We start from the raw sequence: 68537 nt of genomic DNA, 5'->3' as shown, positions 1-68537 counted from the left end.
TGCTGTTCTCTGATAGTCTTGTCTTGGACCTTCACTATATATTTATATTTAATGAAGTCCATATCAAATTCTTTTTTAATATTTAAGTAGAGTATATAAGCTGAAGCACGAGTGAATATGAAGCCGGAACTGTAGACATGTGCGACTTAATGATTTCCTATTGAACCAACTTTATTCTTTTTTTTTTCCGACTTTGAGTGTACCAAAATTTGTTTCAGGGATGCATCCGCGTGTTCTGGTTGATGGTTTTGATATTGCGAAGAGAGCAACTCTTCAATTTCTTGAAAAATTTAAGACTCCTGTGGTGATGGGTGATGAGCCAGATAAAGAAATTCTGAAAATGGTTGCAAGAACAACCGTAAGGACCAAGGTAATGTAGTATGACTTTAATGACTGGTTTCTCTTAGTTTTTAAATAAATTTTGTAGTTGTATACTGGTGCTTTCTCGCAATATCTTATAACTTGTTTTTCTTGTGTAGTTGCATGAGTCATTGGCTGATCAATTGACTGAGATCGTTGTCAACTCGGTTAGTAGCTTTACTATTTTAATTTTGTTTTATTTCTTGACACTGCTTAATATTGTGAACAACTCATAGTCTTTATGAAAGAATAGCGACCTCGTGTGGCATGTCATGTAATTGTGAAGAAATATCTGTTCCGATAATGCAATAATAAGGGCATGAAATGTTGTTTCCTGTTTTTCCCGCGTCTACTGATAGCTAGTTCGCTATGTGCTTATTGTAGTATCAAATTCCGCTATTATGAATATCTCACTTGAGGTGGAAGAAACAACGTTAACAGATACTCTCTTCCCACTAGCGTATTGGTACTGGATTCACCGTACCCTTTTTGGGTGGGTTCGCGATCCAGTACTACAAAATCAGCGTACCGGTTTTTAGTCTAAATGAACCCAAAGTCTGTAAAAAATCATAATTTCTACTGGTTCAATAGTTAACTACAAGAATTTGATGAATTGACCAGTTAGATTTTAAATTTTATGGAGATAAAATATTTGAAATAGGTGTATCTCTTACAAATGCATCATAAAGAGTACATATTGTCTAGGAAAATAGTAAAAAACATATTGGAACAGAAATAGCGAACCGAAGAAGTATACCCCTAGCGTACCCGATACTCACATGGTAGCGTACTGCGTACCGGTACCCGTACCACGTACCACATACCACGTACCACATACCACGTACCACGTACCACATACCACGTACCGGTACACGTACCACGTACCGGTACCCGTACCACGTACGGGAGAGATCCGCGTACCAGGTAACCTTGGGAAGAAAGCAATGTAACCGTTGTAACTGAACCGAGTGACAAGCTGTTGTCCTCCAAAAGATATTTACAAGCTCTTACTACTTTCTGCTCTATTAGATGCATATGTATCTGTTTTTCTAAACTGTCCGCTTGATATGTTAGTATCGTAAATATACAGGTGCTCTGCATTCGCAAACCTGAGGAAGCCATTGATCTTTTCATGGTGGAGATTATGCACATGCGCCATAAGTTCGACGTGGACACACGTTTGGTATGTTTGAAACTTTCAACGTTTGATATATAGAACACTTCATTGGGACATTTTATAATTTTATGAACTCAATTTTATCTCCGTGAAGTTCACATTCTACATGTTCTTCGTAGAGGCTGGTACATATAGATTGGCTAATTCTGCAATAACTTCTCACCTGCTGTCTAGTAATTTTACTAGTAATTCATAGCTATTTCGTCCCCATTTAAGACTGCCGCCGAAGTCGAAATACATGTTCAAAACGTCCACTATAGTGCTCTCCCAAAGTCCCAATACCACTGCTGTATCTTGATTTGGATTTGTATGATACTGGCCATCCGTTAGATGAACATAATTAGTTTACAAGGGTGTATCTGAGGACTGAGATATCTCTCTCTTCCAAGTTATGCTTGTGCATGTTTGAAGTCCATGATCAATTCTTTGTGAAATGTAAGTAAATTCTTGTTATTATTCAATTTTGAAACCTTAATCCTAACTGTTTCTGTAGGTTGAAGGTCTTGTCCTTGATCACGGGTCTAGGCATCCAGATATGAAGCGTCGGGTAGAAAATTGTTACATATTGACGTGTAATGTGTCTTTGGAGTATGAGAAAAGGTATCTGTGTTCTATAAATGAATGACAATAACTTCTTGTAATGAAGTTACTATTATTGTTCTTGTTAATAACTTAATATTACTATTAGTAATGTAATTTATCTTGTGTCATTTATTAATTGTTAACCATAGATGGTAGTTACTGTGAGTGAAGATTATACCATTGGACCTTTTGTTACCTACAGTAAGTCTTTTATGTTGATATATTTTCTACAAGACAAGCCTTTCCCCGAATAGTACCTTAAAGTCTTAAAGGTCTTTATGTTGATATATTTTCTACAAGTCGGTCTAAATCCTGATGCAACTCAATGTTTTCCGTTGTAGTGAGGTAAATGCAGGATTTTTCTACTCAAATGCAGAGCAGAGAGAGGCCATGGTTGCTGCTGAAAGGCGTCAAGTTGACGAAAGAGTGAAGAAGATCATTGAACTCAAGAATAAGGTAGAAAACAAGCCTTTCCCCGAATAGTACCTTAAAGTCTTAAAGATCTGCTAAGAAACTATGCTGACCATCTAACTAGAGAAAGCTCTCACAATCATTTTTAAACTTTTTCTGAAAGATAGCTGATGCTTTATCTATCTTCACCTAAATGAGGATGTCAATGTGTGCAGCTTTGCTCGGGAACTGAGAACAACTTTGTTGTCATCAATCACAAGGGAATTGATCCACCATCACTGGACCTTCTTGCGAGAGCAGGGGTAAGTTACTTGTTTTGCTCGCTTGGAAATCGTTTGCTTTTTCATTCTATTACGAAGTTAAGGTGCTTGCGACTCTTTAAAAGTCTTTCTTTCATGTTACTTATACTTAAGTTGGTTGTCAATCCTAAGCCACAATTCCAGTTATTAGGGATCTCAAAAGTTGCAATTTTATTTTCTGGTATTGTGATGATGTTGTCTATCATTTTTATAGTTATTTTTGTCATTCTTCCTATCTTTAGCTATGTTACAAATCTAATTCCATACTGCAGATAGTGGCTCTTCGAAGAGCGAAAAGAAGAAATATGGAGCGATTGGTTTTGGCTTGTGGAGGGGAGGCTGTCAATTCTGTTGATGATTTGACTGCTGATTGTCTTGGTTGGGCCGGACTAGTATATGAGCACACTCTGGGAGAGGAGAAATACACGTTTGTGGAAAATGTGAAAAATCCTCACTCATGTACAATCTTAATCAAAGGTACATGTACTTTTGATATCACCTCTACATTACTTGAATCATTGAATGATTATTTGTTTTTCTTTTAATTTGGTACGCAAGTATTGGGACCCTATACTAGGTAGATAATACTAGCCTACTAGAGATACTCGTATGGTAGTCTTTGCAATGTTTTAAAATTTGTAGATGCGTACGCCATGGGCGGAGGCAGTATGTTTCCTCCTCGAGGCGTATGCATCTACAGAAAAAACAAAAATTACAAGCATCGTTTAAGTTTAAAGCAACATGTGAAGTGAAAACATTTATGTCTTGTTTGTTGAACACGTAAGTCTTTATATTATAGCAAAGTGAAAATGGCTAATTATCTTTATCTTTCTAAAGAAATGTAGTATCAATTGTTTTTCTACAAGATTTAGCGTATATCGTTTCCTCAGTGAGGCATACGCCTTGAGGTGGCGCTTCACTTTTTCGGAGCAAATCACCTTGAGGCGGGAAAACATGTTTTTAAACATTCCTTTTGCTTATTTACTGTCTCCATGTTGTCATGGGCTTGTAATTTTTGTTTAAGTGCCAAAATCATAGTTCGCAATGTTGATCTCGTGCTCATAAATATATTTCAGGTCCTAATGACCATACAATTGCTCAAATAAAGGATGCTGTTCGGGATGGTCTAAGAGCAGTAAAAAACACGATTGAGGATGAGGCAGTCGTATTGGTAATCTTTTTACTGAGTCTGTAGGAAGCTTTTGTAACTATAATACTTGAGGGAATTTAAACAAAAAAATTCTTGAGTGGATGGTGACTGGTTTTTGCTTCTAATTTATTTCTTTTAGATGTAGTTCTTCATCTTCTTATCTTGAATTTTAAAGAAGTTAGTAGTAATGTCCAAATAGGTTGTATTTCACGGTCTTATTCCATTAGGGCATAAATCTTTTTTGAACGGTTATTTAGGGCATTAATCATTTAATACTTCCCCAGAATTTCTTGTTCGCAAAGATTTGAAGTCAAATAACATTTATTATCAGCAATTGTACCATAAATCGTCTTTAGAACCTAAGATCAACTACCTATATCAAGTGAGCAAGCAAGAAAATTGCTCTCAGCAATCTGCAGTGAAGGAATTTACAGTAGGATATATAGAATTTAACTATTTATATGTATCTTACACGTTCATGGTCTTATGTTCAACGGTTTAGGGTGCTGGAGCTTTTGAGGTTGCAGCTAGACAATACCTAATTAATGAAGTGAAGAAAACTGTGCAAGGGGTAATAATTTTTTTCTTTGATTGAATTGTGAGTTGTGAAACAGATCTTTATTTCTTCACACCTCATTCGTTTTTGTTTAATTGGAGTAGCGTGCTCAACTCGGAGTCGAGGCTTTTGCTGATGCTCTCCTTGTAGTGCCCAAAACCCTAGCGGAGAACTCTGGACTTGATACTCAGGATGTCATAATTGCTCTAACCGTATGTTGTTTCCTTGCTCTAAAGATACAACTTGCTTACATTGAAGTAGAAAATAGAATTGTTTAACATTTGCTTTTAATCAATTTTTTTTGTTTCTTCTCTTTTAGGGTGAGCATGACAAAGGGAATGTAGTAGGCTTGAACCTGCACACTGGAGAACCAATTGATCCCCAAATGGAGGGTATTTTTGATAATTACTCTGTGAAACGTCAAATCATAAACTCAGGGTATGTCTAATCACTATCTTAATTAATCATCGGATTTCTTAACCAGTATTTCTGCAAGTAGTTATTTATCTAGCAAGAAAGTTTTCTGATTTCTTTTTCCGTGTTTTGCTTGGCAGACCTGTAATTGCTTCCCAGTTGCTGCTAGTGGATGAAGTAATCCGTGCTGGGAGAAATATGAGGAAGCCCACTTAAGCAACCTGCTCCGGATGCAGAGATTATTCCAGGTTCAGGATTTTGTTTTTCAATTCTATGCTTGAGATATATATATGCCGTGGCTTTGGGGTGGAACTTTTTAGGTGTGGGATGGGGCAATTATGGTCCAAGAAGTTTTGACGAGATCAATTTCGAGGTCGTACTTAAACAGGATATGTAAATGACTATTGTCTAGTTGGTTACATTTTCTGTAGAACTGAGTCAAGTCAACCATGGGTGTGTTAACTCTTCACTATTTAGCCTTTTTAGTTTCTAACAAAGAGTGCTGAAAGGGTGGATTTTCATAGCTTTATTTTACCCTAAATTCCAGTAGTTTTGATTAATCCTTGTCAGAGTTCTGTTTCTAGTGAAAATGACTATTGTTTATGGAAGTGGTTTGCTTTGGTTGGTGCCATCTTTTAACTTGAAATACTTTTCTTGTTAGCCGATTGGCTCCTCTCATTATTGTGGAAGGCGCTCACTTGTTTTAGCTTTTTTGAGCCTCGCGAGCTTACTTTTTTTTTCTGAAATTTGGATGAGATACGTAATCTGACAAGAACGCCTGCTTTAACAAGGATTTGAAAAACCGGAAACCCCACGACGCTTGCTTTAACAAGGCTTGGAAGTCCCTTGTGAGCGCCTGACTCTGTTAGAGCCCGTAGACATGCAAAACTAGAAGGCAGAGTCAACCCGAACGACCTGATGGTATAAACGGATCAGGGCCAGGGTTTAGAGGTGCTACCTAACATCTTACCTGAGCCAGACTTGTTAGTGTTTACACGTATAGCTTGCTTAATAATGTCCTTCGTTTGATGATAGTATCTATGTACGTTTGTATGTGTATGTATAATATATATTATACTTATACATATTGTACATTACTACATGTAGGTGTGGCCGTTGTGACGTGGGAAAAAGATATATCTAATAATTGTTATATATTAATACATTCTGATATAAGCGCCTCGATTTTAAGTGTTATCTTCAATCTTTTTCTTTTATAACTATCAATAGGAGTTCTTCCCATATAGTTCCCAACCTGTTTTTAGTCAAAGAAAAAATATCTCATGAGATGCATAAATAATTTTTAGTGCTTGTTCGAAAAATTGAGTATTTACAAATATTTTGAGAAATAACCCAAGTGTTTAAAGCCACTCCCTTATAGCACAAAAGTCAGAGTGTCTTTGGCAACGCCATTTAAATATATGTTGCTGCTTCAGATGTTCTCTGCTTGAATAGCGAAAACTCAAGACACCGTGATCGCTCGATACTCTGTAAATCTGAAAGATTTAATGGGTTGTGACGGATTTTGGATACTAGAATTTTAAAAATAATTTGCGCGAGTCTGCTTGATAATTTTGGTGGTCATAGATTTCAGAGTCGACGGACCCAACCTGATAAGAGAATAAGCTCATAGTCAATTTTAAGTTTATTTGAATAATACATAAAACTGAATTTAAAAGAAGGTTGTACTGTTTTGGAAGTAGCTTGAAATGAATATTGTCATGCCCTTGACAGAGTTAAGTCAGATGATTCCAACAAGAAGTTAGGTGATTCCAACAAGAAGTCTTTGGACAGTTAAATTCAAACAACAAAAAACAATTACAGCCTTGATGGGGCGATCCATATTGCATAGATGGACATGTTATTTTATGTGAGGAGCAGGGCCGGCCCTGACTTTTTTGGAGAATATGTTCTCTTAGTAACCATCTTTGTTTTTTAAGCAACAATTGAGGCTGAAGGTTACAAAGTGGAGTTTTTTTTGTGTAGAAATTGTTAAAAGAATAAAAGTATTGGAAGCAAGAATAATGGAGCTATGAAGTCTAACTTGAAAGCAATAGTGGGGCACCACATTTCTAGTTCATTGTCTACTATTACTCTACTACTATTATTATTATTGTTATTATTATCGAACGAGGAATATTAGGTTATAATTTGAAAATACCAAAGACAAATAAATAAGAGATAAAAAGAAAGCAAAGTGAACCGTCCAAAGTCATTATCTATTTTTTTTTTTTTTTTGATGAAGGAAGTCATTATCTATTCATACATGGGAACTTTTAATAAAGGCAAGAAAAAGGATAGAATGAATCTTGCCAGTATTGATGTTATTAGTAGACAAACAAACATCATGTGTTTATGACCTTGTTTCTTTCCTACACTACCACTCTCATTTATTTCAAGACAAACCCGTGTTTGACTCACCAAGTAGACTTAGAATTGGGTTGGGAGTACTTCATAGGCATCCCACTAAAGAAAGGATAGTTCGTTTTGTGAAATAAAGAAAAATCTCTGGGACATAAAGATTTAGTCAGGATTGAATTGTGGATCGTATTTATATTTTAGCCCAAAAAATAAACTAAGGTGCTGTTTGTTTTTTTCCAATGAATTTGGATAAGAAGAAAATCCATGATTTTAGATGCGCTTTCAGGATCTAAGCTTTGGATCCTTGAGAAGAAGGTGAGGTGAAGGTGAAGATGAAGATTAGGGGGCAAAAGACAACTTATAAAATTTTTAGGCCAAAAACTAAATAGGTCCTCCAAGTTAACGTTGATTGACTAAGTCTTTATGCCCTGGAGATTTTTCTTTATTCCCCAAAGCCGCGGCCTAAAGAAAATCCAACCTTCTTTGTAAACCAATCTAATATCAGCTGGAGTTTTTAGGAGATCCAGTATAGTGATCTTTCGGAAATTAGACATGTTTTCCAAAGTCAGTCAGGTTTTCAAGTGCGAAAGTATACAATAACTTTAGAAAATTGATAGAAGAAATTGCAAAAGTAAACTTATTCTAGAACGAAATGAGAATCCACTATACATCCCCAAATAAAAAAAATCCATCAAAAAAGAAAAAAATTTGACCCGGAAATAAGATTTGTTGATTTCGTGTAGGTCTGAAGTAGACTTTGACTTGTAGCCTCTTTTAACGTTATTGTATTGGTTTAAAAGGCTCTTCTACATGATGTTATAATAAATTATTAGCGCGATAGTCTCTTCTAGGGTGTTGTCTTATGACGGTGTACTAGAAACCGGTCTCATAACAGCATGAGACAAAGAGTGGCGCTCTTTATAAAAAAGTAGAGATCATTTTCCTAGTGACATGTTTAAAACGTGGAAGACCATTGATATTTTATAGCATACATCCTAATCTTCAAATACCACTGTCCATAGATGTGGAACCAGTTATAAGGCTATTTGTTGTTCTAATAGAACAAGAACCAATGAATTCAGATCAAAAGATTCAGGTCACGAGTCATGGATCTTTTTTTTGAAATGTCTACGATAATCATTACATGGCATTGATACATCATCAAGATGTGTCTTCTGAGAATCAAACTTGAGGCCTTCAGAATTAAAATTTTCCTCAACACTATCAACCACTTGGTGAACTAAGTGTTGACGTAAAGAAATGGATCTTGTAAGGCACAAGTAGCAAAGTGGTAATCTGAATGGCAGCAAAAATCCATCGGGGTTTTATACGCGCCGCACATAAGTGTTATTGGTGCCGCTAATCATGCAAAATTGGTGAATCATTAGTATATAGAAAAGGAAGCGCCAATAGTCTCTTTTAGGGTGTTGTCTTATGACGGTGTACTAGAAACCGATCTCGTAACAGCAGGAGACAAAGTGTGGCACTCTTTATAAAATTAGACATCATTTTCTTAGTGACATGTTTAAAACGTGGAAGACTGTTGATATGCTATAGCAGACATTCTAATCTTCAAATACCACTGTCCATAGATGTGGAACCAGTTACAGGGCTATTTGTTGTTCTAATAGAACAAGAACCAATGAAGTCGGATCAAAAGATTCAGGTCACGAGTCATGGATCTTTTTTTTTTAAATGTCTGCGATAGTCATTTCATGGCATTGATACATAATCAAGATGTGTCTTTTGAGAATCAAACTTGAGGCCTTCAGAATTAAAATTTGCCTCAACACTATCAACCACTTGGTGAACTAAGTGTTGACGTAAAGAAATGGATCTTGTAAGGCACAAGTAGCAAAGTGGTAATCTGAATGGCAGCAAAAATCCATCGGGGTTTTATACGCGCCGCACATAAGTGTTATTGGCACCGCTAATCATGCAAAATTGGTGAATCATTAGTATATAGAAAAGGAGGCGCCAATAGTCTCTTCTAGGGTGTTTGTCTTATGACGGTGTACTAGAAACCGATCTCATAACAGCAGGAGACAAAGTGTGGCGCTCTTTATAAAATTAGACGTCATTTTCCTAGTGACATGTTTAAAATGTGGAAGATTGTTGATATGTTATAGCAGACATTTTATTTTTCAAATACCACTGTCCATAGATGTGGAACCAGTTATAAAGCTATTTGTTGTTCTAATAGAACAAGAACCAATGAATTCGGATCAAAAGATTCAGGTCACGAGTCATGGATCTTTTTTTTTTAAAATGTCTACGATAGTCATTACATGGCATTGATACATCATCAAGATGTGCCTTCTGAAAATCAAACTTGAGACCTCCAGAAATTTTAAAATTTGTCTCAACTCTATCAACCACTTGGTCAACCAAGTGTTGACGTAAACAAATAGACTTTGTAAGGCACAAGTAGCAAAGTGGTAATCTGAATGGCAGCAAAAATTCATCGGGGTTTTATACGCGCCGCACACAAGTGTTATTGGCACCGCTAATCATGCAAAATTGGTGAACCATTAGTATATGGAAAAGGAGGCGCCAATAGTCTCTTCTAGGGTGTTTGTCTTATGACAGTGTACTAGAAACCGATCTCATAACAGCAGAAGACAAAGTGTGGCGCTCTTTATAAAATTAGACAACATTTTTCTAGTGACATGTTTAAAACGTGGAAGACCATTGATATGTTATAGTAGACATTCTAATCTTCAAATACCACTGTCCATAGATGTGGAACCAGTTATAAGGCTACTTGTTGTTCTAATAGAACAAGAACCAATGAATTCGGATCAAAAGATTCAGGTCACGAGTCATGGATCTTTTTTTTGGGAAATGCCTATGATAGTCATTACATGGCATCTATACATCATCAAGATGTGTCTTCTAAGAATCAAACTTGAAACCTCCAGAATTTTAAAATGTCTCAACACTATCAACCACTTGGTCAACCAAGTGTTGACGTAAACAAATGGATCTTGTAAGGCACAAGTAGCAAAATGGTCATCTGAATGGCAGCAAAAATCCACCGGGGTTTTATACGCGTCGCACATAAGTGTTGGCGCCGCTAATCATGCAAAATTGGTGAACCATTAGTATATGGAAAAGGAGGCGCCGATAGTAATAAAGAAGGGGCCGATAGTAATAACATGAGGCGCTTATAGAACTGCCCAACCCCCCCCCCCCCCTAGGGGTGGTGATTGGTCCGGACGGGAGGGAAACGGACACTAACTCAACCGGTCCGTGCGAAACAAGCACAAGTCCTAAGTGTCCACTCGGAGATCCAGACAAAACGGACGGACATTTCGGATTTTTCTCTAATAAAGTGCCCGTCTGTGACCGTTTTGATAGTCAGACAAACCGGGTATCGGTCGGTCGAGCATCGGTCACTAATGAACAAATAAATAAATTTTTATTCGAAACTAAAACTGTTTAGTAGCTGAATACAACTTTCTAAACCCCCACTTTACAATTCCAAAAAATAAATGAATTCAAAATTAAAAGATAATCATTGTAATTAATTTCTTATGGATTACGATCGGTTCTATTCTTCTTCTCATAGATTACCAACGATGTTTTGTGGATTCTAGGGTCACTGATGAGATATTGAGATTTTAGAGGAGAGAGATACTAGAGAAGTAGAGAGGCGAAGACAAGATTAAGAAATGTGATTTCTAGGGTTATATATATTTTTACTCTTAAAATCTAACCTAGCTAACCCTACAAATCTAAAGGCTTGAAATCGATCATATAGGCGGTCGAGTATAACAGGCAAGATAAATGGACGGGTATGGATGTGTTCGGTCGGACGAACTATATAAGCGAGCGGACAGGTCTTATCACCGGGTAAAGAACTATGCCCGCATCCATTCGCTTAAGCTCTTTCGGTCGGGCGGGTGCGGACCAATTCGGGCACCAAACGGTCGCGGACCCTTCGGACTCATACGGGTTCGGGTTTCCGGGTCAAAATCCCACCCCTACCCCACCCCGCAAGAGCCCGAAAACCTGAACCCCGAAAAACCAACAGATCGAAAAGCCAAAGGGTATTATTGTGAAAAGAATTAGATAGACGCATTGAAGAGATGTTTGACTGTCTGGTCCAACGTGGCCCTTTTTCGGGTAAAGTCCCACCGAAAAGCCAATCATCTACAGCCCTTGGCGAGCTTTTTAAGGGTTTCCTTGCAGTTTTTCCCTTTCTCTACTTTCTTCCTTCCATTCTTGCTTGCGTTTAGAGAGAGAAAGTTATTTAGAGAGAGAGAGAGAGAGGCGGAATCACGTCGTACAAATTAGTTTGATATTTTGTTGTTGAGGTATTTTTCAACTTCTAATCTTGTTTATTTTTTCATATATTGATCTTATTTTGGTTTCATCTCTATTAGATCTGCAAATTAGTTTGACTTTTTTTTTTGATATTTTCATGACAAATCTAAGTGTTATAAATCGTGAAGAGTGATCTTACTTTTCCGATCTAGTAAACTTGATGTTCAAAATCACACTGGATTTGACCTAATTTGAGTTTTTGCTATTGTTAGAACATTAGGTATTAAGAATGTCTCCTTCGGAATCATCACGAGAGGAAAATGTTTACATGGCCAAATTGGCTGAACAAGCTGAACGATATGAAGAAATGGTTGAGTTCATGGAGAAAGTAGCAAAAACTGTTGATGTTGAGGAACTAACAGTTGAGGAGAGAAATTTACTTTCTGTTGCTTATAAGAATGTGATTGGAGCTAGAAGAGCTTCATGGAGGATTATTTCATCCATAGAACAGAAGGAAGAGAGTCGAGGAAATGAAGATCATGTGTCTATTATTAAGGAATATAGGGCAAAGATTGAAACTGAGCTCAGTAAGATCTGTGATGGAATTCTAGGGCTTCTTGACTCTCACCTTGTCCCTTCGTCAACTGCTGCTGAGTCTAAGGTGTTTTACCTTAAGATGAAGGGTGATTACCATAGGTACCTTGCTGAGTTTAAGAGCGGTGCCGACAGGAAGGAAGCTGCTGAGAGTACTTTGTTGGCTTACAAATCCGCTCAGGTATCTTTTTGAGAAATTATTTATGTTTCTGCAGCTCTGCTATTATTGTTCATTTAGAGAAGTTAAGCATATTATGTAATGTCTCATTTGCATTTTAACATCCTTAAACTTGGAACTAGTGGTGTTTTTCGGGCTGGGTCAAGCCGCCAAGGTCTGCTTCAGGATGCCTTTGTAATGTAGTTTATGAAGTGGTGTCAACTGGACTGGTCGAGATCAGCTGATGTGTGGTGTAGGCTGGCCTATCCCGGGCCAATGTTTTGAAATACATTTTTACGCCTCAAGTCGGTTTGCTCACAAAAGGCGAGGCGTACGCCTTGTTGCGTAAAAGGCGGTTTTCTCTACCAGTTCGCTGTTCGCCTCGAGGTATCAGGTGACCGCCTCGATGCGCGTCTGCATACGTACGCCTTGAAAGTTTCTTAAAACATTGGCGTGGGCCACCTAGATAGCCAGCATGTGCCACCCTCAGCTGGTCCGTTCTACACCACTATTTGGAACTCGGAAGTGTGGAGATGGGGAAAATTTTGAACTAGAATAAAACATTCTGCTACTATCTATGTTAATAATGTTTTCTCACTCGTTTTCTTGTGCAGGATATTGCTTTGGCCGAACTGAGTCCCACTCACCCAATAAGGCTGGGGCTTGCTCTTAACTTTTCGGTCTTCTACTATGAAATCCTGAACTCACCTGACCGCGCTTGCAATCTTGCAAAGCAGGTTAGTTTGTTCGAAAGGAATTATATGAATTTTATTCTGAAGTTATGCTAAATTGCTTGGGTTTGGGTCCTGGAGTTTTTTAATATTCAGTCCCAGGAGTTAGATTCTCATACTTTTATGTGATGGTGCATTTTGTTTTGCCTTCTCTAGGACATCAATAAATGTGCCTCTCTAATTGATTTTGTTTATAGCAGTTACTTCACATAATTATGAGATCATATAGATGGAATCCCTGCTTGTGATTACGTTATTACTTTCTTGCTTCCATATGATGTTTCTAATTCTAGACTTCAGTGTCATACTGTCATGAAACAGATGGTGTACGTTGACTTACAACTTGAATATGATATAGTAGTGTTCATGTAATAAAACTTTGCTAGTGTTCTTGTTTATCATGAAACCATTCGAAATCCAGATAATCCTACAGATTTATATGCAGTTTCAGAGGACTATGGTTGACCTGTACAAGATCTTATAGTCGATCTCTTATGGATGGTACTGGAAACTATACAATACTCATCGTCAGATCAACTATAAAAAATGCGTAGTCTTAGCTAGCCATTAGACTCCCACAACATGCGCACACACAAAAACAGAAACATTACGTCTTACTTCAAGTAGCGAATAATGGAAGATCGCCATTTTTCTCAAGTCTGTTTGCTCCCAATTCCCACTCCCAAACATTATGTTAGTGATTTCTCTAAGTATTCATATCGAAGAAACTTTATTTGATCCTTTTGTAGTTCAGGTTTGATGAAAAAGTGGTATTTGTATTGTATAGGCTTTTGATGAAGCTATTTCTGAATTGGATACTTTGGGCGAGGAATCTTACAAGGATAGCACATTGATTATGCAACTACTGCGCGACAACTTGACTCTGTGGACTTCTGATATTACGGTTTCTCTCTCTCTCTCTCTCTCTCTCTCTCTCTCTCTCTCTCTCTCTCTCTCTCTTCCCCTTGTGTGTGTTTATAAATAAACCTGTCAATACAAGGTTTAATAAGTATGGGATTTATGTTTCAGGAGGATGGCGGTGATGAGATCAAGGAAGCTTCAAAACCTGAATCAGGGGAAGGCCAGTAACTGTGATGAATACGTCTTATGTTGGAGAATTGAATGTTAGTAGTAGAGTAAAGTTAAGTTTTTAACAAAGACCAATTTATTTTAAGTTGTATTTGCTGCTACTCCTATTGGTGTTCTTTAGTTTTTCTTCTTAAGTAAGATTCCTCGTAGTTAGCCATCTGTGTTATGGTAGTGAGAGAATTTCTTCTGTCTGGTTGAAGACAGAAGAAGATTTCAAATCTTCCTACGCATTAAGGGTGTTTGTAATATTTGAACGTGGTTGTTGTTGTTGTCAGTAGTGAACAAATTTGGATTTGGGTTTGAAACGATTGTTTGGATATTTAAGATATCATAGTTTCATTATATGTGTTTATGAGTTGTTTATTACCATGAAAATATGATATGAGATAGATTCCACAGATAAGCTACATTTTCCTCGCAAATAGGGAAAAAGAACTAATTATGTATAATATCAAATTGTCTATAAATGGTAATGAAAGTTAGTTTGAGGAATGAGAATAACAACCGTGCCTGTCTGAATTTAAGATTACCCCTCTAGGGGGATAGCATTCTCCATTGGAATGTTGATTCCTAGTTCATTTCTGCATACCTAACAACATTGTGGAATGCGATTCAATACATGCATAGATTGTTGAGGCGATGTCGTATACCCTCCTGTCCCCACTCTTGAGAATTCTCAAAAGGATGTTATTCGTTATAATAAGTGGCTTTGTTCGAATATGTTGTCCAAGTTTACGATCTTGTCATCTGTCTCAAACACCCTTTAAAAACATTTCAACAAAATGCAGGATGTGAGTATTATCTTTGACGTCTTAGAAAAGTTGTACAATGAGTTCAGTGCTTCTACTAAACAAGAGATCACTAAGAGGCTGATGAACCCTAAGAAGGCCGAGGAAGCACCAGTGGAAGCACATTTTTTTTTTTGGAAATGGAAGCACATTAGCATGTTTTAATAGTTTATAAGATGTTATTCACTTCTTAGATTATTCAAACACTATATGGGGAAAAACTCTTGTAGAGTCGGGGCTTTTTAGACCGGGCAAATGAAGGTTGTGCTGGAGTCTTTCTTTCGTTTATTTCTTCAACTAACTAGGGATTGGGGACTCAAGTTTATGCAAGAGAGAAGATGGGCATGAGAGAAGAGGAGAAGAATTTGAGAGAGAAGAAGAGTCAGAGAGAGAAGATGAACAACAGAAACATGAGAGGGAAGATGGGGTGCCAGAAAAGGAAAAGAAACAAAGGTACCGGCTGATGGCGCTTGGGAGCTGGGTGCTTGGATGGTGTCTCGGACGCTTATAAACTTTTGATGTTTTGGGTCGCCTGTTAAGAGCCCTGCCCGCTAAGAGCACTTCAGCAGGAGCTGATAGCAGCGCCCCACCTAAAAACGTTCGCCAATAATTTAGACAATAAAATAAATTGTGACACGTTCAACCTGTACTAATGGTCTAGCAATCTATTGTTTTTACCACCAACAGAAAAATTGATTTTGGCAGTTCGTACGACGGTTTTAAAAATGTGGTGAGAACCTATGTATGTATCATTGGATGGGATCCAAGCTGTCCCGGGTGATAAACACGTCTTCTTGAAAATCTATACATCCTTTACCAGGACCACGTGTCTCTCGTATAAACTTTTGTTTTATAGAATAACATCGGAAATCATGATAACCATTCAGTTAGAAAGTGATGAATCGGTTTTTTGCCAGTGAATATTTCTTAGCATGATGGTCCAGTCAGAAGCAATATATTTGATAAAGTTGTGATAATACATGATAGTCCAATCGGACGCAACACATTTGATGTTGTATGGTTAGCAAGGCGAATTTGCAAAAAAAAAAAAAAAAGTACTAGTAAGGTGAAGCATCAACATCTTAACATGTAATATCTTTGCCGAATTGCATTAAAGGATAGAAGTTTGATTGTCATTAATTCTCATGTTCATTTTGGCATAATTCAATCCTCAAAATAGGTGCCCTAGTTGTGATGACTACTTTCACCACTAAAATAGCATATTCTCTTACTCCTCTCTCTTGTCTTTCTCTGTGAAAGAGGGAATTAGTTCAATCTTACCACTTAGAATGTTTTTATCTTCATACTGTGTGCATGATTATGACAATTATTCCATGTAACTTGGAGCAGATTAACTTAAACAACTTACCTATTTCAAAAAATTGACAGAAAAACAACTAAAACATTACATTTTAACACAAATAAAAGCGGTAAGCTCCGGTCATTGTGTTGATAAGTCTTGGGCTTCTCTCCTCCAAGGTTTAAGTTAAACTAGTCCGTGCCCGAAGGTTTGTTTTGAGTTCCGGGCGGATCGATCGGAGACCTATATACCCAGGTGTCAACAAATGTTTGGAGTCAACAGAGATTGACCTTAGTCAATCTCCTCCACGGGGGTTACAACAGTTTCTCCGGTGTTTTTACATACCTAAATCATTCCTAAACAACTGGATGCATCTATAAGCACTTTCTTTTTTACTCATGACACACCTCTCTTAGTGCCCACGCGGATTATGACAACCAGAAGACGTTCACGCACTAGGTCTAGTTGGTGTTGGACTTGAACAATATGGACTCATCCAATTCCAAATACTTTCAGACTACCTTGTCTACGAGCCTTGAGTCCGCGATCCATGAAAAGTGGTGAGAGAAGGGCAACCTAAAAACAAAAAGAATGGGTTGTCCACAGGGGGAATCTTAGAGGGTGTTTGATTTTTTTAGCTATTGTAAGTGCTACCACTTACTAAGTGATAATCACTTAGTAAGCGATATCACTTGTAAGTGCTGTGGCGTTTGTTTTCCATCACTTCTAAGTGCTTGATTTTTGTTTTTATATTAATTCTAAATGTCGTAAAAATGAGAAATTGTCTATTTTGACCTTAAAGTATTTACATGTTAGTATTTCATACTAATTCATTGTGCTCGCGAGTTTAGATACAAGAGAATTACGGTTTATGAATACTTTGTGTTGAAAATATTAACCTCAAATAATTAAAAAGTATGAAGGAGAAAGAACTGACGTTGCATCATGAAGTTTGGGTGGTTCCGTGACTAATGAAGGAAGAGATGTGAAAAAAAATTTAAGAGAAAAGCTTAAGTGAGAAGGAAAAGTGTCATCGCTAAAGTCATAAAAAGATTTTTTTTTACTTATCCATTGTTTAAGATTTTCTTTTGGGTTATAATCATATTGGTAATTATTATATTCGGAGAAGGATAAAAATGTCTTTTTTAGCACTTAGAAAGTAAGTGCAAAAAAATAAGCTCCAAGTTGGAACTTACTTTTTTGCACTTATTTTGACCCCGCTTACAAGTGATATTCACTTATTAAGTGAAAAAACAAACGGCCTAAAATTACCGGCCCACACTTATTAAGTTTTCACTTAATAAGTGCAAAAATCAAACACCCTGAGCATAATGTCTTACTTTAATTTATTAGGGTATTACCTAGACCACAAGATCAAACCAAAAAAAAAAAAAAAAACTAATAAATGGAATGTTGCCGTGTGTGGGCGTCAATTGCTAATAAGAGTGAGTGACACACGCCCTTTGTTTGTTCTGTTATTTACAAGAAGAAGAAGAAGAAAAGGTCAAACCTTTAGCTCGTTACAGTAAATCGCCTACTCCCCTCTTCAGTTGTTATTAACAAGAGAGAGAAAGAGTAAGAGAGAGAGAGAGAGTAATACATTCTGGTCGTCTCTTTCTCTCACTCTGCAAATCTAGGGTTTCTCTGATATTCTCTCTGCACCATAACAGCCATGAGTTTATCAGTATTACAGGTATTTATTTACACCTTCAGTCTTGTTTGAGGTTTAATCTCTAAACTACATAAAAAGGGAAGACTTTTTTTTTTAATTGATTCAGTTCTTGTGTGGTTTGTTTGATTAGGGTTTCACTAAATCATTGGCCATGACTGTACTTTCTGAGATCGGTGATAAGACCTTCTTTGCTGCTGCTGTGAGTTTTAATCAATTTTCTCATTTTTATTAATCCTGTTAACAGTTCTAGCTTTTATTTCTTTTTTATTTTGTTCATTGAATTTTGTTCAAACCTTTGACTGGAAGTTGAGTATTCTTCAAAATAGGGAAAAACATGAGACATTAAGCTTGTTGATCTATTATTTATGGTCAGGTTTGTTGATAAAATGAATAGAAATCAGTGAGTGATGAAGGAATACAATTAGTGGTTAAGAGAACTAGCCCTTCGGTTTATTGTCATCGTGTATTCAGAAGATACACGAGAAGAGGCCTGAATTGACTTTAGGATTTACAAAAGAACTAGGTGAATTGGATAATGTGATGTGAATTCATTGGTGGTGGCTTTCAATAAGAACAAGTAATTAAACCCTTATTCTTATTCGGAAAATATCCCATCTTAACAAACATTATCTGCAAAATTTCCGAGGTTTTCCTTGCTCCAGATTCGGACTTTGATAATCGTCGTCATCATAATATGTTGTAAAACCCTCAGAGATAGGATTAACGTAGGATTCCTTACTTGGATAACATCAGAGATAATAATCTATTGTTCGGATCTCAATTTTGATTTTTAGTGTCATTTCTTAATCCGGATTGGATCATTTATAAAACATGACAGAAGTTCAAGCATGAAATTTCTTTAAATATTTGATAACCAAGGCAGTCTATTATTTCTGCGCTTGGATTAGCATGTGTTTAGCGTCTGTATATTATGAGTAATGAAGCTCTAGTTTTTGCCTGACACCTTGTTTATTGTTTTTAAGATATTGGCAATGCGTTATCCGAGAAGGCTTGTCTTAACTGGTTGCTTGGCGGCTTTGATTGTAAGTGATTTCTGTGCACAATATCCCAATTAAGATTTGGTCATAAACGGAGTTAATTTTGTCTTTATATATACATAGAGATGTTTAATCTTATGATTGCATAATTTAGTAATTTACTACTTGGTTGTAGGTCATGACAATTCTCTCTGCCCTCGTCGGTTGGGCTGCCCCAAATCTGGTAAGCATTTTTCTCATGACTCATGAAAGGAACTATTCTTTATAGATGCTTGTCGAATATATGCTTCCACTTGGTGCTCCCCTTTCACTTTCTTTCAATGTGGGTATCATGATCCAGATTTCTCGCACATGGACTCACCACATAACCACAGTTCTATTCTTTGGCTTTGGACTTTGGAGCTTATGGGAGGGATTTACTCAGGGAGGGTATGTTAGCTTCCCACATATGTTCTACATCCAAGTCATTTTTTGGTCACACATTCATTTTTCATTTGGATTACCTGTGATCTTAAGTGCTAGTTCTATTTCACTGAACAGGGAGGAAGATGAGTTTGCAGAAGTTGAAGCAGAATTGGTTGGTATCTTTTACCCTTCGTGTAATCGAAATCACTTTTTCTTTTCTTTTCTTAACTCCATCACTATCGTCTGTGGGATTCTCAGAATGCTGATTTGAAGACTAATACTGGAAAAGTAAAAGCTGGAGTCAAGGTGAGAGACCTTCATTTCAGAATATATTATCTCAATCACCGAGACAGTATACAGCGTAGTACTTGAAAGGTTTTTTTTATGGAAGTATCTCGAATGGATCTAACTATTTTATGCGCCTCCAGGATGATGATTTGAAAAAGCAGAACAGACCATTTCTCACCAACTTCTTTTCTCCTATCCTTCTGAAGGTAGTTCTGCTTACAAAATAAAACTTTTCTGGTGATAGTCTTAAGAATTTCATTTCTTCTTGATTAATACTTTTTATCTTCTCAATTCTTCAGGCATTTTCCATCACCTTTTTCGGAGAGTGGGGTGACAAAAGTCAGGTAAGCCGTAAGCGGCATTAACAGGAATCAGTGTCTGTTCATACTTGCATGTATTGTGGTTCACAAAATCATTATTCTGTATACTTTTGACCTAATTCTATTGCCTTTTCAGCTAGCTACTATTGGATTGGCTGCAGATGAGAATCCTCTAGGTGTAGTTCTTGGAGGAATATTGTAAGTTGTAGTTGTTTCGTTTCTATATTATTTTGAGAATTTACATACCCTAAAGTTTAATTGGTCTTAGGCTCTTTCACAAATTTTGCACACAAAATCTAGAAGCTGCCATAATGCGGAGAAAGAAATTCTCATTGGAACAAAAAAACCGAGCTGGTCTCTTAGTTTGTGGCAGATGTCTAAACTCTAAACAGTTACACATGTGGATACTAGGCCGTTCACTGATATTTGCGTTCCACATAAATGCAATCCTGTCAGTTTAGAAGTTGTATATTGTATTAGTATTATCCTTTCTCTACCAACTAATGGATCGATACCATGATTCCCGTTAGTAACTTTTATCTCTGATGTTTGAAGAACAAGAAAAGTAGTAGGTTAGATCATGGTATAGTTTACGCCTAAACATAATGACTTCTTTCTTTTCTTCACAAATTCTTAATTTGGTTTTCACTTGCTTCATGTAGAGGTCAGGCATTGTGCACCACAGCAGCTGTTCTAGGCGGCAAGAGTTTGGCGTCTCAAATTTCTGAGAAAATGGTAACTAACTTTTCTCTAGTCTGCCCTCACTTATTTCGACTCTTGTATTTTTTTTTTTGAAATCAAAGTTATATTCATATATATCAATGCAGGTTGCACTCTCTGGTGGAATTCTTTTTCTGGTTTTTGGAATGCAATCTTTCTTGTCAACAGTCCAGTCCTAACTTCAGAACTCGTGTTCTAACTGTAAGTACATCTTCTTTTCCATCCTAATTTGATCGGTAAGGTTCGTTGGACCCAGGCAGCCAAGCCTGACTTGTTGCATCGTGGGGAGCTGAGAGCTGACCGTAGGGCTCACTTAACGTGTCTAGGTTTAGCCTGACACAAGTCTCTCCAACTCTGAGCCGACCTTGATCACATACGCACCATAATATTTCACATTTTCGATGCATTTCCTCGTATCGTATTTGTAAATGCAAGTACTTGAGAAAATCATAACTTGAAAATTGTACTCTTCTTGTGCCTTTTTTTTGCAGAAAATTGAAGGCAAGAAAACCCGAGACAATGGTTGTGATCATTGAATATTGTTTACCAGTAACTTTATGAAATTCAAATATTTGAAGATAAATAATTATGTGCTCTTAATTCCACTTATTCTTTGTGTGCTGAGTATCGTCTTCAGCCTATAAAATTGGTAGGATGCTACTTTTTGTCGTTCGGTTTGGCTGTTACTGGTTTCATTATGTTTCTTTGCCCTGAGCTGAAAACTCATCCGGGGGAGAGAGAGGTAGAGGAAAATTTACTTGATCGCCTTTCTAACACAAAAATATACTCAGTTTCACATTTTATAAAACAATCACTATTTCAAATGTGAAAAGAGAGGCTGGTGAAGTTCCTAGTTCTGGTCTATACAAAAAAGGTTACCTGTTATCCTTCGAACAACTTTTGGGTGTTCAAAACTACCGTGTACTTCTTTGACGATAAAAGGGTTTTATACTCACTAAATTCATTTGGGTTTTATACATGAAAAATTCTATCTAAATATATAAATTTTGCGTACTTCTCTGGCTGCTCTTCCTATGGTTTATACTCACTAAATTCCTATGGTTACTCACAAAATTCTTCAAACTACTAAATTTCCTGTACCATGTTCACCTCTAATCCAGCCAAAACAGCCCTTTCGACAAAAAATACATCAACCATTCATGAGTTCAGGATTTAGCTAGAACGGGATCTCATGATTTTGAGGGACTATATATAGTCTTAACTAGGAGCTAGATGTATAGTTGGATTTGAATGGTCGAGTTCTTGATTTTAAACCTAGCTTTGTCCAAAGTGGATTCCTAATGTATTTCAAGTAAGTGGAAAGTCTCATCAAAAAAAAAAAGTAAGTGGAAAGTAGATAATCCACATTGGAAGTAAAGAGACAAATTATTTCCTTACAATAAATTATCCGTGTATAGATATTCAATAAAAAGGAAGGGAAAAACGTTGACCGAAACAAACATCTTTTTTTAATGAAGTATGTTGTTTTGCAACCCTTTCCAAAATTTACAATATAGTCTTTCTTAGAAATAAAATGACCTATTATAAAAAAAAAAAAAACAGAATAACCGTGTCCTTCTTAGGAATAAGATAACCAATTTAAGAGAAAAGTGGGAAAAAAAGTTGCACTGGTTAAAATAAAAAACTGAATTCTCTTTCTCTCTCTCAATTCGTTTAGGCCAAGACTAAGAAAAAAAGACATTGAAATCTCTCTCTCAAGATTAAGAAAAAAAAAGGAGTTCTAGTCGGATTTGGGGAGAGTTCAACTCAAATCCAGAATTACAATTTTTTTTCTCCTTCAATTTGAATTTTAATGTAACATAATATATTGCAACAAAAAAAAGTAACAAAATATAGATCAAAAGATTAATATGTAGTTTAGTCTACTTATTATCCTCGAATGACTAATAGATCACTAAAATCTGAATATATCATCGTATCTGAAATTAAAATTTAGGTTGAACCTGTCAGAAGTCATGGCCTTTTTGTCCATCACCATGAGATCTCTAGTCAGGGCAATGACCTAAGGAATGTCAGAGACAAAATTGCCACGAAATCTAACAATTTCGCTTCCTTTGTATTCACATATTTCTTGGCAACTTTCCGCCTCATTAGCATAATTTTCATTAACCGTGGAAACTAGGCTGAAATCCAATATCCAAGATGTTTCGATCTATTCAATAAAAGTCCAAAGAAAGACAAAGTAATAAATCAAGAATTATGAGAAAAAAAGGACTGAGAGAATTTTATCTTGAAAAATAAATAGGATATAAGTCCAATGTAGAATAATACCCAACAATCTTTTTGTCTATATAAAATTACTAAATGCCCGAGAGCTCCGACAAGGTCCAAAAAGTAACGTAGCAGGCCGTTACTGGTCAGGTTGTATCTTATTCTCGACGCCCGGGCCAATTGGTGCCGGCTACGTCACCTTTCGAGGCCGTGCGCTAATTGTTTGTATTGTCCCTTAAAATGTTGTCCAGCCTATATATCATACATATATGATATATCTTTTTTTCAGATTGTTCATCGTGTGCCTCGAATCCTTAACCTCTAGGTGGAAGATTTTACCTTTTACCACTCCAATCAAGGGTTGGGCTCCCTCAAGGCAAATTGGGAAGGGAGTTTGTGAAGGAAGGGGGCGCTTATAACACTCATGGGAGGCCCCTATAAAACTTCCCTATATGATATATGGATTCCCAACAAGATAAAACTGTATATAACTACTTCTCCACTCTCTTTCCCGCCTCCTCCACTCATTTTCTCTCATCAAAAATGGCTTTCGAAACTCTTTCTCTCTCTTCTTCTTCTTCTTCTTCCCTCTTTCCTTTCTCCACAAAACACACTCTTCCCAATCCCCCACTCATCAAATCCAACTGTTTCTTCTCCAAATCCACTTTCTCTCTCTACATTAACAATCGCATTGATCGCTGGACCAATCCTGATAGGAAGAAGAGATACGTCAATCCTCCCAACATCAATCGCCCTTGGGTTCAATCCGATTCTCCTCCACCCCATGATTCCAAAGGTAAAATACCCTAATTTCTCTATGTTATTGGTTCTGAATTCTTGTGGTGTTTGATCCAAATTGTTCTATCTTTTGGACAGATAGAGTTAAAGTTGTTTCATATAACATATTGGGGGATAGAAATGCTATAAAACATAAAGGATTATACTCAAATGTACCTTCTGATTATATGAATTGGGATTACCGAAAGAAAATTATATGTGAGGAACTTATAGGATTAGACCCTGATATTATCTGTTTACAAGTAAGTAGTTCATCATCTTATTATGATTTTCCGTTCTGTTCTTATCATAATTTGGTACTACGAATTGAGACTTCTTCGAAAATGTTTATCTTAGGAAGTGGATAAGTACTTTGATCTTTCAGTCATTATGGAGAAAGAAGGTTATGTTGGTACTTACAAGGTAAATTCTTCAAAGGTCTTAACTTTATCTATCTCGTACTGCAACGACAGATGGGTTTTGAGTAGAGGGTACTTCGATTTTTCGAGTTAACTGAATCACTTGATGTGTGTTTAGAGACGCACTGGAGAAGCGACAGATGGTTGTGCGATGTTCTGGAAGGCCAATGTGTAAGAAGTTTCTTAGAATATGTGTTGGGTAATCTTGATAACAAGATTCATATTCAAATAGTTCTTTCTTTGTTGACTTAGTTTCCGGAAATTGGAGGGTGAAAGCATTCGATTCAATGAGTTCGGGCTCCGTGATAACGTTGCTCAACTTTCTGTTTTGGAGGTACCAATACGGGCGCTTTTAGTTCAGTCTGTTACTCATTTACATATTTTACTACTTATATGCATATATTTTGTGATTCTTTAAGATCGGTTTGAGCTTGTACTTCACGTACTTCAAGGAATCGACTGCCCTATCTGTTACCAAGTATAAATGTGCAATACTTCATAGAAAAATGTCAGAAAAAATTCATATCTTGAATCAAATAAGTTCTTGGTTTTTAATAGTTAACTCTATAAAATGATAATATAGTATACCAGCATTTCTATGAGTTGCTTACTTGCTTGTGGATAAATCTCTAATTGGCTCCTCCCCGAAAAGATAATCGGTTTCTCACATGATCTAATGCAAATTTTACCATAATGGGGTTAATATTTGGCTCGAAGTATATTGATGCAATTATGGAGTGTTGGTTTGCTTTCAAACTGTTGAAGTTGTGTTATTTGCTTATGCTATCACATTCTCTTTCTTACTTCCTCTGGTCTAGGTAGATGTGCGAAGCGGATTCAAGGCGGATATTGGTTGGAAATATCCACGTTCTTTTCAATCAGAGCCGAGGTGATATAAAGCTTGGTCAAGTAAGTACCTGGCGGCGATATTCCGTCTTTTTTGCATGAAAGGGATGCAAGTAATTGTAACAACTTCATCTGAACCAATCCATAGGAACACAGTGCAGTTTACAAGCATTCTACCTGTATAGACCCCTGGAGTTTAAGCTGAACAAAACTACTGAAAGTATCATCTTCGTTTCTTACAGGAAATTGGGCTGAATAGAAAGAGAAGTCAATATTCTTTTAGGGTTGGGCTCCCTGCGCAAATCTGTGCAACCCTATGGAAGCACTATGCATATCTTACACAATATGTGTGAAAATTACTCAGCGCAAACCTTCCATGAGGATTGAATCTAAAAATAAATTTGTGGATCCTTTTTTACCCAAAAAGTTGGCCTAGGGGTTTTTGACCTATGCCATTTGTTATATAGATTTAGTTTTTGTGCATCATTTGAAATGTTTTAATATCTAAATATGCTACTTTTCAGATTCGTTTGCTCTTGTCGAAAGCCCATGCTCTCTCAGAGAAATGGGGTAATATCCCTATCGTGCTAGCTGGTGATTTCAATAGCACTCCTCAGGTCTAGCACCTTATAATTTTTTTGCGAAGTTCATCTTAGGAATTAAGACAAACTATATGCATTTTAATGGTAAAATGAAATTTATCACTAGTTTTTTTAATATGCTGCAGAGTGCTATTTACAAGTTCTTGTCGTCTTCAGAGGTGATTTTCTTATTTGAGTGTTCTTTTTGTTCACTTATTCTATGACCCAATTGATTCTGCTTGTGTCGTTTATGAGTTTATATGTCAATGGTTCTTCAGCTCAATATCACGTTGTATGATAGAAAAGATTTATCCGGACAAAGGAACTGTCACCCTGCTCAATTTGGTGATACCAAAAGACAAATAGAAAAACCATGTATTTTAACAGACAGGTACATTATTATTGTTGTTTGCTGGAAGTGTATCTGGTTTAACCGAAGAAAGATGTCTGAGGCACCCATAAATGAAAATTAAACAATCCAAAGTAACTTTCTTCTATTTCAGCCTCTTCGAGTATAGTTGGACTGATGAAGAGGTGACAACTGCAACTGGTGATCCGACCCAAACTGTGATTCAGCATCCTTTGAAACTACGTAGCTCTTATGCCACTGTGACGGTAATTTTTATAAGCCATTGCCGAATGATCTTTTAATGCTTCTTTTCGTTTACAATTAACGTCAGGTACCTTTCTTCTTCGTTTTGGCATTCTGTTTTGTCCAGGGATCCAAGATGACAAGGGATTCTTTTGGTGAACCACTTGTTACTTCGTATCACTCCATTTTTCTAGGAACTGTTGATTATCTTTGGTAATATATCATACAGTGGATTTTCTTTCATACGTATAGTACAAGTTTTGAAACGATTGAATTCTAAACTGGTATAATGGTAACCTGATTCAGGTACTCTGATAACCTTCTCCCTACAAGGGTTCTTGATACTCCACCGGTTGAGGTTTTACGGAAGATGGGTGGCTTGCCATACAAGGTACAAATTCTTATTTGAGTGGGTAAAATACTTAGATGTCTTCTGGAAGTTCTATTTCTTCTTTCTTTTTTGCTTTCAGTAAATCAGTAACTAATCTTGAAGCGAGAAACTATTGACTAACTTTATACGTTTCAATCTAGAACTTGGGGAGTGATCATTTGGCCTTGGGTTCTGAGTTCGCCTTCACTCAATGCAACAGAGAAGAGGAATATAGCACGAAAACCACCACAGTAGCCTCAATTGAAGAAGATACTGTCAGAACGGTGTAGCTGAAATTTGGTCTAGGTAAATCAACTGTCCTATCTTTCTGTCGAGATTATTATTATTTATCAATGCTTTAATTGTTTTGTGAGTACAAATATACAACTAAGACTGACAATTATTCAGCATCCCTTCAATTCAAGGACCAAAACAATGTCGAAAAACATCGCTCTTTCAATGCTAACAATACACCATACCCAATCCTAAGCTGCTTGAATGCGGTCGAACCCTTCTGTTTCCCTTTTTTTACATGTTATTCTGGTACATGTCAGCTACGTACTAGAAATCCTACATTATTTAGGCTCGTGCCCAATTTTTTTTACGACTCTCCTATCCTGTGTGTAATAATAGCATTATACATTATATGGCATAAAAATATCAGACTGATGTAAGATAGATGTAATAGGTAAACCACTGCCTCCAAAACTTCTGACAAAACATCAAATTTGAAGTTTATTTATTTTATATTATTGGTAGAAATATAACTATGAACAAATCCTTGAATCAAGAAGGGAAGTCGAAGAACCACTAAAATGTATGGTAAAACAGCCCTGAACAATGTTCACAGAATCTTTCGGGCTCTAAACGTAAAAACCTAATTGCATCAAGGTTGTTTGTGTTTCTCCTTTGCATCCATTAAACTTGGGAAGCTCTAACCTTCCACAGACTGCAGTTCTAATTCCATTTCGTTTCTTGAACAGATATCGACATCACTAAATCGATATGGCAGCATCTACAAGGGAAAATGTAGTTTCACAAAGCTCTGTTCATTTTGACTTTTCCTGCTCCAATTTTGTTCACGAGGTGTTGAAGATTTACGTTTGCACGTGTTACTAGTTATTCTCGGGGCGCTTCTAACTCTTTGCTGTTCTGCGACGAAAGCAGGTGGTCCTTCTCCCAAGGCTGATTTTGGAGTTTCAAGGTCATCCGATTCTACATTTGAGGAAGAAACGGAAAAACATTAGTCAATTTGCTCCCGACTCATAGTTACATTTTTATCGAGAAATTTGTAAATTTACTAAACAATTTGAAATTTCTTCTTATATTGATTATCCAACTGTTAAACCATATAACGTCATCCGTCTAATCATAAGGTGGACTTAAAACAATCCACATTTTATCCTAGCTAACTAGACAATGACTACTTTTAAGTACAGTCACCTTTGAGCTCGAGCCGACATGATTAGAATGACGGTCATGAATGAACTTTCATTTTTTTTGTTGAAGCCAGATTTGTTGAGACACTGTCAATGAAAGTTTTCATCCTGCACATTAAGAGGTTTTCACGTGGTACACTTCGGAATAGATTGCGGTTTTTTCAGAAACAAGAAAAAAGTGATCTCATAAAATCATAAAAGATTGCAAATTTTCTCGTCGAATCAAGAACTCCACTACATGTCCATTATCGACACTTCATTGATTCAAAATAGCAATTGCAAAAGAGAATACTTGCATACACTCTTATGGACAAAATCCACACAGATGAGAATCTTTGAATTAATAAGCCAGGCTCTGATTGGGCAGAACAAAAAATTATTTTGTCTCTTCATAGATAATGGTAGTTCAAATTATGTTTGTGTTACAAAAATGAAGAGTTTGCTATCATATTTACCTCTCGATGGTGACTTGTTTCATGTGAAATGTTGTTGTCATATTTTGAACTTGATTGTACAAGATGGTTTGAAATTTCCCGAGTTGCCTCACATGTTACAACACTTGAAAAGTAACATTGAGTTTATTAGGGTTAATGATGTACGTTCTGATCAATTTCGTACACTTTGTGTTTCAAATGGATTTAGGAAAAAGAAAATGCAAGTTGATGTGAAGGATAGGTGAAATTCCACTTATTTGATGTTGAACGGAATTATACCATATAAGTGTGTCCATACTGTTTTTTTACTGATAGAAGAAGCTCATTTCCTCTTACTGATGAAGATTGGTGTAAGTTGAATTGGTGTATAAGTTCATGAAGATACCAACTTGTCATGTTCTTAAACAATTGCTTGAGATTGGCGTTGTATCTAAAGAAAACATTACTTGAGATGAGTATCGTATTAAAATAAAATAGGAGAAATCCCTTGTTTGGTGTGATTGTTTCTGTAATGGAGGCTAAATTTGTTAAATACTGGGAGGAAACCCAAACTTTGTTTGCCATTGCATTTGTAGTTGATCCAAGGATAAAAACTAGAGTTGAGTTTATATTGAATGCACTGCAAGACTGCTTTAATACATCCTCTTGTAGTCTTTAGTGTACTCCGGTACAAGTGGGTCAAATTATGGGCTAACTCGAACAACTCTTTTTGGAGTACAATGGGGCTATGAACGTTGCAGTCTCGACATCAAATACGCCTAATTCTTCTCAAGCAACGCCTACTGTGCCTTCTCCTTCTTCTGGACCTGTTACATTTTGTGAGAACATTAATAGAGGTAGCCGTGATCCTCTTGTTGACGCATCTAAGGAAATGTTAAGGTATAAATCTGAACCCAAATCTGTTGTTGATGATATGTCCAAGTTTAGTGTTCATGAATGATGTAGCTTCAGAATCAACATTTTGTGGGAAAGAATCCTTGGAGATTACAGTAGTAACTTGACTCCAGCTATGCTCGAACGTTGTGTCATTCTTAAAGATAGGTAGAAGGTCAAGTACAAAAATGTATAGAACCTCGTCGATTCTTCTCCATCGCTCGCTCCACTCTCTGCCTGAAAAAATGTGATGTTTTTAATCTTTATCGTTACACTTTACTATCATATTTATTTGTTCAAAACATGTTGCTTACTTTTTTGCAGCTCTGTTGTTGCTTCCTTGTTGCAGCTCCTCGTCGTTGCTCCTTGCTGCAGTTGTTGTTGCTGCTTCTCGTTGGTTTTCGCGGCCTTGATCATTTTGAATATGTTGACACCTTGAACAATTGTTCCACTGCAAACTGCTCTATCTTTTGTTGACTTGAACAATTTGAATATGTAATGTCTCATGTTTTTGGCAAACGGACGGACATCAAGGGGTAACATTGGATCTTCTTGAATTTATTCTGATGCTTTTGATACTTTGAGATGGTTCGATTTTCACATTCTTTTTTATCACTAGATTTGAATTCCAATGCATATGAAAGTCAATCACTTTGATTCGAATAACAACATAATTGCAAGTCAAGATTACAAATCTAAATATTGACATTGTATCTCTTAGTCTCATTTAAGTATCCCGCAAGTGATAATCTTCAAACTTTTACTATCTAATTTGAAGTTATTGATGTATTATTGTTTTCTAATTGGCACCCTACCCATAGCCCAACCAGTCAGTGTTCACAAGGCCAGCTGAAAAAAAAGTCAGACAAAATTTTCTCCTTGGAAGTTCTGAAAAGGTGGACCGGTTAGTCCGACTGTCCCGGCAGTCAGAGGTGAAATGTGTATGTTCCGTGGGGAGTAGCTGTCCACCGTACTGCCTGTCCAGACCCATTCCCAGATCTATATAAGGATCAGTCAATAAATAATCATAAATGTGAGAATTTGAAAAAAGTTCCAATAGACTTGAAAGGGGGTTGGTTTGAAAACGAAGTACAACTCTCCCTACACCAGTGTCCGTATCAAAGACCAATTCCTCATAAAAATGACTTAACTTGGGAATTCGTTATTATATTACTAATACCCAACAAAACTTAAATCTCCAATTCATAATACTTTATGTTTCAATAGTCAACTGAATGGTCTATATTTGCAACAAAAAAAAAACTGAATGGTCTATATATTTTGTATATATATGTATAGGAATCACGATAAAAACCCGCTGCCGGGCATATTCGGTGGACCTTGTGATGAAACTTGTCCCTGTGACATTAACTGTGACCTATTTGGTCCTTGAACATATCCTTGCCCCATTCCTCCACCACCAACCATTTGCTGCTGCTGCTGCTGATGTTGCTGTTGCTGCTGCTGCTGCTGCTGCTGCTGTTGCTGTTGCTGCTGCTGCTGCTGCTGCTGCTGCTGCTGCTGCTGCTGCTGCTGCTGTTGCTGCTGCTGCTGCTGTTGTTGCTGCTGCTGCTGCTGCTGTTGTTGTTGTTGTTGTTGTTGCTGTTGTTGAACTTGCTGCTGCTGCTGAATTTGTTGTTGCTGTGGTTGCTGGCCAGATATTTGTGGTTTGAAGACAACCATATCCTGTTATTAACCCAGATATACAAAGTTCAGATTTCAAGTGATGATCCAAAAAGAAGAGTAAAAGACTGCATTCTCTTCATTTTTTTGGCAACAAAAGATGCTGAAGTTAAGTAGATGAACAACTTACTCCAGGGAAAAGCATTCCAATTAAACGGGTCGCCTTGTCAGAAATAGATAGCAGCAATGTTTGTGAAGGGAGTTGGATCACTGCACACTGAATTTGATCGACATTGAGAGACTCGAATTAGAAATACTTGCAGAGTATTCAAAATTACAATCAATCCAACGTAAAATGTTTAATACTACTTTTTCATGTCAAATCCAAAACATTCATTTACAGAATATTGTAAAAGATAAAGTCTTCATGAAATTGTCTTATTCATTTATCGAATACTGTAAAAGATATAGTCTTCATGAAATTGTCCATATAGATGAGACGGATAGTTCTATTTGGCTGACGCTGACTGAACAAGTCCCAGACTGGCTACTCCAGTAAATTGGGCCTAGTAATGAACTGAGTAAACAGAAAATCATTTTATATGGTGTGAAGAATACCACTAGTTGTATTTGAACACAATCATTTGGGTCTGAATTCACATGAGGCTAATATATGGTTGATTCGGGTGTTATTAAAATTTATTAAGCACAAGGTTAGAGTTTTAAAATTGTAAGATTCAGTTAAGATAATCTACACGACAGGAGAACTATTTGCACAAACCCACACTTGGATCGTTCTAATGTGGGTCCGAAAGGCTAATCTGCATCTCTTGTGTTCAAATGGTATTTTTGACTACGGTAATTCATTTTTAGGGACCAAACTTTGGCAAATCCAACCATTCACTGTTACTAAATACGATTGGTAGAACAGAACTACAACAATTAGACAGTGAGGTTCTTTATGTGGGCACACGGTAAGGTTATTCGTTGTTAATGTAAGTTCAAATGTTTTCAGTGAATAACCAAAATGAGACATGGAATTGTATAACTATTAACAGAGATGGAATCTGTTGTATTATTATCTTAAGTTTTTGTTGTACCACCATGATGACTGTAAATGTTGCAACACTATAAGAGAACACAGAGCACAAAACTAAAACAAACAAACAAACAAAAGCTACTTATCGTGGATCATCTTTCTAGTAGAACCAATGGAGTCTATAGTCACGCTTGCTCGGGTATTTTGAACATACATGTCTGAAATTCTGAACATATAACTAGCAACATGCCTCAATAACCAACTTCAATGTTATCTTAACATTTCAATGAAAGATCAGGCAAATGCTATTCTCAGACTCCCCCCGAATTATTTATCTGACTGTGGTTGAAAATCTTAGGTATAATTGAAGCTCAGTTGTTAGAGCTAACATATGTCAAAGTCAAAGAAGAATGTCATCAGCGTATCCGTTCTTCTGTTGGCTTCAACCAATCAAAAGAGGTAATAGGAGAAATGCACATGAAGTATAGAAGAATGAGATAAATCAAGTGGTTATGTGATGAGTACATAATTACTCGGTTATTAGTCGCTAATATTCTATGAAACTAATTGATTTATACAACATCTGCTGGGTGCACCCATAAATGTCAAAAGTTCATAGTTAAGGTGAAGATGGAGTTGCCAATTGTCAGATCGGTTTCCAAATTTTAGAACCACCATATTCTTAAAAGGAAAGAAATAAATGAAGGGGAAGGAAGATGGAGTATGTGGCGATCGTGAAAGGGAGTAACGTTGGGTTTCCTATTTTGATTAGAACGAATTTCTAGATTTAACTCAAATTGGCTTCCCAATTTGACTAATACGAACACTATTCACTACAAGAGGACCTTTGTAGTACACTTTGAGATCATTCAGCCAAACAAATAATGAGAGATACTTTGGGAGCCATTTACACACCATTACGGAGAAAAATTTAAGATATATTTGTAAGGTTATTTCGGAGTATTCTTCGGGCAAGCAACATACAAATTTTGGAGAGATAGAGGAGTGAAGTTCACAACTAACGGCAAATCGAAATTTACCTATTTTATTGTTAATCTCTTTTCATCTTTCCATAACTTGCAATTTAATTATTGGAAACTATGTTTGTATTATTCATGGGTTTTTAATCTCCCAATAGGGTGGAGGATGAAACCGTAACATGATTTTTTTTTCCCTAATATTAGTGCTTTATAATTATCTCTTCATGTGCTTCAACTTATTCTATTGATTGTACTGAAACTTGGAAGAATTGGAGTCTTAGTTCAAAACACTAAATATGAATGGTATGAACTGCCTAAACAAGAATTTTTGGACGGCGAACAGCCAGATCCTATTAGTCACTACATCAAAAAAATTCCATTGATGAATTAGTTAGCAAAAGAAACTAACTACTTTAAATTCGACTTGCCTATTATTTCAACTGAAGGGGGTCATTAGTAACTAGGTTTTGCAAAAGGTCTTTCAATGTTTTATTTCCGGAAATTAGAGTTTGTTTGAGTTCCACTGTTTTTAAGTCATAAACGAAGACAATAGATACGAAGATTAATGTTATGTATAATTAAGAATTTAAGATTGTAGTTGTGGATTTTGACAACCTAGACTATTATTTAGCTTTAGTTTTTTCTTACTCTTTACTTCATAACATTATTCTCTCAAATTGAAATATCAGCATTCCTAGTTTATTACTTCATTTTAGATTTAGTTCAGAATTCCAATCAAATCTTCGTGGGATCAGCCCGTATTTGCCATAATATATATTACTTGGATCCGTAAACGTGTGGAAATTTATTGCATCAGATCCTTACACATGTGGAAATATATTGCAAAATTCGAGTTTAACTTAACCTTTTATTTGGACTACTTTAAATTCCATCATTAGGCATGGTTTTAAAGGACTTACTAGTTTCTTTTCCTGCAATTGTGCGAGAAACCCATGTTGGTTCAACGCGCGAAAAACTAGAAAATCTGCCTTGCCCACATATTGCCTATAAGAGAAAATATTAGTATAACTAAATCGTAATACTAAATATATCATTTACTTATAAAGAGATAGAGAAATACTTGTTGTGCATGTGATCCTGAGATATAAGCCGGACGATTTGCATCATTGATGGCCAATCAGTTGCAAGCCTGAGATGACAGAACAATATATCCTAGGGAATAAAGATCACGAAAGCATAAAATGCAAGTAACTGTAAATTGTGACGATTGCAACAAGGCGGAGAAGGCTTTATAAATATCACTTCAAGGTGTTTCATATAAAGTGAACCCAAACAGGGCAAATGATGAAGGAGCTTGGAGATGTTTGTTTATGAATTGTTTACATGTTTTCTTTACCAACTTGACTATAAGAAATAGATATAGGATATTACAGTTTTAGTAGGATTTGGATTGTTTCAACTCTTTACTTTTGTATATAAAAGATGCGCAAGTTAGTAAGTTTTGTAGTTTCGAGCATAACAAAGTTATATACCCAAAGCATTTCCTATTTGTGGTTTAAAATTGCGTAGGGACGTGAAGTTCTGCATTGAAACTTCACTCCAGAAGATAGATTTTCAGCATTAGAATATAGTTGAGAAAAGCAGTATAATCCAAATTAAACAAAATTGTCGAAACAAGTTTTCTCAATCATCACCAATTAAATGAAATGAAATATTATCAACTGGGTATATTGTATGAGTTGAGTTAAGATTATTAATTTAGGCAGATCTTCAGTAGATTTACTTCATGTTTTCCTTCTCAAAATTTCCAATAAATAGTAACAAGAAAATTATCAAGTACAACCACCTAAACATGAGAAAAAGTAATAAATTGGGTTAATTTCATGAAGCTTGGTAAACTTACGTATCCGGTGATGTCGCGCTCCTGTAGCCCTGCCACAAGAAGAGAAAATTGAGACAATGTTGGAAAAAGGAAATTGTGAATCATCTTCAAAAACTATATATTTGCTCCTTCTCTTTATTCTTTACTTAATTATTTTATGCACTTCAACTATATCTGCTAGCAACTAGGGCACCTTCCTGAATAATAAAGTAATAAACATATTCAGTTAAGAACTCATATTCCCCCTATGAAATTGCTGGGCGGTCACATCATAAAGAGCCGTATAATCTACAACTACTAAGATTTACTATGAAACAATTCGGTGACATTAGAATCTTAATCATGCTCATATAGCCTATAAATAAAAAACCATATAACCATGTGTTGGAATCATACATCAAGTTTGGTGATGAAGACAGGTTGTCCTTGTCTTTGTCCAGATAAGGATCCCTGCATACATAGTGAACCATTCTATTTAAAAGAAACAAATGTTGCATAAACATTTACAACATCTATATATTTTATATATAGGCGCAAAGTTAAATAGTTCATCATGAATAGAAATTTTTAACGGACAGTAAACCTTACATGATATATGTAAAGGAATGGCTATCCGCAGATAGAATTCCAAAAAACCTATATTTAGAAACAATATGTAATAAAATTTACATAAATATTAAAAATGGGGAAACCAGTACATACCTCCCACACTTTCAAATATTTTTCAGGTCCTGATTGCATAGCTCCAGACGTCTGCTGTGACGTCTGCATGTTCATCGTCGAACTATTAGCTACACCATGAGGCTGCATAGGCTGTGCTTGCTGAGACATTCCAGGAGTAGGGATCATAGTCCCAGCCCCAGAAGAGACACCTGAGGGACCTGCCCCAGTCATCATGTTTTGGTTCATTCCAGCTTGCCCTATTTGTCCTGAAAGATTTCCTTGGCTCATGCCAGACGCTGATTGTCCCATATTAACAGCTCCTGGAAGACCGCCTAGTGGCTGTGTCATGTTATGGCTTGGGTTTCCAGAGATATTAGTAGTTGCTGAAGAGAATGCACCATGGGCTGCATTCTGTGGTATCTGCATATTACCAACCATTGATCCTGATCCACTAACAGATGCAATACCCGACTGACCAGATGTGACACCCGACTGACCAGATGTGATACCCAATGAACCAGATGAGTATACATTTTGAACAGCAGCAGGCAAAGCAGCTGATGCCATTCCATTGGATATCATGTTTGACATGTGCATTGCCATAGGGGTTCCACCAATTGTTTGAAGTCCCATAGAACTTGCTCCGGGCAGATTTGAGCTCATCATCTGTCGTGCTTGGGAGAGGTTGTTCAGAATACTCACATTTGCAGGGCCTGCTGGACGTACAGGTTGTGACAAACCACTAATCATAGGTTTAAATTCTTGAACACTATCAATATTTGTGATCATCTCTTGGGAAGTGGATGATGGAGGCGAAGTCTGCAAGCTGGCAATACTCTGAGAAGCACCATGTGAAACCGAGGGAAGATGCGGAAAAGTTGATCCTGATACCACAGAAGTTGCAGTGTTTGGTTCCTGAACAGATATACGAGTTCAAAACTTTTTGTTCCGCACATGTGATCAAAAGAAATATGACCCTTTTACGAAATAAAAATGTAAGATGCGACGTACCACTTTCACTGTTGCACTAGGAATATTTCCAACAGCAATTGGTTGACGATTAATCATTGACCCATTCGCTAAGAACAGAAGAAAATAAAGCATCATCATCATCCAGAAGCAGAACATGGATAAACATCAACCATTAGGCTTACATTGTTAAATCCAGAGTTAATAATTCTCTGCCCACTGTAGAATGTTACAATTCTAATATATTCCCACTGCAAGTGACTCCTCTCTTAAGAACTTATTAGTGAATATGTGTGAACTTATTAGTGAATATGTGTGCAATATTTAAAAAGCGTTTTAGCGGTTTTCTTTGACAATGTGAGGCCGTGCCTCGAGGCGGTAAAGAGGCGTAGCTTCAATTTCATATATTTTAACGTGGTAACAGCTATTCATTCTGTTACTAATGTATTTTATTGAAGTTGTTTGTAGCACTTGAACAAAATTAGTTTTTAAATAGTTATGTTAAAGGATGTGAATGTTTTTGGTCATTTTTACCCTTCGGACTATCTTACAAGTTAAAGAAAAAGAGAGGAGAGAAAAACAAAATCGTGCATCTTATGCGCCTTTTCAAATATTGTGTATGTGTGTGTGGGTGGGGGGCTTTCATATGCAGAAGAGAATAAAGAGGTAGGAGGTCCTTAACAGACAGAAAATTTAGGTTCAAAAGAATCGAAGCAAAGTCACAACCCAAGCGGGCGACATCGGTTGGTTCAGCTGAATATCTGCTCCATGTATTTGAACTTCACTGAAGGAAAAAAAGCTTCTTATTTTTCTCGTTTGTTTGTAAGAAACTGTTACGTAGACGACACAGGTATCTTCTTCTGGTGGACATGAAAAACGTTTAGTAAGCTATTGGACTCATTGACCCGGTAGGGTTGAGAGCTATGCATACTTGATGCACAGGCTTGGCACTTCATGAAAAAAAGAGAGATGGCGATAGGTTGCACCTCTGGGGCCACCAAAACATTTGGTCTGGCCATAATCTTCCTAACTCAAAATAGACATGCAAAAAATGCAGAAAAGACAGTGAAGAAGAATCTCCTGGATACGTAGAGCACAAAAGAACAAGCAAATGTGACTTAAGTTACTCTGGAAGCCAAATACCTGAAGGTATTGCAGCTGAAGGTGGCCCGGAAGCTGGGGGTACCGAAGCTGCATCCATCTTTAGAGGACTCTGATTTGATCCCATGTTTGCTATACCAGAGCGGCTAAGAGCAGCACGTGCCTCCATGAAGTTTTCCGAGAGTAGCACAAGAAAATATGGGTTCTTAGACGTGTCGACGGACGGATCTGCTGCTCGTGGATTACGCTTCCCCTACATTTACAGATGGAAGAGGAGAAAGTCAATACTTTTATATGCATTTCTTCTTCTTTCAAACTGATGAATTATGTAGAAAAACGTAGATGAGTTTCGTATATGAATAAAGAAAAGATTTCATTATATATATATATATGTATTGTAATTATTATTGAGGAGAAAGCCAAGAGACATGTCAGAAACACTTGGGATTCAGAAATATCCTTGTCAAATTCGACATAATTTTTTTTTCTTTTGAAGTACATAATTTTTATTGATAATGAATTTAAATGATTCCAAAATAAAGCCTCACTTCAAAGTGAAATCCCTAAAGAAATATCTAGATGGCAATTTTCCTCTTGGCCCAGAAATACAAATAGCAATAAATAGAAAGTTTAGGTGTCGTTCGGCAACACTAAAATAAGTTACTTTTTTGCTTATTTAAGTAGAAAAGTAAAAAAATTTGTTCGGTAACATGAAAATTTCCGACTTTACTTAAGTCAAAATTTGACTTTCCTCTAAAGTTCATATTTTTAGCTTTTGACTTTAAAGTTAAGTAACTTTTCTTCGACCTGTGCAAGAATTTTACTTCACTAAAAGTTTTTCTTTGTTTATTTCCGCTCCACCACCACAACTGAACTTCTACCACACCGTTGTACCACCACCACTATACACCTCCACCACCACCAGCGTACCTCCACTACCACCACCACACCTCCACCACCATTGTACCTTTACCACCAGCATACCTCCACCACCACCACACCTCAACCACCACCACCACTTATCTCAACCACCACCACCACCATTTGTATCTCAACCACGATCACCACCACCACCATTTGGATCTCAACCACCACTGCTACCGTACCTTCGCCACCACCGTACCTCCACCACCATTATACATCCACCACCACTATCATATACCTCCATCGTACCTCCACCACCATCGTGCCTCCACCAACACCATCCCCAAACATCCACCACCACCACTCCATACCTCCACCACCATCATACCTCCACCACCGCCACCACCACCATTGTACCTCCACCACCGCCGCCGCCGCCGCCACCACCATTGTACCTCCACTACCACCACAACACCTCAATCACATCACAACCACCACCACCGCTTCCACCACCATACCTCAACGGCTTCACCACCACCACCACTACCACCAATATTACCACCATCTCTTCCAAAAGAGTAATCATGAAAATCATAAATAAATTTAATTGAAATCCAAGTATCATTATGAGAAAAAGTAAATTACGTTACTAAACTAACTTTTTTACTTATAAGTAACAGTTCTGTCAAACATATTGATGCTAATTTTTTACTTTTTTGAAGCAAAAGAACTTCTACTACAAGCAAAAGTACTTATACTTTTGGTTGCCAAACGACACCTTATTTTTCTCGAAATAAACTTGACATAATATTTAATACATTCTCATAAAACCAGGGGCGATGGCAGTAAGGGGCTTTTAGGGGCCCAAAAATGGTTCCTGAAAGTGATTCCCTTTCATACTTATTTTAAAAGATATGATGTTTAAGCCCACCAACTAAAACAAATTAGATAAAAGCCCAAGTGTAGAGTGGTTAGTCCTATTTTCTATATACTATATGTACATTCATTGTCTTTTAATTGATAGATTGGCTAAGACGAAATCAATTGTTAGTTGAGTGCACCAGTTTTTTTTCTTCATTTTCCCCGACGATGTAACACCGACAACTACCATAGGCTATCTCTAACATCTTATCTCCATTTATTTATGTTTGTCTCTCTCCTTTTATGTTTGCCTCTCTCTCTTGATGCAACACCAATACATTCTTTGTTATTCTCTTTCTTCTTTCTCTTGAACTTCTTCTTCCTCACTCTATCAATTAATGGTGGCGGCCAATGATTAGGTCTCATTTAGTCTCATCTCTCACTCTCTCGGCGGTAGGGTGTCAGTCAACAGCAGGGTTGGTTATGACTTTTGGATCAGGTACACTACTACCAATAAGAGGTTGTGGGTAACCATCAATTGCGTCTTACTAGCTATACAAAAGGTCTGCTAGTGAAGAATACATTGAAATCTCAGTTGAGACCAGTGGATGTGTATACACGTCAGCGAGACGCTTTACTAATGTAACTATTTATGTCTTACCGGATAGCAATGAGCAAATCGGTTAAAACTCATTGAAGTTTCAGTTGGGACATCGTTGACTACCTATAGATAGATGTGTTTACCTTCAGCAAAGTGATACCATTGTAACCATCGGTAGCGTCTTACCAATGAGGGTGTACAACTACAAGCGCGCATGAGAGAGATCGATCGTACCCACTACCCTCACAACCATTATCCTTAATCATCACAAAAGAGAGAGAATTGATTATATTACTAAAATCAATGTGTATGATTTTATCTCGTTAATTTTTTTATGGGTACTAAATGTGCCCCCACATACTACAAATCCTGGCCTCGCCACTGCATACAACAGATCCTACCCAGATGCATATAACATCATGAAAGCTTAACCTTTCTTTCGGAAGAAGGTTGAATTGTATTCATGAAAGCTAAACTGATAAATCCCTACGCAACTTGCTTCTAAAACCTACATCCACCGAAACCGACATTTCATTCCCTGCATCAAACTGACTTGAGACACAAGAATTCATCACTATGCGAATTACCTACCTTCTTCCTGACTACAATGTCTACTTATACGGTTACTTCTAAATTTCTAATATGATAAGTTAGTGGAGAACAGAAAATTTATGATTACTGTCAATATCGTGAAATAAGATTTGTCAAGCTGCATATGTTTGAGACAGACTCGTTTGAAACTGTATTTTAAGAGTACAACCTCACAATCAAGTGATCGCAGTTATGTAAGTAGTCTGGAGTATGCATAGGAAACACAGAATAAGTAGTTTGCATTAAGCCCTTCACGAATCATAAGTCTGGAGACATTATAATTTCAACGTTATGAACTCATAATATTAATGGCAAACATACCGCATTATAAATCCCTTTAAGCTTTGGTAGCTGTTTTGGAGAAATGACGGACAGAGAAACAGGAACCTGCATTTAGAAACATCCATTTCATACCGTGAAAATATTCCATTATAAATATGATTATATGAATTCAGCCGACTTAAGAATTAAGTGATGAGTCTCAAGAAAGGTATATCCTTTTTATATGAGGGAGATAGAGATAAGATTAAAATCTACCAATACATATTTCAACCTGCATTTAGATAACAGAATTTCAGTGTTTACCTGAGCGAATATTTTCGCAATTGTCTCTGAATCAGCTAGACGACATTCCATTAGTGCTTCCTTACTTTCAGTTTGGTCCAGATTTGAGCACTGTGGCAGGTATACTGGTGTTGGCAGGGGATAAGGATTGCTGGCAGCCACAAGAATGCAATGTTTGTGGATATCCCCACTTTGGGTTCCGTTAGGAACTAAGGAGAACATCTGAATTGCATAACATGGAAACAATCAAATTTTGTACGGCAAGGCTGCCAAGGCATAGCATATCTTATTAACATGAATTCTATGAAAACGGTAGAAAGAATATCCAGTTTCACCGTCTCAACTAGAGAAATTTAAATCTGTCTATGTAGATAAGACAAGAGACAAGAGAAATCATCAAGGTACATATGAAGTATTCAAGTGAGCTCCCTACAGAATATAGACATGTTTGTGTCCCACCTTGATGAATCACTGGAATGGGAGCAATAAACTTCCAAGTAGATTTTGAAAGGCTTAATATCACTGAGGAACATTCACAAAATCCTATCAAAACTTCACCTCCTCTAACAACAGAACATGTTTTAATATTTAGTTCACATAAGTTATTGGTAAATTCTCTCCGGAAAAGTTAACTGGTAAGACGGATGTTAGTCGTTGAAGAAATCTATTATATTCAAACAGCTCAGTCGGTTATTGGAGGTATAAGTCTGGCCGTCCATTTTTATTGGAAGTTTCATAAAGATCACATCCGACGGATGATATAAATCTTATTCATGTAAATTAAATCAAAATAGAAAGATATTACTGTAATTCGACCAAAATCGGTTAGGATATTCCTACAATAACTACTACCTACGTATTTCTCTCCCTACCCACCATTTTCTCTCACGATTACAACTTCTTTATGAGTCGGTTAATATTCCTTCCCTAATTCTTCTCCCTTATCTTCTTTGTTTTTTCAATCTCCATAAGATTTTTCTTAGGAATTTTTATTAAAATGTGAATTAGAACTAAATGTCATCTCCGGTGTTAGCCAAGAGGGATCTGTCGCGTCCGTAGGACGCGGCGGAAATCTAGTGTTTCACTAAGAGAAGACAGTAAAATATAGAGCACACTGATCATAACTTGTGACTTGTGAGGAAGGACCAAGTTGCAGAAACGAATATAAGTTATATATAATGGTGAAAGATTACACAAACAAAAAAACAGAGCACAGAAGAAATATAGCAGACCGTCAATGCTTCTGAAAGGCCTTCTCCAACTGCAGCTTCACAAAAACCACCACCGCTGAAGGATAGAGCTGAGAGCCACTCCATGAAAACATCCAGATCTCTTGTCCATCCACTCCTTTGTACCAAACACTCTGCATATAAAGGAAAGAAGATCCAAGAAAGAATTGAGAAAGAAGAATAAATTTATTTATTTTTTGAAAATGAATGAATATACAGAAGAAAAAAAAAGTTCAAAGAAAAAAGCCCACATTAACTGACAAATCAAAACTCAAAGGCAAGTTGGTAAATGCAGGCAAATCAGGAAAAACACGTTATAAGATCGAAAGTAGAGCCTCCCAGTCCGCGGTGAGGTCCCTATGTGAAGCTGAAGATAAAGAAGTATTTTTCTTTGACCAAAAGAATAGAGGACAAAGGACCTCCAACATTACTTTCTCCACATTGTGTCATTTCTGAAGATTTCCTTATTCCTCCTTCTCCATACTGCCCAGCAAATAGCATGCTGAATGAAGTTTCATAATTTCTCCCCTTCTTGGGAATGTGCAATTATCGCAAAGCGCAATAAGACACTCCAGGGAATTCAATATAGGCCACACTAAAAGAATTAGCAAAAAAATGCCAAATGCGCGACGTGGAAGGATAAAGGATCAATGTATGATTCACATGTTCCTCTTTACTTTTGCAAACATTACATCTGTCCACCTTTCAAAGAAATCCAAAGACGAGTACTCTTGAGACAAGTCATCCAGTGCACCTTCAAAAGGATATGCTTCTTCCAGAAATGAACAAATTATGCGACACAGATTTCTCAAATGGAGCTACATAAGACTAAAGATGTTATGTGAAACTTTGTTTGCGTATCTAAGTTTCAGAACAAGCGAGATGATGGCCTCATTACCAGCCACGAAATATTATTTAAGTAGAACCTTTAATTTTACTGTATTTCAGCATAGTGGCCAGATACTATGCTGGAGCAGAAAGAAGCAACAGATGCTTAAAAGTTTAAACTGCAGTCAACTATAATAGGATACATAATGTTTTCAAACATAGATCTAGAAGAAAGTTGAGATACCACTATAAGATCCATGGGCATTAAACGCCACCAAGGAGAGTTCAGTACTTGAGGGAGGAGCCTTCTGCAATTCGTTCAAAAGAGATAAGTTAAATCTATCTGAACAAATTCACAAAAGAGTTTGTATTGTCACAATTTACAAAATAGAAATTGAAAAAACTTCTTTGTTAGTATAGCAGGCATCGACATTGTTGATGTGGCATCTTCCAAGAGGTAAACTATACCTGTCCTGACAAATCATTAGTACAGTAACACCTGCGCATATACAAAATAAAAGTCAGCATACAAAAGGGTCAAAAGTTAAACTATTTGAGCATGATATATATATATTATAGTTTTTCAAGAGATAAACAATGACTATAGCAAATGATGTCAATATTTCATTCTAAAGAATAAAAAATTATCAGAAACAAACAATATAATCCACAGAAATGCAGCTAAATAGATAGAAGATTTTGGCCCCTAAGGTTCTAAAAAATTTGAAAAAAAAATATGGCCCCCCTTGGGGGCCAAATCTAACTGTCAGACACTTATAAGGTCTGAAACAGTGAGTTGGTAAGAAACTGGGGACCAAAATGGAATTAACCCTAACTTATTCCATCGAACAACAAACAAAAGAAATACTTACAAAATTTGGGTAAAAATTTCAGAAACAACAGTGATAAAGAAAACTTTGAGTAACACTTGTCAAATACGAAACGTTAACTATCGTCTTAATCAATAATCACAAAAAAGAACAATTAATAGCTCTAATCAAAATGGATAAATATCAAAAGTATTAAAGACAAGTAAACCCTAATTCTAGAGAGAGAGAGAATAAAGATAGAGAGAGAGAGAGAGACCTGATTATCTTTTCTAAGTAATCAGTGAGAATTGTATTCCAATACGAACCCATAGCAGCTGTTCCTTCGATCACAAGTATCAATTGTTTCTCTGCCATTTCTTTAGGTTTTAATTCTCTAAAAGACAAAAGGAGAACGATAATTCTCTGCTCTTATACGATGAAATAGGGATCCAGATGGTCGCTTAATTCTCTGCTCTTATATGATGAAATAGGGATCCAGATGGTCGCTTAATTCTCTGCTCTGGTTTTGCGCAATTCGCTCTTTTTCATCCACAAGTGAATTTGGGGGGAATTAGGACAACGGGCAGAGGTAAGTAAAAATGAAAAATATAGTATTGGGGTTTTTACGTGCGCTAAAGGCACCCGCTAAAACTTATAAGCGAACAAAAGTCAAAACTTTGATTGGCAGAGGTCAATGGGCAAAACTTTGTTTACAACAAAGATCACAACGTTTGACGCGAAAAATATATAGTGTTTTCTTTTGTTACTTTTTTGTTTACAGATAAATAAATAATTTGTGCATAGATCGACAACAGCTGGTCCATTAACCACGACTCGGCACAGTAACGATCGGAACTGCCGCTATAAGCATCCAACCAACTATGGAATGTAAAGGTGAAATTCACCTCCATTATCTTTTTTATCCTCTTCAAAAAAATTCCTTAACATTCTTCCAATTCAAAACCTTAAAATAAAGGTCTACATAGATTTGGCATTTCCCATGGACCATCCATTTTTGGCAAAGATAAATTTATAATGAGATATATAAACATTTTTCTAACTCATTATTTGATGTTTGAAATGTATGGGTTTTTATTAGTGCACAAAAATAATATGAATATGGGTTATGCACTCAGACTGGTCAGGTCCAAACATATCACTATCAAAAGGAATAACTAATCTGTTTGGATATGTTAGCCGGACTAACCAGTCTGTTTTGACATAAGTCCTCAAGACTTCGGTCACAGACAAGTCAGACCGTATAGGTACGACCCTATGTGACGGACCGGTTAGTCTGTAATGTATGAGCAACAGACAGACTGATGTCCGTCTGTTATATTTTTAGGACAAAATTCATTTTGTCTTCTTTGATCATTGGAAACACTCCAGATTTACTAGAAAAAAGTGATAGACAAATAATTAAGAGATAGATAAGTCGGAGAGACGGGAAGAACAGAAAATCGGCAGGGGGGGAGAATTGTGTTTTGGGGTCGCCTGCCGATAACCCCGTCGACTTTTACCCTTTTGGTAGGTATTTTCAGCAGACCCTTTAGCTACTTGAGTCAAGATAATATTCAGAATAAGTAAAATAACAACCAATTTTCATAATCAATATTCAGGTGAAAATACATATAAAGACTAAATTTACCATTTTGTGTAACTAATTCTTTAATTATTCTTTAAACTTTAAATACATATGAATTGTTTATTAAATGTCTGATCTCGATAAAACTTATAATTTTAGAAAGAATTTTCATAGGTTTTTCTATAAAATCCACTTTCAATATTTTTCTCAAAAGAAAACAAAAAAAAAAACGATGTTTTATTTTCATTTTCTTTCTTGCAAACTGGATTTACAAATAATACAAACTCCGTTTGCAAATCATGCAAGTCTGGTTTGTGCACATTCGTTTTCCATTTGCAAAATGTAAACTGGGTTTGCAAATCTCGCAAACTCAGTTGGCAGATTCTGCAAATTCGATTTGCAAATCTAGAACAAAAAATTTTGAAAAATTTCTTCTTCAAGTGTGGCAAACTCTTCTTATTCATTTATCTAATGTTAATAGACGTAGTAAACGTCTCTCTTCTTCATACATGATAGGATCTTCTTTAGTCGATGGCAAATTCTATATGCTTAAGCTTCTTCGAGTTCTTCATACTCCAGATTAGAATTTTGTGGGAGAATTCTTCTAGCAATTGCTCCACAGAGTAAAACAAATCGATCTAACAAATAATCTAAAGATGGACACCATTTTGAAGCTAAACTAATCTTATTTGGTTTACCTGAATTTAAAGAATTGATATCATGAATCAAAAACTCAACCAAAAGTTTAGAAATTTTATAATGTAAATACCTGGTCCATCGCTTTCTGAGCTTTCGAAATCGTTTTAACTTTTGGTGAAGTTCTTACTTCCTTTTTAACCATCCAACTCTTTTCATCTCTGCCATGATTCGATTTTCTCTTGGTTCAATAGGTTTACAGTTTACTAAGAAAAATTAGAAGCATAATTGATAAAGAAGAAGAAGAAAAATCTAAAATTTATGGGTGTTTTTAGAAGAAATTGAGTTTTAATGGGTAAGGGTTTTTTTGGGAACAAAAATAAATAAAAAATGACGTAATTTCTAATTAGTGATATTATTTAAACATGAGTGATAAACACATAATAATTTTGACACTTTTAGTGATTTCAAAAAATAATCTGCTTTTTTGCTTATTATGTAAAATATTTTGAGGTTCAACAAAAAAAAATGTAAAATATTTTGACTGAAACATTGAATTTCTAAAAATATTCTTCACCCGTAAGTAGGGGAAGGAAGTGAGCAGCGCTTGGGTACCCATGGGTTTCCTTACGTCTAGGCTCTAGCGTTTCGCGTTGCATATTTCTAAAAATAATGGATTTCTCTAGTGGATATGGGTTGGGTAAAAACAAAATCATGCACAAATGCCGCAATAGGTAGTGAAACGCGACAAGCTTCATACAGGTCGGTTACAGGGTAAACCATCGAATCTACGCCATCGTCTCGCAACACAAAAGTAACTATTTTTTGCTTTTCACGTAAAAAAAGTAAATAAGTTAGTATGGTATCGCATAAACTTTTGACTTCACTTAAGTTAAAATTCAACTTTCAATTAAAGTTTATATTTTTTGCTTTGACTATTATTGAGACAATATTTGGTCAACTCTGACCATGCATGTCAAGATGTTAAAGAATCGATCTAAGCGGCATGTGCCAGTTTCATACACACGTTCAAAGAATGAGCTTTTGATAAAGCTCACGGAGAAATGGCCCTAACAAACTTTGCCTCGTGAACCCTACTTTGCTGGAGAGATTGTCGAGGTCACTGGGCACTCGGAACTCAGATATAGCATAGAGGAAAGTGAAGCGGTAGATCCAAGCAAGCTCTGTCTCTTAGGCCTGCTCAGACTTGAAAGACAGAGCAGAAAAGTCTGAAGAAGTGAACTCGGCACCTTTAGCTCCACTCTGCCCGAGAGGATGACGACTTCGCAGAAGGCCATTGTTTTCTTAGTTGGAGTCGTTAATGACAAAAGATACGATCACAATGCTCGATTCTATCCTTGTAAGGCTATCTTGGTGGCTACCATTGACTGTGGAAATGACAGTCTCGCGAACCAATTAGTATCAAACAGGTTTGCCCTGGAAAGTGATTGAATCTGATCTTTACAATTCTATTGATTTCTTATACTTGTGTACTGATTTGACTTGAGCTTCGGAGTGTCTTTACAGGTACTCCTCTCCCTGTCCCTCAAGTCTCCATTACCGTAGCAAGAAGAAAGAGTTTATCAAAAGTTAGTTTCTGCATTGGTACCGGGAAACCACTTCCGTTGACAACTTTATAGTTAAGTTACTTTGTTCAACATATACACGAATTTTGCTTGACCAAATTATTTCTCTTATCTACTTCCGCTCCACAACAACAAAAACTCCACCACAATCACTATCACAACAAAACCTCCACCACACTTTTACCACCCACCACCACACCCACCAGTCATCACCACCACAACAACCATCGCACCGCCACCACCACACCTCAACCACCACCACCATGTTCACACCACTACCAGACCCCACTTCAACTACCAACATTGTGCCTCCACCTCCACAACCACCACCGTCATACTTCCACAACCACCACCACCACCACGACCACCATACCTCCATTTTCGCTACAATCACACCTCCAACACCAACACATTCAACCACTACTACGCCTCCATGACCATACCTCCAAAGCTACAACACCACTACCACTTCTATCACCACACCCACTATCACTAAGTGGAGCGTGTGTGCACCTTCGTGCGTTAGCCCTGGGTGGTTGGCCCGCTTCACCCATAGGTGGCCTAAACTATGAGTTATCCTTCCTTGAGCGAAGCTTGAAGACTATGTCAGTCATAGTTGCAGGCGGGCTTCAGTTTCGTAGGGAGAATGGGGTTGATCCAACACGTGACGCACTTTAGGGATGTTCGGCCTTATTGGCCCAAATTCGAATTTTTGTCCATACAGTATCTATTTGGTATGATGCAATGATATAATATTAATATTCATATAAAAATCTTTCAGAAAATACTGTCAACTCAAGTTGGATAAAAGATCATGAACTAGCTTAGGCAAGTTGATCCAACTCAAACCAACTTCCAAAATTAGTTGAACATATTTGAACAAAATATTATAAGATATATTTCCATTGAAATGAAAGTCAGCCAAAACCCGTCCATACTAAACCAATGAGATTTTTAATGGTAAAAGTATTCGAACTCATGTACATATGGTTCTCAACATACATTTCTCTATACTATTAGTTCTCGGTACAAACATATTTTAACAGGAATTTAGTTACATGGTTGGAAAATATCACATTGTCTCGGTAGAAGATGACGGTGTCCACGAATGAGAATGAATATCAGGGTTACGTTCCACCTGGTTGCTCCTCCCTTCAGAGTGCAGTGAACCTGTAGGAGATTGCTGTAGTTGCTGTTGCTGCTGAGAACAAGATTTCACTGCATGTTGTGGCGGTCGAGGTGGTGGTGGTGCCGCCACTGGAATGTAAACACCGCCACTGGTAATCCTCGCATTTCCTTCTTTTGTTTCTACCATCTTGGCGTAGTCCGGTGGAGGAACCCATATGCCGCCCACCACCACAAATTGAGGTGGTTGAGGATTACTGTCGCTGTGAGTTGCTGTTGTTGGTTGGTTTGATCCTCTTGTATGTATACGAAATTTCTGAAATGGACACATTAAAGAATTTAGACGGTAAAATAGAGAGCCAAGGAAACCTTTTACGTTTATATCATAAACAATGTATATATCAACTCCACTCTCAAAACAAAGAGACTTGCAAAGTTTTATGTAAAATTTTAGTGGTCGGTTTATATTAATATAGAAGGTTTGTGGGTTATTCAATGCTTATTAACATTCGTAGATGTATATAAGCCATGGATGTAATGCTCAGGATGTACTGTAGTAATTTTGATAGTAATGATCATCATGTATCATTGAACAAAGAAAGAACCACTTCACCAATTTTAAGCAAAATATTATAAGATAATGGCCTTTTAGAAGGTCCTTTATGGACGATCCAATTGAGGCTGAAATGGAAATATAAACTTCAAAACTGTTCAATGGACTAATTTCTATGTACTCGTAACAAATTCTGTAAAAATATATCCTGCAGTTAAATGGTGTTAGTTTTTCGTTTTCGAAGTTAGGTTTCATTTTTTTTTCCAAGTCATATCTAAAATCTGACTCGAATCTGGACTCGAGTCAGATTTTATAATGTTTGTTTTTGTCTGACTTTCATTGTCTGAAATGTGAGGGCACTAGTATACGTCCTATTTCAGTCTTCCTCTCAAAGAATAAAAGGTTCGATCTGAAGGGGGAACAACCTACCCTTTCTTGTGAATCACGGTACTGATAGATGAATTCCCTGCTCGTATAACTTTATAAGAATAATCAGAGGTACCTAAGAATGGAGGTGTACCCATGGCTCAGCGAGGAGATACCATCCCCATCCTACCGAACCAACACGCATACATTATCTTTCTCTCCTCACAGGCTCTTACTCTATCTCTATCTCTCTCCCCACATTGTCTTTTTAGGCATATTAATTGGTGAGCAATATGATTTTGTGAATCTATGAGTTCATGACTTAAGTTGTGTTTACATTGTCTTTGGTTTCTTCATCATCTCGATAAGAAGATTCAGAAGCGTTACTATCTTATGACTATGAAAATATGAACTCCCTAATGACCAAAACACTGCTGTTAAAACCAACCATCTCTTAGATTATCTCCATGTGAAAAACATGTTATATAACGATAAATGAAAAAACTAAGGGTAAGCAACTAAGCATTAATAGAAAGAATCATATACCTGTAAATGACTCTTAACCTCGTCGTTAGTTAATCCATCAACCTTCATCAATTCCTTTATCTGCTTAGGCGTTGCAACTGAAACAGGTGAAATGTTTTAATTAACAAAAAAGAAATACAAGAAATCAAACAAGTGTTAGGATTTAGATCTTAACCACAATAATTAACTTGTAGGCAAGTGTCTTCGTTATATGACGGTAAAATCTCAAGGTTGTGTTTCTTGGCCTGTGGTCATGGTTGTATCTTACTTTTCTACAACTAACTCCTAACATCTTAGGACGGGCCAAAGTAGGAAATCCTAAATACTGAATGGATTTATTTATGCTACTCCGTTGGTCAGATTCACCCTACAAAACTAGCTCAAAAGGTGCATGTATGAACAGAGGGCATGCCCCTTCCACAACCGTCAGCCTAAACGGGACTATCCTCAACAATCTCCGCTTCGGACCTTGTTTTTCACCTCGACAGACTATTGGATTGTAACTTGTTTTATCTTGTACAATACCAATGTTGAGTTAGTGGTCTTGACCTCCCTAACCCTAAAAGCTAGCTCAAGAGGTAAAACTTTCCGTCACACTAATAAACCGACCCCCACATGGGATCTAGATTATCCTAACAATCTCCCTCTCATACCAATATGGGATTATTATCAACAAGAACTTCTAGTTGGGTCTTGGAAAACAAGTATTATTAGTCCTTGAACAACCATAATTGAGTAAGATCATCAACGAACCGAGTGAATTAGAGTCTAGATTCAGTGCCATGTCCTTCATTGAAGCGCACGGCACGCTTTAGGTTCCCAAATCTTAGACTAATACGAGCACATACAAGTACTAATAGTGATCAACAATTATGCATCAGAACTTAATTACTAACCATTAGATCCACCAAGTTGTTGAAGAGCGTCTAAAAATCGTTTATGAAGTTCTTGAGACCAACATCTCCTTGTCTTCCTTCTCAATTCACTTTCTCTTTCTTCTCTCTTCCTCTTATTAGTAGCATTATTAACTGTATCACCATTAGTCGAACTAGTCGAATCCATCTTCACCGCGCTCATATTACTCGAAGTTGTTGCTGCTGTTGCTGGTGTTTTTGCTACTACTACTGCTGATTCTGTTGTTGTTGTTGTTATTGTTGATGGGGTTCCTTTCAATTCAATTTGAAATGGTTGAAATGCACCTCCATTAGATTTCTTTAACTCAATTTTAGAACATTTCTGAGGTGGTAATTTTTTTACTTCAATAATTGAGGGTTGTTCTGGATTTTGGTTCCATAATTGAGCTGATTTTAACCAATCTGTTTTCTTTTCTAAATTTTCATCATTAGTTTTTGTTTCTTCATCATTTTCTTCAACAAAAGATGAACTAGTAGTAGTAGTAGTAATAATCCCTTTTAAAGGTAAAAATTCTTCTAAAATTGGACCTTCATTAATTACTGATTGTTTCTTACAATTCTCAATAGCTGAAACATAAACCAAAAAAAAAAAACATCAAATTAAGAAAGAAATTTTGATAGATCTAATTAGGTTAAGAAATGGGTTATTACCTTCATTTACAAGTTGTAAACAGAGAGGAAGTTCACGATGAAAAACTTGAATCTTTTTTCTTTCTTCTTCTAATGATTCCATATAATCTTTAGGGTTTGATTTAAGATTTACCATTTTATCTGTAAAATGATCCATTATCATGGGTGGTGGTTTCTGAATCTGAGAATCAATTTGAAGAAGATACAGAATTTATAGTTTATAAATATAATTTGAAGAGGAATTTGGGGGAAGGGAATAATGGAATCTTAAAAGTATATATACATGTAGAGAGAGAAAGAGAGAATCAAAACAATGAGTTGCTTAGAAGAAACCGGAAACCGGAGGATGTACCAGTATCGGGTCGTCGCGTACATATCCTCTTATTAATTAGATTAGAATATACACTAGGGTATCAAGCTTTTGATGTTCTAGAATTGTGAATTGCCACTTGGAACTTTATTTGAGCCACACCTCATTAGTATTATTATTTTAAAGGCTGACCCTTCGGGAATAAGAATATTTTTTGGAGTGAAAAAATTTAATGGAAAAATGTGAGTTTTGTGCAATTTTCCGGAGTACAAAATTTTAAAGGGAAACAAACTTCTTCCTCTCCATCTTCGAAAAAAAAAATCACCTTTTTTTCCTTCCTTAATCCTCTCTTTACATCACCACCACCACCCGTTAGAGAAAATTCAATTATCTTATGCTTGTTGTAGAACAAGAAGATGCAAAGAACAAACACCTACATCTAAACCAGAACAATTTCTTCATTTTCAGGTTTGGCCACAAAAGATTAGCATTTAAACAATCTCCCAAATCAAAGTGAAAAGAAAAATGGGTAGAGAAAGACATAGAGGAGAGAGAAGTGTAAGCTTACTTGTGCGTAAGCTTGAAGAAACAACTAAATTTAATTTCTCTTTACGAGATTGGCGAATTTGCCATTTTTTATAGGCTTTACAATCTCTTCTCCAATACCCACTTTCTTTCATCTCAATTCTCTTGCTGTAATCGTCTTTGTGATCTTCGAACTCTGATTACCGAAGAAGAAGAGTTGGGTGGAGCCATTGAAGAAGCTTTACTCTTCGTGTTTTTAGGCCTAATCACATCAATGGGTTCTTCTGTCATTTCAATCTTTTCAAAGTTTCTGGTTTTGGATCTCTTGTTAGGGGTAGGATAGAGAAGAACAATCTCTTGTAAAGAAGACAAATCAGAAGGATGAAAGTTGAGATTGGGTTTTGATGGAGATCTGTTTTTGGGTGAAGAAGAAGAAGTAGTAGTATTGAGGAGACCAAAAGCGACGTGTGGATGATCTTCTCCGTTGAAATTTCGATTTCCGACTTGGGAAGAAGAAGGTGACTTGCTACTCAAATGGAGTTCTGGTGGTTTCTGTGATGGAGATGAAGAATCCATGGGTGATTATAGAGAGAGAGGGTTTTCCCTCTAAGCATTAGAAAATAAATTATCAACTAAAGTTGACCAACTTTTGACTCAGTCTTTGCATCCTGAAAAATATTCTTGTTCCCCAAAACGTCGGTCTATTTTAAATTCAATTTAAGTTTTATTTTTATTTTGCAAATCAATATGTCTTATGCTTTTGGCAACTTAAAGCAGCCCCAATAACGACTCCCAAATGAGAGGCTCCCATTCCATTTGAGAGCCCCTAAAATTTTGTATACGAACAGGGTCTTTCGCCTCAAATTTAATTTGTTTTATAATGCGTGTGAGACTTTAATTCATTTTTCAACTGTAGATTATTAGTTTCAGATTTAAATTTGATGTAATCCTCGAGCTAGAAATTTGTAAGAATGTAAATAAAAATACATAAAGAAACTTACACAATAATTAAAAAAAAAAAAATAGGCTCAAACTAGAGGCTTCAAAGACTAACAACTAGTTTTTTTTTTTTTTTAAAGGTCCAACAACTAGTTGGGAGGGATTCCCTTCCACATGGCTTCCTTATTGCACTCCAGATGGGCTCAAATTTTTAAAACTGAACAGTAATGTAGTTGAACTATGATAGTTGACGCGGATCCAAAAATTAATTATGGGACGGCCTGAAAATAAGAACTAGTAGAAAAATAATTTCTAATATCAATAACGCAAGAGTTTTTTACTCTTATGTATCTAATCAATTTTAGTTCATTACCTATAAATTCACGTACCTATTTTATAACAGATTAAACTATTTATATTGTAAATCCTGTTTCCATTCATATAATATATCAAATTATAACCTGAAGATGATAAGGTCGAATTTTATCCAATACTCAAAATATTTGAGCTATATTTGTGATGGTTAAACTTATATTGCCTCAGTTCATAGTCTTTTTTTGTAATTACAAAAACTAGATAATAGTTGTAGTTATGGTGTTTAAGAATTGGTGTATACAAGAAAAGAAAAAAAAACATTGAAGATATCAGAGAAAATTGAGAAATGAAAAAAAAAAACCAAACACAACTTGTCCTTTAAGTTCTTTATGGCACAAAACCAAACCTAATCTTGCCGAATTTAATTGGGCACAAAAGAGCAAAAACTGGTTAGAGGTGGATTGGAACATCTGTCCGTTTACGCAGCATAATTCTCATCTCTTTGCCGCCTACTTGTAAAGGCTAAAAGCTTTCATGAATGAATGAATTTAGGGTGATATTTAGTTATACAAATTTACACCCGGACTGCAGCTCGACTGAGCTAACTAGTGGGCACGGTCGCACAAACATAGTATGAAGGATAGTCGAATAAAATCCTCACTAAAATAATGTTATTCAAAATACTATATCTTTTAGCTTGGGTGGTATCAAACTTGAAGTGGAGGTGGTGCACAAAATTTGTATTCTTCATTAACAAATGGTTTGAAATGATGGTTTGAATAGAAACGGTTGAATATTCGGGAGGATGATTCCTTTGGTTGCTATCTGTGTGCTGGGTTGACGTACTCCGTAAGGAATAACATGTCCAAATTTGAATTGTATATACTCCTTAGGCGTATAAACTAGACAACTTTATAGATTAGATTTTATAAAAATAAGTTTTAATACTAAATAAATTGCTGATAAAATGACCGTCCGATCAAAGATGAGGTAAAACAATGCAATTATCGAGAAAGAATCTTCTTTCCGTGCACACTTGACGGACACCGCGTATCTAGAGGTGGCTCAGACAAATCGGCAGGAAATCTATTTTATTACAGTAGTATGGGACCCAAAGACCTAGATTAGATGTAAGGAAAAGGTTAAATGGCTTCTCATGAACCCAAAGAGGCAACTAAAATTGCCCTGGTCCCTTTCTCAAATGAAAGACCAATAAAACCTAGAATTGATGTGTTGGCCTATTGTGGATGGTTGATTTCGGGTAACAATGTATTTTGGATGCACGGTTATTACTTTATAAATATTTTTTTTTACTCCCTCCGTCCCATTTTATTTGGTTGTTATTTTTTTTATGGGTGTCCCAAAATGTTTGTTCACTTTCCTTTTATAACATCCATTTAATTCTTTAAATGATGAAACTTCCAAGACTACCCTTTAGTTTGAATACTATTCAAAGGTTCTAATTGGCTCTACGCTTCTACCAATGTTATATTTAATGAAACTAGGATATATCCCGTGCCCTAGGGCACGGAAACTTGAGAGAGATTTTAATTAGTTAATATTTTATTGAAAGAGAGAGATTTTTATTAGTTATTATTTTTTTGAATTATTCTTGTGTTTATTTTCTCTTAAATTTGTTATTATTTTATTGAGAGAGAAAGATTTTAATTTTTTTTTAACCCTTGAAATTTATTTTAGTTATTATTTTTTTGAATTATTCTTGTGTTTATTTTCTCTTAAATTTGTTATTATTTTATTGAGAGAGAGAGATTTTAATTTCTTTTTTTACCCTTGAAATTTATTTTGTTTCTTTTTTTCTTAAATTAGAATTCTTTTTTCTAAAAAGGAAAAGATATTATTTTTTAAATTGGTAACTTTATTTCTACGAAGGACTATATTTTAAATTTTGAGAAGGGTCTCTAGACAATACCCCTTATTAAAAAGGATGTTTGTCCCAGTCATCATTTTCCCTTCTGTTTTATATAATAGACTAGGGTATATCCCGTGCCCTAGGGCACGGTCACTTATTTCAATCAAATGTTACAAAATTTATTTTATATTTTACTGAGAGAGGGAGATTTTTGTTAGTTATTACTTTTTGGTATTATATATTTGTTTCTTTTCTCTTAAATTAGTTATTATTTTATTAAGAGAGAGAGATTTTAATTTCTTTCTTTAACCCTTGAAATTTATTTTGTTTCTTTTTTTCTTAAATTAGTTATTTTATTTCTAAAAAGGAAAGGATTTTTGTTTTTTAAATAACTAACTTTATTTCTACGAAGGACTATATTTTAAATTTTGAGAAGGGCTTCTAGTCAATATCCTATATTAAAAAAAGATGTTTGTCCCAGTCATCGTTTTCCCTTCTGTTTTATATAATAGATACTCTATATTAAATAAGGGTAATTTAGGAAAAGTCTTTATAATTGTCAATAATAAATAACATCCCTTAATAAGTTCAATTTCCCAAAACTACAAACAAAATGGGACGGAGGGAGTATACAAACTAGGTTTCCTCCTCGTCCTACGGACGGGAAAGATCCCTCTTAGCTAACGTCTTCGAGTAGAAAATAAATAAATTTAAATTGCAATATAAATAAGATGGAACTGACCTATAGAGAGATAACCGTGTGTGTTGAAAAGGAGAGAAGGAGAACTATGTTTATAGAGAGAAAAATATGAGCCAGAATTTTGAACTGACTTAGAAGTCTAACCGAATCACTAAAATTAAGGAGAAAGTGGATCTGCAATCGTGAGTGAGAAGATACATATAGTTATTTTAGGGAGATTGTAACCGAATATTCAAAAATAATTAATTGTTACACTAATATTCTTGTGTTTTAAGTCAAATTACACTGAGAGGATTTTATATCAGTCGTTCGATCTAATCAAAAGTAAATCTCTAAAATAAAATGGATGGTCAGACTTATCTCCTGGCTAACTGACTGAGATGTTTTAATATAATAGATTCAGGACATTACAGTTACTACAGTAAACAATATAATTGCGAATAAATATATAAATTGAATGAATCTGATAACTACCATTGATAAACATGTTTTGGATACTAAAAGTTATATAAAGGTTCTTAAGTTTATCGTAGGGGTGTGAAAATCCATCCATTATTTATATCTCTTTGACACAATAAAAAATGATGATTCCACCGCCACCATATATCGAACCTATGACTTTCAAATTTTTAGAGTTGATGCAAAACTAATTGGACAAACAGTTGTTGGCATCATTACTCGTAGTTGTTAGTTTATTATTCTATCTCACTTTAGTGTATGAAGTAGGCAATGACCTTGAATTGAAAGAGGACATCTTCTATATCATTTGTCTAATCGTTGATTATTTTATGAAGTTATATATTAAATTACCAATATATCGTTTTTTAAATTAAACATCAAAATATGCTATTTATTAAAATTTTGTGTGATATCGCCTTTATAACTAGGGTAGAGAGAGAAATAACAAATAAGTAGCAAGCAAGTTATTATAAGTATGTCATTACCAACTTCAAAGGGAAGTGTATTTAGTACATGGAAACTAATACCTAAAAACTCAAAACCCAAATGAAACATGAACTTATTGGTGTGGGAGGTGGAGTGAATAAAGGTGTGATATTTTGTGTTATAGGCACCTCATCCTACTCGAGTACTCGACACCTCTTAATATTATAAGAGTGGAAAGTTTTTTTCTAAAAATATCCTCAATGATATTTGACAAAAAAGCAGTTTAGGGGGTTATTTGAAAACTGATCATCTTTAAAGGATCATTTTGGTAAGTTAGTCATTTTTTAGGGGTCCAAAATGGAATTATTCCATATAATAATACTATTCCTTAAAAGAAGATACTGTAAAATTAAAGTTCGAGATCCCGCGAAGGACCAATAATAAACTTTCAAACTTTAGATTTTAGTAGCAAAATGGCGGGAATGCTAAAAAAAAACCCATAAAATTTGGCGCCTAAATTTCAGTTTGGTTCCCATTGCCCAATTTGAAATTAATACAAGATCCCTAAAAAACCTCATCAACCAATCTAGAACAGTAGAACCCTAACTACTCTGTCTGAAAGATACCCAATCGTAATTGAGCTACTCATTCCCAACCAGGAAAGTTCATCAAACGGAATTTGAGTCGGAATAATGGCCGTACCAACCTCGTCGAACTCTGACAACAGAACCAGTGAGAAACCCCAGAGCAAGAAAATTGAGAAACCGGTTTTATCAAATCAATCTCCTCTTGATTCTCCTTCAATTCGTACTGACACAATGGAAGTTGATAATGAAGCTATTATCATTCAAAATCCACTCAAAGATTTAAACCCTAAAACTTGTCACCAGGTAAAGTTTCACTCTATACATAGTACATATTATGCCTTTCTTCCATCTGAACTTGTTTTTTCAGTTCTGATCATTTTTTTAATTGGAATTTCACAGTGTCGGCAAAACACTTTGAAAGTCATGGCTTATTGCAAGAAACAAGGACCTAAAAAGCCTTGCCCCATTAAAGTTTGTTGTACTTGCCTTCTCAATAGGTTTGATTTTTCTTGTTCGACTATTTTTACGTTAATTTCGTTCCGGCTAGTGTTTGTTTACCTTTTATGTTTCCCTTCTCGATTGATCTTGTGATAGTCCCACATTGCTCACGAGAGTGTCTGGGGTCAGGGCTAAGCTTGGTAAGTGGCGAGCCTTTTTAGGTGTGCTCGTGTAGCTTTCGCCCTAAGGCTCCGGGTGACACAGATCTCCCCTTAACTGACAAGTTGATTTGATTTTTCTTCTTGGTTGTTTGGTTGATTAATGTGGGACTTTCTTGATATGAATACAGATATGGAGAAAATGCGAAAGATGTAGGGCTCTTGGATAACTGGCATTGCCCTAAGTGTAGAGGCATCTGCAATTGTAGTTTATGCATGTATGTGCCTTGTTCTTGCTAGTTTACTTAACCCTAATAAATGTTAATGCCATTGTTTTGTATTGATTGAGGTAACGAGGATAAATTGTTACCAATTCTATTTTTTTTTGGTTACTAGTTCTTTTCCTTTTATTAAGAGGGAAAAAAGTTCACGATTTTTGTTTGAAATTGTTATCAAAGCAGGTTTTAAGATTTGAATTATGAAAATATAATGAGCTTGGGTGAAATTGTTTTTGTAGGAAGAAAAGAGGGCAAAAACCTACTGGTATAATGGTGAATTCGGCTAGGAAGTCAGGATATTCTTCAGTGTCAAAAATGCTTGAAGCTAGGGGCCCAGATATTGTGGGTTCAGCAGAAATTGCCGAAAACGCAGGTACCTCAACAACCAAGGTTCTTGTTGCCGAAGATGCGGGTACCTCAACAACCAAGGTTTGCCAGTTTCATTTTACAGCTTACGAAATCTTATTTTTCTTTCAACCAGTTTATCTTATAGTATTTTTTCATCCATACTACAGAAACCGGCGTCAACAAAGAGTAAAAGTAAGTCTGGGAAAAACGGCGGAGATAAAACTATGAAACAAGCAGCCAAGAATGAAGGCCCCAAATTAGATGGAAATAATCTCGAAGAGATTAATTTAAAGAATACAAACGAAACAGCGATAAATACTGAAAATATGGATTCCTCAATTAGCAAGGTTTGTTTTTCCTGAAGTTGGTTTGGCAGTTTAAGATTGTTTTTGGGTTTCAATTGATAGGTTATGGTCCTTTATACTAGTTCATAATATTGTATTTTTGCCCAAGACAGAAAGTGGGGAAGAAGCGTAAACGTGTGGTGGGAAAAAGCAAAGTAGATGAAAACATCGAATCAGCACCTGGTGGTGAAGCACCTAAGTTAGACACAAATAATCTCGAAAACAAGAAATTGAAGAAGATTAAGGGAAATGCAAAGAGTGTATCGGAGTTGAAGAAGAGTTCTCAGAAAGCGAAAACCTCAGAAAAACCAATTAAACAAGAGAAAATAGTCCCATTGCCACAAGGCATTAGTCTAACATCTATAGAAGGCATAGAATTATGTCCGGAGGATGTTGGTCCTGCCCTTCAATTCCTAGAATTCTGCAAGGCGTTTAGAAAGGTAAAGACAATTTGCTTTGTTTTGATTTCAATTTTTATTTCTTTGGGTTTGAACTTATTCTCATTTAACCCATAAGCTTGTTTGAGTTACCACTGTTTCCCATTTGTACTGATCATGATCACTGCTCAATAAGTTCTGCAACACTTCAATTCTCACTGAGCTGATTCTTCCCTTTTAACCAACGAGCAATTTCGGGCTTATCTTAAAATGTTTTTGTCACATCAGGTTTTAGATATAAAGAAAGGACAACCAGAACACATTCTTCGAGAATTAACATCTGGGTCTAGTCGCGTTCTTCGGGGAAATCGTTCTACTGTCCTACATTTTCAAATCAAGCTTCTGTCTTTGATTCAGAAAAGCTCAGCAGAAGAGTACATTCTTTGACCACATAATTTATAAGCAACTATGTCTTACTCTATAAATGGAACTACTAATTGAATTCTGACAATCTTTATATTGTCTAGATCACCACCGAGTCGACCAAGAGGGGGAAAATCTTTTCTGCAAGCTGTCCACAAATGCATATCTGCATTACCCTCAAACTTTGTTGAGTTGCCTCCAGATTGTTTTGAGAGGGATGAAAATGACGCATATGAACAGCTAGACACGTCAAAAAAGCTAATGGTCTTAAATTTTCTCTGTGATGAACTTCTTAACACTACGTAAGTAGATACAAATATTAGACATCTTTCTTCCTTCACCTTTCCCTTCGAGAACTCATATATTATTGTTATCTATCTAGAAACCTGAGAACGTTGATTAGACGAAACACGAACATCACCAAATACCTGAAGGAAGAAAAACCAATAGTTTCGACTACAAAAGATAAGGTAATTAACCACTCCCAGGTATGTAAAAACTACTAATGACCTTGAACATTTTTCTGAAAAGTGATGTTTATATATAGAAACAGATAAAGGAGATTGTTCAGAATGATGAGACTACCCAGGAACATGACTCTCCCCTCTCTGTCAAAGAGAGCGGTGAACTCGTTTTACCAGTAGCAGATGAAACAAAAAAAACTAAAGGGGAGGCGGTAGAAGAAAATTTGGGAGTGAAGGACCACAAGAGTATGCTATTCATAAATTTTGATTTGCGCGCATCTATTCATGCTTAGTTTCAGCTTTCATTTGATGCACATTTGTTCATGCTTAGAGTTAACTATCATTTGATTCCAAATAATTGAATTATGCACAATTCCTTGCTACAAAACGAGGCTTTATTTATCCTAATAACGCCACATTTCTACCTCGTGGATTAAGGTTTATAATCAACAAGAAGACATCAAGTAGCCAATATGGAATAATCTTGCAGTTTACTGTCAAATTTAAATTACCATATTTGAATCTGAAGGGATTTATGCATGGATAATGCATCCGTAAGGAGCCAACATGAAATCCAATTATCCAATACTTAGTCATTGTTTTACGTTTCCATGAGTCCATATCTTGCTACTAGCTATCTAATTCACCTTTCTTTGAAATCATATCTAGAGGAACAAAATTTTTCAGAGATAAGAAGAACAATTAGAACAAAGCCTGCCTACTCTGATGGAAAAGGTCATTTATTTTGGCAATTGCGTGGATATCCTTATCTACTTCAAGGTTTGCCTAACTCCAATTACTTGGATATTTACGTTCCCGTTTATGTTTAGTTGTATATTTCAATTGAATCTTTTTCTGTAGAGTTAAAAAACTTGGAGTCTGGTTCCCCTGAAGAGAAGTGGGTTGTCTACGGTTATGAACAAAAGCAAGAAATTGAACAATACATTTCTTTTCCGCGGTATGTGCAACTATAGTATTGATTAATTTCATCTTTGTTCCATATATGACATCTAAACAAATCTTTGACAACAACGTTCAGGTCGTTATAGGTTTATTCTGAATTGCTTTTGCCGAACAACATTACTAGAAGAGACTCTAGTTCTTCCAAATAAGGCTAATGATAGCTTGACGCCATGACCCATGGGATACTAGATTTCAGGCTTCTCTTTATGGCTCTATGTTGTTAACTCGAAAATACTTGTGCTTTCTGGATGCAGAAAGAAGAAGAAGGTAAGCCGAACTGTCCCCAAAATATCTTCAACCAGTACTGTTCCCGAAAAAAATAACATGGAGACCAGTGAGGCCAGCATAGAACAGGGAACTTTGAATGATCAAGCATCTCTGGCTATTACAACTGAAAAAGGTAATACAAAGTCATTACTTCAATTTTCATTGCTAAAGTTTGTAAATGGAAATGAGTAAAAGATACCTATTCTGAGGTCTATTTTGTGCACTTGTCGTAAATAACCCTTTTTTATTACTAACTTCTATGACTTTCACTTGTAGTTTAGCTTTCTGTTCAAACTAATTTTTTGATGGTTTCTTATACAGTTTAAGTTGCAGTAAAATATCCATTCAAACTGCAGCGAAAGGCCAATAAGTTGATCGACATCAATTATGTGAATCGAGTTTAAGAGACGGCATACCATATACTGTTTTGTACTTAGATGTACTAGAGCTAGAATGTCATGGGAAGGTGAAGTTAGAGAAGCATCAAGGGGGGAGAATATGGAGCCTGGTCAAAATTGCAAGGCTATATAAGCTGGTATTGAACAATTCAGCATTTGTACTGCTCACTTTCGATCAATAAGTTTTTCTTTTTCGACGAGTTTAAATCTCAAGTGACATTTATAAAGACTGTACCTTTATTAATTTTCTTTCGTAGGAAAATGGTGATATTAATCCCTACCACCTGATAATGTCTCCTGTAACTGGATGCTTTTGTTTGAATCCCAATTATTAGTGTTTGAGTTTATTCAGTTTTGATTCAAACACTCTTATATACATTTTTTTTTGGAAACATGATCTTCAACTTTTCTTTTGAATTCCCAAGTCTGGAAAATTTGATCAAAGTGCTGGATGGTAAAAGGGAAGGGATAAAGGTGAACTACTACTCTACTAGAATAGTTGAACCTGTTGGATCTCACTGGGCCCAACTCTGTGATATATGACCCAATTTGCCATGCCTTTTTTTGTTGAAAATTTGCCATGCCCTTGTGTTATTGAGGGAATGGGCGGGACATCCAAAATTGGCCCGGAAAAGAGAGGCCAATCCACTGGTACGCAAAAATGCGTTCCCAGTCCAACGGGTCAGAGAGGCAGGAGAAATTACCGTTGCCCCCGTCATTTCGCCCAAAATTACGATACATGCCACTCAAATTCTGGGCGCGAAAGAGAGAGATTGTCTGAAAAAGCGGAATCTCGGGAGTGACGTGCGTCAGGCGAGATGACCGTTGCAGCTGGCCAGTCACATCTCCCCTTAATTACTCTCTCACGCCTAATCTCATCAAATCCAAAACAAATCTTCTCTCAAAACCATCTCCAAACCGTTCCCTCTCCCTTCATTTCTCCCTTTCCCAAACAGTTTCCTTTCACAAACCACTTCCCTTCCCCAAACCGGTGCAAAGAAGGCGAATCATCATCTTGTTTCACCTGGTTTAAGTTCGAAAATCTTAGTTATCTCTCTCTTCTAACAAACAAAATCAAAGGAAGGTTTTTTATCTCTCTCTTCATCCTACGAAAACAGTGGTGTTCATAAATTTTTAGGAAGATGGTGAAACCTAATACGCCCAAACAACAAACAAAGAAAATAAGCCTTGAAGAGCCAAGATCTACCAGATCGAAAGCGGTTACGGATGAACAAGTTACAAGAAGAATGAGCCCTAGGAAAAGGGTAAGTAACTGAAAATGTTTAGTTTTTTCTGTTTCACAAATTATTATTACTACATAATATAATTTCTAGAAAATTTTTGTGTTTCAGAAATTATTTTTGTAGATTGATCTGTTTCTTTAAGTTCTTATCTATGAACAGATAAATTTGTAGAAAATTTTTCAGTGTACTGGTAGGACTAAAATGATTTCCTAGGGTTTCTATCTGTTTCTTCATCATGAAAGTTCCTGTAGATAGATCTCTTTCTTATATGAGTGGTTTATAATCTGTTTTTTGATAAGGTTGTATATTATAAACTGTATAATTCCTAGAAAATTTTACAGTGTACAGGTAGGACTAAAATGATTTCCTAGGGTTTCTATCTGTTTCTTCATCATGAAAGTTCCTGTAGATAGATCTCTTTCTTATATGAGTGGTTTATAATCTGTTTTTTGATAAGGTTGTATATTATAAACTGTATAATTCCTAGAAAATTTTACAGTGTACAGGTAGGACAAAATATCAATGGTAAACCAGTTGATTTCATGAAAACTTAATGCAAGACAAAATATTAGCAGTAAACCAGTTGGTTTTCTGTACACTGCATGTTAAAAATGATTAAGTGTTCCAGTTGATTTCATGGAAACCAGTTGGTTTTCTGTACACTGCATGTTAAAAATGATTACCTAGGACGGACCAAATATTACTAGTATAAGAAAAATAGTAGCAGTAAACCAGTTGATTTGATGGAAACTGGATGCTAAACATGGACAAGTCTTATGTGACTGGTTTGTAATATGTGTTTCTGTAATATGTGTGGTTTGTAATCTATTCTCTTATAATGTGATGGGCTTGTAATCTATGCTTTTATAATGTGAGTGGTTTGTAATCTATGCTTTTATAATGTTGAATATTATAGAGAAAATAACAACTAGGAAATTAGACCGTTTACTGGTATAAGAAAATAGTGACAGTAAACCAGTTGATTTCATGGAAACTGGATGCCAAACATGGACAAATCTTATGTGAGTGGTTTGTAAGATGTGTTTCTATAATATGAGTGGTTTGTAAGATGTGTTTCTTCTGCTCTTATAATTTGATGCTTTGTAAGATGGTTTGTAAGATGTGGTTTGTAAGATGTGGTTTGTAAGATGTGGTTTGTAAGATGGTTTGTAAGATGTGGTTTGTAAGATGGTTTGTAAGATGTGGTTTGTAAGATGGTTTGTAAGATGTGGTTTGTAAGATGTGTTTCTTCTGCTCTTATAATTTGATGCTTTTTAATTTTTTCAGTCCTCCGTTGATGAAAGTTCGGCAGTTGTGAAACCAACTAAAGCAAAGAGGAAAATGCCAAAGGATAAAGCAGAAGAAAGGAAGAGAAAGAAGTCCAAGCTATCTGTACAGGAAGCTGGTTCTGGTAGTGAGGACAGAATAATCCAACAGGGACTGGTTGGCTCTCCCGGTGAGCACAAAAATGTTCCAGATAATTTGGCGACGAGATTGACAAAAGTGTACAAGTATTCCTTGAAGAATACATGGACACAGCTGAAGACAACTTATCCAAAGTTGACACAGAGACAGAAGGATTTGTTGAAAGAGAGTCCATTCAACAACTTAATCCAAGCGTTTATGAGTGACAAGATTGACATGGACCACCCACCTAGACCAAACAGAGCTGTTTTTGACCTTCTGTGCCTGTATTCAACTTCAACTGAAACTATCAATCTCGCCGGGAAAGCATTAAAGTTAAAGCCTCAAGATATTTCGCTGATTCTTGGAATGCCGTTGGGAGGGAAGGTGACAGATGTCTTCCCAAGCACAAAAGTAATGAAGAAATAGCAGCATTCCGAGCTTTATATGAATAATAGTAGCTAAGAGATATACCATAATCCTTTTTAAATGATCTTATAATATCTTTGGTACTCTTTGTAGGATTCTCTCGGATGTCATCAGCTATTAACTGGCTGACAGCTTCTGTTGACAGCCTAGGTTTACGAGAAGACAATACAAAATCATCACACGTATGGACAGGGTTGAAAGCTTTCAGAACAAACATGGAACGGGACTTCAGAGGAGCAACGGCATGAATGGTCCAACCACAACTAGAAGTTTTGCATACACAAGTTATACGGGATAGATCATTCTTTAGGAATTTATAATTGAATCCATGTTTTATGGAATATCGACTAAGCGCCTGTCGAAACGCAGGAGCACCCCCCGGAAATTCCTGCCCGATGGATGTAAAAACTTCAGGCCAACTATCTGATCGAAGAGGTTCACTCCTAACGATGGCAGTTGATGCATCAGCATGACCTGTTGAAGAGGGAGAGAGGAAATCTTCTGGAAAACTGCAGGACACAAGATAATTTTTAAGAAACGATAGGTTTTTTAGGAAAAATATTATATTATAGGAAACTGGACAATTTCCCAAAATTCAGACATAGGGAACTTAAGTAGTTATTAGGAAACGTACAAGTTTTCCAAAATCTGAAGAATTACAAGACACAAGCTGGTGTTCGGAAAACTATAGAGTTTACTAGGAACAATATAATGTACGAATCATGCTACGGGATCTTATGAGTTTATAAATTACGGGAGAATGTATCCACAAACTAAGTAGCACAATCTAGGTTTGGGAAATTCTTATACATTAGGAAACTGGACAAATCCCTAAAATACATTTTTAGGGAACTTAAGAACTGATTAGGAAACTTACCAGTTTGCGGGAAACTGGGCAATTTACCCATAAACATGCTTAAGGAACTGACTTGATTATGAGAAACTGGAAAACTTACCGATGTATTTCCTGTTGGAAAGCTCCATCACGTGGATCAGATACAGAAGCAGAGGTGGGACAGAAAAAGTCGCGCTCCACCCTGAGTAGTTCAAGAAAACAAAGCTTATGTAATCATTAGAAAAAGCAACAGGGAAGTACTAAACAAAGTCATATAAAAAATGATTCACCAGAGCGAACGGGTTGATTCAACATTCAAAAGCGTTTGACTGAAACATGGAAAACAGAAAAATCAATAAGAACACGAAAACATTTACATATGTGATGAGGAAACTTAGTAGCTTATAAGAAACTGGACAGTTTTCTCCTAAGGTAAATAACTTCAAGCACACAGACTATTAGGAAATTTAATAGTTTAGTGAAAATTGTACGGTTTACCAGTAAAGTATATAAATTGTTATGAAGTTAGGGAGTGTACCTATGTATTTCATGTTGAACAATTTCATCCTGTGCTACTGCTACAGAAGCCGAGGTGGAAGAGACAAATTCGCGGTCCACACTGATTAGTTCATGTAATCATCTTAAGAGTTAGTCATTTTAAAAAGAAAAGGAGAAAATCTAAACAAAGTAACATAATGATTGATTCACCAGAGAGGAGGGGTGGATTGAACATTCAAAAGCAAATGACTGAAACATGGAAAACACAAAAAATATTAGAGTGCGAACATAGTTACATAAGTGAGCAGGAAACAAGTTAATTTAGTAAAAACCGGATAGTTTATTAACAACATAATAATGTACACATCACACAATAATAGTTAAATCGGTTACAGAACTAACTACTTTACAGGATACTGGACAATTTACCTAGATACATACTTTAGAGGGAACTTTTGAGATTACCCATATACATGCTTAGGAAACTTACCAAGTTATTAGGAATCTGGATATTGCACACACATAAAAGCTTAGGAAACTTTCTACTTTAGAGAAAACTTGTGAATTTACTCATATACATGGGACAGGACATCTTACGACTTTAGAGGAAACTGGATAATGCACCTACAGAGGCTTGGGGAACTTACTACTTTAGAGGAAACTGAAAAATTTACCACCCTAAATGCATAGGGAACTCATCCAGTTATAAGAATCCAAAAACAGAAAAGATAAAAGAGGAATAATCCGAAAACAGTTACATCAGTGATGAAGAAATAACATTAAAAATATCAAACGAACTACTTACGTGAATGATCCTATGTTTGAAGAGGTGGACCATTGTGCAATACTATCCATTATGTAGTTGCAAAATCAGAAACAAAATACGGGTGAGGACTTATTTGGTTTGGTGGATCTTAAATAGCATTAATGGTTAAAAAAACAGAAAACATCAGGTGAACTATTTAGGATAGCATTGAAGACTCAGGAAGATAATGGAAGATAATGGTTTTTGTTAAGCATTGAAGTTAATGGTTTTGGGTAAGATACTTAACTTCATCTAAGGTATAAATAAGGTAGAAAATGAATTATTTTCAAACTGATGGGCGGGATACGAAATTTTAGTTTCAAATTTCGCCAAAAATTTGAAATTTGGAATAAAAATGGAGAGAATGAAGCTGTTTTGAGAAGGAATGAACAGAGAGAAAGAAGAAAATGGATGATTTGGCGGGATTTAGAGAGATGGAGGGAAGATTTAGAGACATGGAGGGTGACATTAAGGTCAAATCATGGCTGGGAATTAAAGGCTCCCTTACAAATCAACCTGACAAAGACCCATTCCCTCATTAACTAATCCCGGTTTCCAATCGGAGGGGTAAAAGGGGGAAAAAATAAAAATAAAAAGGAAAACTGGCCTGATTTCTGACACAAAGGACTGGAAATGAATTTTGTGCCGTTTTTGGACGACTAGCTTATTTCCCCCCCATTATTTGGACCAAACGCCCATTTTTGCTGTGTTATTTTATGTGTAAATTCTAAGGCTCAAACAATGTGTGATAATGCTAACAGACACCTTTCCCAATTTGCCATGCCCTTTGAGAATTCTATTTAGGTTAATAGCAATCGAGAAGAGTTTAATTTATTTAGAATTTGTTTATTTTCTGGTTCAAGTATATTTAGAAATATTTAAACCATATGAAAGGGAGTTGAGTCTATCTTTGTTTTACATTTTTAAATATTGAATAAAAATTACATTTATTACAACTTCATTTCTAGTTAATTTAGCATAAATTACTTTATCACTTCCGCAACAATCTACATCATTGATACAACAAAAAATAAAGGAAATAGG

General features: G+C 36.1%; 8 protein-coding genes and 1 long non-coding RNA gene across 11 annotated transcripts in view; 6 read left to right on the top strand and 3 right to left on the bottom strand.

The window, feature by feature from the left end:
• LOC147548109 (T-complex protein 1 subunit zeta 1) overlaps positions 1-5580 on the top strand; it is a 7838-nt gene extending 2258 nt beyond the window's left edge. Inside the window, exons 4-15 of the mRNA XM_086670355.1 lie at positions 219-370; positions 480-527; positions 1451-1543; positions 2031-2137; positions 2461-2575; positions 2746-2832; positions 3102-3306; positions 3906-4000; positions 4482-4550; positions 4640-4747; positions 4855-4973; positions 5090-5580. Of these exons, the coding sequence (XP_086526481.1) occupies positions 219-370; positions 480-527; positions 1451-1543; positions 2031-2137; positions 2461-2575; positions 2746-2832; positions 3102-3306; positions 3906-4000; positions 4482-4550; positions 4640-4747; positions 4855-4973; positions 5090-5165 (1274 nt within the window). The 3' untranslated portion in view covers positions 5166-5580. The remainder of the gene's footprint in view (positions 1-218; positions 371-479; positions 528-1450; positions 1544-2030; positions 2138-2460; positions 2576-2745; positions 2833-3101; positions 3307-3905; positions 4001-4481; positions 4551-4639; positions 4748-4854; positions 4974-5089) is intronic.
• Positions 5581-11395: 5815 nt separating this feature from the next.
• On the top strand, positions 11396-14492 carry LOC147548108 (14-3-3-like protein). Its single transcript, XM_086670354.1, has 5 exons — positions 11396-11629; positions 11852-12354; positions 12945-13067; positions 13849-13965; positions 14091-14492. Exons 2-5 carry the CDS (start codon positions 11869-11871, stop codon positions 14148-14150), a joined length of 786 nt encoding a protein of 261 aa, XP_086526480.1. The 5' UTR covers positions 11396-11629; positions 11852-11868; the 3' UTR covers positions 14151-14492.
• Positions 14493-14943: 451 nt separating this feature from the next.
• LOC147548107 (GDT1-like protein 5) lies at positions 14944-21310 on the top strand. The gene is made up of 15 exons (XM_086670353.1): positions 14944-15680; positions 15759-16859; positions 17566-17931; positions 18041-18109; positions 18894-18953; positions 19084-19131; positions 19249-19337; positions 19449-19485; positions 19572-19619; positions 19742-19807; positions 19901-19945; positions 20058-20119; positions 20584-20656; positions 20749-20842; positions 21133-21310. The coding sequence occupies exons 3-14, from the start codon at positions 17911-17913 to the stop codon at positions 20818-20820; spliced, it is 690 nt and encodes a 229-aa protein (XP_086526479.1). The 5' UTR covers positions 14944-15680; positions 15759-16859; positions 17566-17910; the 3' UTR covers positions 20821-20842; positions 21133-21310.
• A 1539-nt stretch (positions 21311-22849) lies between these two features.
• Positions 22850-27808, top strand: LOC147548106 (DNAse I-like superfamily protein). The gene is made up of 14 exons (XM_086670352.1): positions 22850-23669; positions 23750-23913; positions 24008-24073; positions 24188-24240; positions 24322-24403; positions 24892-24978; positions 25440-25532; positions 25643-25675; positions 25775-25887; positions 26000-26111; positions 26216-26301; positions 26395-26479; positions 26620-26764; positions 27442-27808. Exons 1-13 carry the CDS (start codon positions 23333-23335, stop codon positions 26746-26748), a joined length of 1440 nt encoding a protein of 479 aa, XP_086526478.1. The 5' UTR covers positions 22850-23332; the 3' UTR covers positions 26749-26764; positions 27442-27808.
• Positions 27809-30346: 2538 nt separating this feature from the next.
• Positions 30347-44358, bottom strand: PFT1 (phytochrome and flowering time regulatory protein (PFT1)). 2 transcript variants are annotated; one of them, XR_015238036.1, is made up of 15 exons: positions 44047-44350; positions 43429-43459; positions 43205-43268; positions 42136-42266; positions 40925-41125; positions 40661-40726; positions 37465-37675; positions 36364-36431; positions 35392-36267; positions 35086-35139; positions 34711-34739; positions 33928-33996; positions 32723-33851; positions 31018-32680; positions 30347-30890 (listed from the first exon to the last, which is right to left on the bottom strand). XR_015238036.1 is itself a non-coding variant. In XM_086670350.1 (15 exons), exons 1-15 carry the CDS (start codon positions 44142-44144, stop codon positions 30507-30509), a joined length of 2454 nt encoding a protein of 817 aa, XP_086526476.1. In that variant the 5' UTR covers positions 44145-44358; the 3' UTR covers positions 30347-30506. The 2 variants fall into 2 exon arrangements, 1 of the variants encoding a protein (XP_086526476.1); XM_086670350.1 differs by having other exon boundaries at positions 31018-31104; positions 33767-33851; positions 44047-44358.
• On the top strand, positions 44013-49200 carry LOC147548104 (uncharacterized). The gene is made up of 4 exons (XR_015238037.1): positions 44013-44358; positions 44551-44663; positions 46972-47420; positions 47518-49200. It is a non-coding gene; the product is annotated as an uncharacterized LOC147548104 (long non-coding RNA).
• LOC147548103 (transcription factor HHO2-like) lies at positions 48512-52060 on the bottom strand. Its single transcript, XM_086670351.1, has 4 exons — positions 51711-52060; positions 51042-51626; positions 50167-50243; positions 48512-49017 (listed from the first exon to the last, which is right to left on the bottom strand). The coding sequence occupies exons 1-4, from the start codon at positions 51850-51852 to the stop codon at positions 48649-48651; spliced, it is 1173 nt and encodes a 390-aa protein (XP_086526477.1). The 5' UTR covers positions 51853-52060; the 3' UTR covers positions 48512-48648.
• A 5584-nt stretch (positions 52061-57644) lies between these two features.
• Positions 57645-62618, top strand: LOC147548102 (uncharacterized). 2 transcript variants are annotated; one of them, XM_086667107.1, is made up of 14 exons: positions 57645-58123; positions 58220-58317; positions 58608-58694; positions 58934-59123; positions 59210-59389; positions 59500-59826; positions 60052-60197; positions 60291-60488; positions 60569-60656; positions 60734-60896; positions 61320-61430; positions 61512-61608; positions 61868-62013; positions 62202-62618. In XM_086667107.1, the coding sequence occupies exons 1-14, from the start codon at positions 57926-57928 to the stop codon at positions 62204-62206; spliced, it is 2034 nt and encodes a 677-aa protein (XP_086523233.1). In that variant the 5' UTR covers positions 57645-57925; the 3' UTR covers positions 62207-62618. The 2 variants fall into 2 exon arrangements, with proteins under 2 accessions (XP_086523233.1, XP_086523234.1); XM_086667108.1 differs by having other exon boundaries at positions 57665-58123; positions 60740-60896.
• A 2618-nt stretch (positions 62619-65236) lies between these two features.
• LOC147548101 (uncharacterized) lies at positions 65237-68158 on the bottom strand. Its single transcript, XM_086667989.1, has 6 exons — positions 67494-68158; positions 66899-66937; positions 66729-66809; positions 66481-66519; positions 66312-66392; positions 65237-65864 (listed from the first exon to the last, which is right to left on the bottom strand). Exons 1-6 carry the CDS (start codon positions 67541-67543, stop codon positions 65237-65239), a joined length of 918 nt encoding a protein of 305 aa, XP_086524115.1. The 5' UTR covers positions 67544-68158.
• Between the last annotated feature and the right edge of the window lie 379 nt (positions 68159-68537).

The sequence above is a fragment of the Eschscholzia californica genome, unplaced genomic scaffold (genome assembly GCF_041429995.1).
Source record: "Eschscholzia californica isolate CP2 unplaced genomic scaffold, dmEscCali1.0.p SCAF_3, whole genome shotgun sequence".
NCBI lineage: Eukaryota > Viridiplantae > Streptophyta > Magnoliopsida > Ranunculales > Papaveraceae > Eschscholzia > Eschscholzia californica.
This window is presented reverse-complemented; position numbering and strand designations above follow the sequence as displayed.

Coding starts and splice junctions, on each gene's coding strand:
- LOC147548108 (XM_086670354.1), top strand. CDS start 11,869: ATGTCTCCTTCGGAATCATCACGAGAGGAAAATGTTTACATGGCCAAA. Junction 12,355..12,944: donor TGGCTTACAAATCCGCTCAG/GTATCTTTTTGA, acceptor TTTCTTGTGCAG/GATATTGCTTTGGCCGAACT. Junction 13,966..14,090: donor TGTGGACTTCTGATATTACG/GTTTCTCTCTCT, acceptor TTTATGTTTCAG/GAGGATGGCGGTGATGAGAT.
- LOC147548107 (XM_086670353.1), top strand. CDS start 17,911: ATGAGTTTATCAGTATTACAG. Junction 19,620..19,741: donor AAGTAAAAGCTGGAGTCAAG/GTGAGAGACCTT, acceptor ATGCGCCTCCAG/GATGATGATTTGAAAAAGCA. Junction 20,657..20,748: donor CTCAAATTTCTGAGAAAATG/GTAACTAACTTT, acceptor ATATCAATGCAG/GTTGCACTCTCTGGTGGAAT.
- LOC147548106 (XM_086670352.1), top strand. CDS start 23,333: ATGGATTCCCAACAAGATAAAACTGTATATAACTACTTCTCCACTCTC. Junction 25,533..25,642: donor ATTTCAATAGCACTCCTCAG/GTCTAGCACCTT, acceptor AATATGCTGCAG/AGTGCTATTTACAAGTTCTT. Junction 26,480..26,619: donor TGGGTGGCTTGCCATACAAG/GTACAAATTCTT, acceptor GTTTCAATCTAG/AACTTGGGGAGTGATCATTT.
- PFT1 (XM_086670350.1), bottom strand. CDS start 44,144: ATGGCAGAGAAACAATTGATACTTGTGATCGAAGGAACAGCTGCTATG. Junction 36,432..37,464: donor TTCAGCTGCAATACCTTCAG/GTATTTGGCTTC, acceptor TTCTGTTCTTAG/CGAATGGGTCAATGATTAAT. Junction 35,140..35,391: donor AATATTTGAAAGTGTGGGAG/GTATGTACTGGT, acceptor CTATGTATGCAG/GGATCCTTATCTGGACAAAG.
- LOC147548103 (XM_086670351.1), bottom strand. CDS start 51,852: ATGATAATGGATCATTTTACAGATAAAATGGTAAATCTTAAATCAAAC. Junction 51,627..51,710: donor TTTACAACTTGTAAATGAAG/GTAATAACCCAT, acceptor TTTATGTTTCAG/CTATTGAGAATTGTAAGAAA. Junction 49,018..50,166: donor AGGTTAAGAGTCATTTACAG/GTATATGATTCT, acceptor TGTCCATTTCAG/AAATTTCGTATACATACAAG.
- LOC147548102 (XM_086667107.1), top strand. CDS start 57,926: ATGGCCGTACCAACCTCGTCGAACTCTGACAACAGAACCAGTGAGAAA. Junction 58,124..58,219: donor ACCCTAAAACTTGTCACCAG/GTAAAGTTTCAC, acceptor GGAATTTCACAG/TGTCGGCAAAACACTTTGAA. Junction 60,657..60,733: donor TTTCGACTACAAAAGATAAG/GTAATTAACCAC, acceptor GTTTATATATAG/AAACAGATAAAGGAGATTGT.
- LOC147548101 (XM_086667989.1), bottom strand. CDS start 67,543: ATGGATAGTATTGCACAATGGTCCACCTCTTCAAACATAGGATCATTC. Junction 66,938..67,493: donor TCAAACATAGGATCATTCAC/GTAAGTAGTTCG, acceptor TCCATGTTTCAG/TCATTTGCTTTTGAATGTTC. Junction 66,393..66,480: donor GAATCAACCCGTTCGCTCTG/GTGAATCATTTT, acceptor TGAACTACTCAG/GGTGGAGCGCGACTTTTTCT.